The sequence below is a fragment of the Vipera ursinii genome (assembly GCF_947247035.1).
Source record: "Vipera ursinii genome assembly, chromosome: 1".
Lineage (NCBI taxonomy): Eukaryota > Metazoa > Chordata > Lepidosauria > Squamata > Viperidae > Vipera > Vipera ursinii.
The window spans coordinates 282099554-282165030 of NC_139512.1; the positions used below are offsets into that span (position 1 = coordinate 282099554).

The following is a 65477-nucleotide window of genomic DNA, read 5'->3' on the forward strand; positions in this document are numbered from 1 at the left end:
ATAAGTTAGTAACCCAGTTGTTAAGTGAATTTGGCTTCCCCATTGACTTTGCTTGTCAGAAGGTTGCAAAAGGGGATAACATGATCTTGGTACACAGCAACAGTCATAAATATGAACCAGTTGCCAAGCAACTGAATTTTGATCACATGATCATGGGGTTGCTGCAAAGCTGAAAAACGGTCATAAGTTACTTTTTTCAGTGTCGTTGTAACTTTAAACGGTCACTAAACGAACTACCTACACTACTTAACAGAATCCCACTAAAGGAAAATATCTCACCACAGGAAAATTGCAGCTTTGAAAGGTACAGCACTCAGCACTAAAAGTACAGAAGCTGTGAATGCACAAAACTGATTTTAAAAAACGGAGGAGCAGGGGCAGAAATAGTAGAACATGTCACATATGTTTCAAGAGTGAGGCATCCAGCGGAAAGAACTAATTTTACTCTGTTGATCATGTCACAGGGACCTCTCAGAACCTATGTTGAGAGAGCTGAAAAATAGGAGAAGGGCAAAATGGCCACCCATACTACCAGCTGTGACACTCTTTTGTCATGGCTACACTTCAAGGTTTTTGTTTCCATGGATCAGCTTGAATGAGTAATTAGTTGCCAAAGTGGAGAGGCTAAGATTTGGAACAATGCCAAAATACAACTAAAATGTCAGAATAAGTTCTTTTACCCTTGTTGTTCAAAGGAATAGATCTAGATGAAGTCAGTTATTCTTTTGTCCTATTGAAATCAATCAGATATACATTATGTTCATTTTCTTTCCAATCATAAATTCAGTCTTAGGCAAATATCCCTGAATGTTTAAACTGAGTAATATAAACATTTATCCATTATGTAAGCTCTAACAGATCTATTATGTAAGGCTCCCATTTATTTTTCAGATGAATAATAGAATAAATGCCTCTTTATTTTCACCAAACTGCTTCAGGCAAGCTTACTGGTTTACCTGTACTCCAGGTGACTCAAGAGACATTCTATGGGCTAATTAGGAGAAAGATTGCAAATATTTAATACTACATGTATTAACGGCAACAAGAATTGTATTTGCCCAACATTGGAAAAATGAAAACTTACCAGCTGAAGAAGTACTACTTAAGAAAATTCTAGAGTGTGCAGAAATGGATAGATTGGCTTTAAAAGATAAAAGAGAAAGAAAACTCAGTGTACTTTAGAACATGGGATAATTTCTATCAATGGCTAGAAAAACAAGTTAGAGAAAGGAATGTGATATGTAATTTTGAATATAATAATAATAATAATAATAATAATAATAATAATAATAATAATAATAATAATAATAAGAAGAAGAAGAAGAAGAAGAAGAAGAAGAAGAAGAAGAAGAAGAAGAAGAAGAAGTAGTTGGAAGGGACCTTGGAGGTCATCTAGTCCAATCCCCTGCTAAGGCAGGAAACCCTATACCATTTCAGACAAATGGCTGTCCAGTCTCTTCTTAAAAGCTTCCAGTGTTGGAGCATTCACCACTTCTGGAGGCAGGTTGTTCCACTGATTAATTGTTCTAACTGTCAGGAAATTTCTCCTTAGTTCTAGGTTGCTTCTCTCCTTGACCAGTTTCCATCTGTTGCTTCTTGTCCTGCTTTCAGGTGCTTTGGAGAACAGCCTGGCTCCCTCTTCTTTGTGGCGGCCCCTGAGATATTGGAACACTGCTATCATGTCACCCCTCGCCCTTCTCTTCATTAAACTACACATACCCAATTCCAGCAACCGTTCCCTATATGTTTTAGCCTCCAGTCCCCCAATCATCTCTATATTTTAGTAAGAAAGGTATTGAGCGATTAATTAACATATTGTTTATGATAATTAACTACTATTATTGTTTGTTAAATACATGAACCCAGACATTATGCTGTTTGCTAAATATTGAGAATGTTATTTGGAAAAACCCCAACTCCACCCCTAACCTTCATCCTAACCCTAACCCAAATCCCAACTCTGGCCCCACCTTATTCTTAACCCTATAAAAACTAATAAAATCTATACAAAAAAAGAGACATTCTATAGGGGGGAAAATATTGCCAGCAGTAAGGTACGATATTAGCATTCTGAGGGAGAAGCATTATGAAAAGCTATGGAGGGCAATCCAAGAGATTAAGAGACCATGGGTGACCTATGGAGTGGAATATGAATAGAATCTAGAATAACAAGAGTTGGAAAGAACCTTGAAAGTCTTCTGGTCCAACCCATTGCTCAAGCAGGAGACCCTATATCATTCCGGACAAACAGGTGTGCAATCTCTTCTTAAAAATCTCTTGTAGGTAAGCTGGTCCACTAATCAATTGTTCTAACAGTCAGGAAATGTCTCCTTAATTCTAGGTTGGATCACTCTTTGTTACATCCTTTACATCTTGTCTTCCCCTGAGGTGATTTGGAGAAGAGATTGCACTCCTCCTCTGTGATGGTCCTTCGAATATTGAAAGGCTTAGCTATCATGTCACCCCTAGTCCTTTTCATTAGACTAGATTTTCCCAGTTCCCACAGCTGAATGATTTATCGTCCAGTCCCCTACTCATTTTTCTTATCCCTGTCTGCACTCCTTCTAGAGTTTCAACATCTTTTTGTATTGTGGTGACCAAAACTGGACATAGTATTCCAAGTGTGGTCTTACTAGTGCAGTATAAAGCAGTGACCTTGATACTATCCCTCTGTTGATGTAGCCTAGGACTGCATTGGCCTTTTTGGAAGCTGCAGCACACTGCTGGCTCATATTTAAGTCTTTGTTCATAGGACTCCAAGATTCATCTTGCAGTTACTGCTTTTGAGCTAGGTACCACCTATTCTATACCTGGGAATTTGGTTTTTCTTGCCTAAGTGTAAAACCTTGCTTATCTCACTGCTGAATTGCATTTCAATAAAGACTGAGGCCATTGAGGAGCACTGCACAAGATTGTGGTGCTGCATGAAATGGTGGAAGTCAGTGTAAAAAGTCCAGTAGGCAGCATTGCCACCCACAAATGTGACGGGTCAAGTGAGAAAGATGGCACAGAGATGTTGAAAAGCAAACTATGCCCATTAAGAAGTCGTATGCAACATTGCAATGAAAATGCAAATAGGTAGAGTTTGCATTTCTATTTCTAAATGTATGCTTAGTTATCTATTCTTGGTGAAGAATAGATAACTTTGGTGCGTAATGACAAACAGAGCTGTCATAAAAAAGTAAGGAAGAAAAGCAGTAAGGAAATAATTAAAAAGTGTGTATGGGGGCAGCTATGAGTGAGGGGTAATAAACAGAGTGGTGATAGGAAGAATCAGCCAGAAAAAGCCATTGGGGAAAAGACAGGAAATATATTATGCTAACAATTACTGAAAGCAGTAATTAAATTTGCAGTCCTGTGCATCCATTGTGAGGAGAAAACCTCATTGTGAACGTAGTCAGACTTACTTTTGAATAAACATGGATAAGAATTTCCAGCTAAAATGTCGCAATGAAGGAAATGTAATGAATATCATCTTTTAATTACAGGTAGGCCAACTTGTAAAAGAATGCTTTTAAAAAATTGAGTGCACCCAGTATCAAGTTTATAAAATGTGACACTGCCCTTCCTCAGTTATTAATACTGTACCAACAATGACATAACAGAAACTGAATATTGCTGAACCTGTCAAGATCTTGTTTTGGATTAATTACCTCCTTTTTAGGGCTTTTGCTATTTTATGAAATTATCCTATAACATGGAATGAATTAGTGAATATACAGAATCCATATGGTACTTCCTAAGTGAAACTGCATCACATTTTAGAATTTTTGTTCTTGTTCAAATTCCATTTTATTTTTTCCATCCAGCATAATATCCGGAACAAATGCAAAGGGTCTGATTTTCATCAGGATTATTCTCTGAAAATGGAAAGAAGAGGATCACCTTTGTTATTGAGAGTCAGCAAAAGAAAAAGGAAATTTGAAAATGGAGTGAATCCAGCCAAAGGCTGCTGAGAAAAACATCTACTCAGTGCATCCATATGGAACAGATTCTCAACCTTGGCAGTTTGAAGGTGGATGGACTTCACCATGCTGCCTGGAGAATTCTGAGAGTTGAAGTCCACCCATCCTCAAGTTACCAACGTTGAGAAACACTGGTATGAAATCCAGCTGGACAGGTTCTGCTGTGCACACACATACAGGTGCAACTGGTGGGAAATTGTGCAGAAACAATACATTCCTTTGTTACATGGAAGGAAATCTTCTGATGGTAACTGATGCTAAATGGGTTGAAAAAATTTCTAGAACCCCTGCTTTTCAGACTTTTCCTAACTTGGATATATATCCCATTCCCAAGAGATTTTAGCCTGGATAAAGAAGACTGAACAGATCCATCTCCCTAATGCCATTACAATATTGCTTTTTGTTGGATGTTCTGTAAAGATAATTTTTTCTCCAGTTTTGTTTTGATGTCTAGAAAACAAATTCATTTATTTTACCGTTTTCTGCATTTGTTTCTCTTATTTCACCAACAGACTTCTAAATATTTCAGAAGTCAGCTCTCTATTGTTAGGTTGGATTCCTTTCCTGGATGATAGAAATTTCCATCTCCATGACTTACCATTATGAAGCTTATGATTAATGAATACTTTTTTGGCTTTTATAAATCTTCAGCAATTTCATTATATAAGACTTTTAGTGGCTTTTTTGTTATTATGTCATAAGATAAACTTCTCAATGGGCCAATAGTCCAAATTCTAGAGCGTATTGTTTTGCAATGGCCCAGAGTAAAGGTGAGGCATGTTTGTGTTCTTACACAACCATCTATCACGATGTGTTACTATAATACAGCTGGCATGGCAAGGTTAGTTAATCCATATTATAAAATGCTTTCCAAAATGTTCTTATTGGCCATTCTCACCTACTCTTTGGGACTGGTATTCTTGCAAGCTTTACAGAAAGACTTGTTCCATTGTTTCTCCTACTTTCCCCACTAACAAGGAGGCTATATTAGTTGCTGACATAAAAGGCACGCCGTGGTAAACTTCAAAATTTAAGTGTATGAATTAGCCAACTTCCTCTTTCATCAATCTGCTCACACAGGCTAGGACCATGGGAGAGAAATATTTTCATACTGGCAAAATTTTGTTAATGTACCCTTATAATAAAGTAGAATTAGTTCACCTACTCATGTTTACTGATTGATTTACCTTGTAAGGCCGACACATGAAGGTTAAGAGAGTAGGCAAAGCTACATGATGAAAAGGAGGGTAAAATAAACTGGATATTTTTAAGAAGAGATTTGGACAACCATTTGTCTGAAATGGTAGAATTTCCTGCTTGAGCAGGGGGTTGGATTAGAAGACCTCCAAGGTCCCTTCAAACTCTGTTATTCTTTTACATTAAAAATTAACCTCTGCTTTAATCTCTCTCTCTGTCAACAAATGGTGACCTCAACAGAAAGATCAATTTAACTTGAGGGCAGACCTATTGGGTATTGAATTCAGCTGTCTCTTAGGCCCATCCCACCCCAGATTAGGTAGGCGTAATCTCCACCATCAGCTCCTCTGGTGCTCTTTCCATTGCCCTGAAATTCTGGCATTAGAATTAAAGGTTCATAGAAACCCAGACTCTAAAAGGCACAAGTTCAGCTCTTTGCACTCTGCCAAAAGAAAATGAAAATCTGTTCTAAATTATATTGCCATGTGGTCTGTATTTTGGCTGAATTAAGCACCCAATTACTAAGGTTACTGTATATAATTTGTTTGGTTCCTTTAGACCTATACCATTGTTTATTTTCTTTTCAGTTTTTTAAAAAAACAGCAATGATACTTTTTTGTGTGTTTTTAATACTTGCATGCAGCCCACAGTTACTTTGCTACAGTAGATGGCCGGCCATGTAAAATATATTAAATAAATCAATAACAGTGTACTAAGGAAAAATAATATCAAAACAGGACAGATTTGGAACCATATTAGAATTTACTAATTTGGTCAAAATATATTACTTGGGGATATTACCAATATCAGAATCTCTTTCAATCCAATTAATCAAGAGAAGAACAGCACAACCTGGAAATGAACCGGATGTTTGAAGAATGCTTTGGTGGGACAAAATTGGAAATAAAATTAAAATATGGAATATATTGTGGGCTTAAAAGTTAACCAAAACTGTTGAAGAGGGAAATCATCAGGGTGTAATTAATGTATTATCTATATGAGAAAAAAGGCGGCATAGATCATACTCCTGCAAAGATGAAAATCATGGATTTATGGATGCTGTAATAGAAATTGGAAATATCTGAGATACCAAAGCAGTGTCCTACAATCCTTGAGGCACATAGATAAAGAACTAAAAGAAAGTCCTACTTTGCAATTGAAGTTGTAGGTACAAATTGTGCCTCGGCCATTGGCAACTCTCTTCATGAACTTCAGGCAATAGCGAGTTAAGACATCTCTGGAGGAACAGAGACAATGACATGGCTGAGACTGATGGACCACTGACAAATCTGGTCCAATGGAAGGAGAGGATGAGAGATCTCCCACTTTTGCTCCAGGCAGTTGCATCTCCTGAGGAGATCACAGGACAGCAGTCAGCTTGGCACTGGGAGACAAGGAGAGCCTTCAAGATCTCAAACATAGTAGAGCTGTTAAGGGTAATGGGTTCATTCAACCTCCCTTTCTAAACAATCTTGGATTTATAATTATTTTAAAGTTAAAAGAGCTCTCCAAAGCAACAAATTTGAAAAATTACCTGGTGAGTAAAATCCATTCCAAAATAGAGTTAAAAGATTAAAAATAGAAAATAAACAGTAAAAAAGTTAAACAAGAATTTAATAAAGTTACTAGGGGACCATGATTTTATAATATTAGGACTTTTGCTAAGATTTTTGAAACAACTAAATAAACAAAACTATACCTTTCTGTAAACATAAATTGTTTAATGTATTAAGTCCTTCCTTCCTTCCTTCCTTCCTTCCTTCCTTCCTTCCTTCCTTCCTTCCTTCCTTCCTTCCTTCCGTCTCTCCCTCCTCCCTGCCTTTTTCTTCACCCAGTTGCATTCTGGACAGTGGCTCCTTATGAAGTGACTTCAGGAACTCAGGTTTTTTTTGCAGTCAACTTGCAATTGGGAGTTGCAAGTTGGGGACCTGGGGTTGAAGAACATCAATCAGCCTCACACCCATAATGCAGCTTATAACAGACATAAGGTTCACAAAATCCTCATTTTCTTAATCACTGTTGGGTGTAATCATTTGAGAGATTTTCTGAATGGCAGAATAAAAGAAACCCACTGGGGAAATTATGACCCAAATGAGGATAAAGTAATGTTTGATAAAGGATTTATGGACAGACCGATGGACTTTTCTTAGTTCTTTGAGATGGAGGTTAAATGAACAAGCCTGTATTTCAATATTTTTCTTGTTGATTGTAGTCCATTCTCACCATTATCTGAACAGGAGTCCACCTCCAACATTTTATGTTCCACCATCAGTTTCCATGATGCATGGAAACCATCTACCAATGTTAAACATGCAAGACCTTATAAAGAAAATTCCTAAATTTTTGTTCAAGCTTGGAAGATGATTTCTCTGTGAGCTTCTCTGTTTCTTTGGCTCACAGTTCCAGCTGATTCTTATCACTTGTGAATGTGCCAAAATTGCTAATAATTTTTTGGATTATGATAGCTCTCTCAAGTGCTTCACAACATGCCTGGGCAAAGCCATCCCAATGTTACAGAAAGCATTGCTATTATTAAATAATTAAATTTATAAGATCTAAATCTATTTAAGAAATATGTTTTGTGGTCACCAACGTAGAAGTATATTTTCTCTCAAGGAAAAAGAAATAACTTTTTATACTTCTGTCTTCCCTTACCATCAAACAACATTAATATCATTCATGGCAACACCCTTTCTTTCTGTACAAAACCACACAAAGCTATCAACATGAAATTAGCTAAGCAGCGTTAGACCTGCTCATATGGGCAGTACTGCCTTTGGAAAAAAAACAAACCTTAAAACTGTGATTTTCGTTAGATATTACCCATAATCGTTCCTGCCTCTTTCTTTCATTGGTGCCATGCTAGATCAAAATGGCAGATACAGGTAATTAGCCCAACTGCATGTTGATAGCCTGACGGCTTTTGGTTATACGTTTTCCATGTTTATATTCATGTTATACTCCTCTTATTCTCTATCTATGTTATCATGTCAAACAACTTTCCTATAATAGGTACAGTTCAAGGATTCCAGAGCTCTGATTGGAAAGACTGACAGGAAGAATTAAGATGAAGCCTAGAAAGTAAAACGCCAAAGGCATATTTATTTCATGTTTCAAGGTTCACGTTCCTCATACGTATGTTTGTTTCTATTGCTGGCTTTCACATCCATTTTTTCTCATCTTACTCTTCTCTTTCCATTCTCCATTCTGTTCCATTCTCCAATTCCTGCTTATTTTTATTTTATCTTTTGTAAAAAAAACAACCTCTAGTTAAATAATAAACAAATATTAAAATGCAAACATTCATTCAGATTCATAACATATTATGTTACCTCATTAGAGTACTTTGGGACAGGATCGTGATAGACATAAGGAGATAGACATAAGGAGAAACTTCCTGACAGTTAGAACAATTAACCAGTGGAACAACCTGCCTCCAGAAGCGGTGAATGCTCCAACCCTGGAAGTTTTTAAAAAGAGACTGGACAGCCATTTGTCTGAAATGGTATAGGGTTTCATGCCTGAGCAGGGGGTTGGACTAGATGACCTCCAAGGTCATATTATTATTATTATTATTATTATTATTATTATTATTATTATTATTATTATTGTTGTTGTTGTTAGTTGCGAAGTCGTGTCCGACCCATCGCGACCCTATGGACAATGTTCCTCCAGGCCTTCCTGTCCTCTACCATCTTCTGGAGTCCATTTAAGCTCATGCCTACTGCTTCAGTGACTCCATCCAGCCACCTCATTCTCTGTCGTCCCCTTCTTCTCTTGCCCTCAATCTTTCCCAGCATTAGGCTCTTCTCCAGTGAGTCCTTCCTTCTCATTAGATGGCCAAACTATTTGAGTTTTAGCTTCAGGATCTGGCCTTCTAAAGAGCAGTCAGGGTTGATCTCCTCTAGGACTGACCGGTTTGATGGCCTTGCAGTCCAAGGGACTCGCAGGAGTCTTCTCCAGCACCATAGTTCAAAGGCTTCAATTCTTTGGCGCTCAGCCTTTCTTATGGTCCAGCTTTCACTGCCATACATTGCAACTGGGAAGACCATAGCCTTGACTATACGCACTTTTGTTGACAGGGTGATGTCTCTGCTTTTTAGTGTGCTGTCTAGATTTGCCATGGCTTTCCTCCCCAGGAGCAAGCATCTTTTAATTTCTTGGCTACAGTCCCCATCTGCAGTGATCTTGGAGCCCAGGAAAATAAAATCTGTCACTACCTCCATTTCTTCCCCATCTATTTGCCAGGAATTGAGAGGGCCAGATGCCATGATCTTGATTTTCTTAATGTTTAGTTTCAACCCAAGTTTTGCACTCTCCTTCTTCACTCGCAACAAGAGGCTCTTTAGTTCCTCTTCACTTTCTGCCATTAGAGTGGTATCATCTGCATATCTTAGGTTGTTGATGTTTCTTCCGGCAATCTTAATTCCAACTTTTGATTCATCTAGCCCTGCTTTTCTCATGATGTGCTCTGCATATAAGTTAAATAGGCAAGGCGACAGTATACAGCCTTGCCGAACTCCTTTCCCAATTTTGAACCAATCAGTGGTTCCGTGTCCAGTTCTCACTGTTGCTTCTTGGCCTGCATATAGGTTTCTCAAGAGACAAATAAGATGGTCTGGTATGCCCATCTCTTTAAGGACTTGCCACAGTTTGTTATGATCCACACAATCAAAGGCTTTAGCATAGTCAATGAAGCAGAAGTAGATGTTTTTCTGGAACTCTCTAGCTTTCTCCATGATCCAGCGTATGTTAGCAATTTGATCTCTAGTTCCTCTGCCTCTTTGAAATCCTGCCTGTACTTCTGGTAGTTCTCGATCCACATACTGCTGGAATCTAGCTTGTAGAATTTTAAGCATAACTTTACTAGCATGAGAAATGAGTGCAATGGTGCGATAGTTTGAACATTCTTTGGCACTGCCTTTCTTTGGAATTGGAATGTAAACTGATCTTTTCCAATCCTGTGGCCACTGTTGAGTTTTCCAACTTTGCTGGCAAATTGAGTATAGCACTTTTACTGCATCGTCTTTTAAGATTTTGAATAGCTCAGCTGGAATACTGTCACCTCCACTAGCTTTGTTGTTGCTCAGCTTTTCTAAGGCCCACTTCACTTCACATTCTAGGATGTCTGGCTCGAGGTCAGTGACCACCTCATTGTGATTATCAGGGACATTAAGCTCATTCTTGTATAGTTCTTCTGTGTAATTTTGCCACCTCTTCTTAATCTCTTCTGCCTCTGTTAGGTCCCTGCCATTTTGGTCCTTTATCATGCCCATTTTTGCATGAAACGTTCCCTTCATCTCTCCAATTTTCTTGAAAAGATCTCTGGTCCTCCCTATTCTATTGTTTTTTTCTATTTCTTTGCATTGTTCATTTAAGAAGGCATTCTTATCTCTTCTAGCTATTCTTTGGAATTCTGCATTTAATTGGGCATATCTTTCTTTTTCTCCCTTGCCTTTCGCTTCCCTCCTTTCCTCAGCTATTTGCAAAGCTTCCTCAGACAGCCATTTTGCTTTCTTGCATTTCTTTTTCTTTGGGATGGTTTTGGTTGCTACCTGTTGTACAATGTTGCGAACCTCTGTCCATAGTTCTTCAGGCACTCTGTCTATCAGATCTAATTCCTTAAATCTATTTGTCACCTCTACTGTATATTGAACAGGGATATGATTTAATTCATACCTGACTGGCCTAGCACTTTTCCCTACTTTCTTTAATTTAAGCCTAAACTTTGCAACAAGAAGCTCATGGTCTGAGCCACAGTCAGCTCCTGGTCTTGTTTTTACTGACTGTATAGAGCTTCTCCATCTTTGGCTGCAGAGCATATAGTCAATCTGATTTCTGTGTTGACCATCTGGTGATATCCATGTGTAAAGCCGTCTCTTGGGTTGTTGGAAATGAGTGCTTGCTATGACCATCGTATTCTCTTGACAAAATTCTATCAGCCTGTGCCCTGCTTCATTTTGTACTCCAAGGCCAAACTTGCCTGTTATTCCAGTTATCTTTTGGCTTCCTACTTTAGCATTCCAATCTCCCATGTGGATAAGGACATCATTTTTGGGTGTTAGTTCTATAAGGTGCTGTAGGGCTTCATAGAACCGGTCAATTTCATCCTCTTCAGCACTGGTGGTTGGGGCATAGACTTGGACTACTGTGATATTGAATGGTTTGCCTTGGATTCGAACTGAGATCATTCTGTCATTTTGAGGGTTGTATCCCAGTATTGCTTTTCCTACTTTTTTATTGACTATGAAGGCTACTCCATTTCTTCTGAGGGATTCTTGCCCGCAGTAGTATACCTGATGGTCATCTGAATTAAATTCACCCATTCCTGTCCATTTTAGTTCGCTGATACCTAAGATGTCCTATGTTTAGTCTTGTCATCTCTTGTTTGACCACGTCCAGCTTTCCTTGATTCATGGATCTTACATTCCAGGTTCCTATGGAGAAAGAATCTTTACAGCATCGGACTTTCCTTTCACCACCAGACATATCCACAGCTGAGCGTCCTTTCGGCTTTGGCCCAGTCGCTTCATTCTTTCTGGCGCTACTAGTACTAGCCCTCTGCTCTTCCCCAGTAGCATATTGGACGCCTTCCGACCTGAGGGGCTCATCTTCCAGCATCATATCGTTTTGCCTTTTGGTAGTGTCCATGGGGTTTTCATGGCAAAGATACTGGAGTGGTTTGCCATTTCCTTCTCCAGTGGATCACGTTTTGTCAGAACTCTCTGCTATGACCTTTCCGTCTTGGGTGGCCCTGCACGGCATAGCTCATAGCTTCATTGAATTACGCAAGCCCCTTCGCCACGACAAGGCAGTAATCCATGAAGGGGATTATTATTATTATTATTATTATTATTATTATTATTATTATTATTATTGTTGTTGTTGTTGTTGTTGTTGTTGTTATTGTTATTGTTATTTCCTCATTTAATGAATACATAATATTCTTTGCCTCAGATTTAGCCAACCCTGGCCAGATTATTCTCATACCTGAGGTAACTGACTGAGCACTTAACAGTGATTTGAAACACCATTAAAAACTACAACCAGTTTTTGATCCTGCTTACCTCTTCCTTCAGAGATTAAAATACATACTTATATAGCTGTCAGCCCTACAAAGCTGATTAGTTAAGAAACAGACATGATGGGTTATTTCAGGAGCACTCTTTATTATAGTAAGGCAGAATAGCTGAGACTTGAAAGCCTGTCAAAGTTTCTCTCAGTCCCATCTTATATTAAGCAAAATCAAAATAGGATTATTTTGAGTTTCTTTCTCATGTTTTTGCCTCTATCCCAGAACTCTGGAATCTTTTAAGCCAGTGTTTTATTGATTCATATGGCATACATTTGTAGGGAGATTTACAGAGTAGTCCTAATAGCCCAATTGCTAATTTGTTCGGTTTTGAGCCTGCAGGCTTATCCATGGTGCACCACAGGGGCAGTGGTAGGATTCAAATAATTTAACAACTGGTTCTGTTCATTGTCATCATTGGCACGATGTGCGTTGCATTGTCATCATCATTGGAACAACATGCATCACATTGACATCACCAGTGTGACGTGCATCACATTGACATTAGCAGCAGCACAACATGCACCACATAGATGTCATCACTGGTGCGACATGCCTCACAGTGGCGGTGTCACCAGCACGACGTGCCCCATAGATTTATCATAACTGGTTCGCCAAACTCAACAAAAAGTTAGGTATCAGTTCTGCCGAACCGGTACAAACCAGCTGAATCCCACCACTGCACAGGGGTCAAACCAACTTTCATCATCTGGCTAGTGGGAATCAGGTTGATGTAATCCTTTGGGGTCTCTTCTCTTGATCTCACCTCTGGGCAGGTTCAGCACAGACTCCTTGTGCAGCTAGCCTTTCCCACTGGAATGGTATCCCATTTATCTACTTGCAGTAATGCTTTCAAACTACTGAGTAAGCAGGGCAGGAGCTAGAGACGAGTATGGGAGCTCCCCCATCCTTCAGTACTACCAGGGCTCAAACTGCCAGAGTATGATACAACTGTGGTGGGTCTTATTATAGGTGGGGATGAGACAGCATATAGGGCGGAGGTACAAAAACTATCCATATGGTGTAGTAATAACAACTTGCACCTAAACATTGGCAAGACGAAAGAGATGGTGTTAGACTTCCGGAGAAAAAAGGAGGAACCTGCCCCACTTCACATCAGAGAGAACTGTGTAGAGAGAGTTTCCTCCTTTAAATTTCTGGGAGTCTACCTCTGTGAAGATCTGACCTGGAAAGTTAACACAACTCAGGTGGCTAGAAAGGCCCAACAGAGGCTTCACTTTCTTAGGGTCTTGCAGAAGAACAGGGTAGAACAACAGCTAATGACCCTCTTTTACCGGTCTACTATAGAGAGCATCCTCTCGTACTGTATTGTGGTTTGGTATGCTGGTCTGACAGCCGCGGATAGGAAAGTATTACAGAGGGTAGTGAGCACAGCACAAGACATTGTGGGCTGTTCCCTGACACCACTGGATGACATCGCCAGGGCTCGTTGCCTTGGAAGAGTGAGGAAGATTCTCAGGGATGACTCACACCCTGGACGGTATCTCTTTACTCTCCTACCATCCGGTAGGAGATAGAGGAATATAGCCAGCCGTACCAACAGGCTCCCCTTCATGGATTACTGCCTTGTCGTGGCGAAGGGGCTTGCGTAATTCAATGAAGCTATGAGCTATGCCGTGCAGGGCCACCCAAGACGGACAGGTCATAGCTGAGAGTTCTGACAAAACGTGATCCACTGGAGAAGGAAATGGCAACCCACTCCAGTATCTTTGCCATGAAAACCCTATGGACAGTACCAAAAGGCAAAACGATATGACGCTGGAAGATGAGCCCCTCAGGTCGGAAGGCGTCCAATATGCTACTGGGGAAGAGCAGAGGGCTAGTACTAGTAGCGCCAGAAAGAATGAAGCGACTGGGCCAAAGCCGAAAGGACGCTCAGCTGTGGATATGTCTGGTGGTGAAAGGAAAGTCCGATGCTGTAAAGATTTTTTCTCCATAGGAACCTGGAATGTAAGATCCATGAATCAAGGAAAGCTGGACGTGGTCAAACAAGAGATGACAAGACTGAACATCGACATCTTAGGTATCAGCGAACTAAAATGGACAGGAATGGGTGAATTTAATTCAGATGACCATCAGGTATACTACTGCGGGCAAGAATCCCTCAGAAGAAATGGAGTAGCCTTCATAGTCAATAAAAGAGTAGGAAAATCAATACTGGGATACAATCCTCAAAATGACAGAATGATCTCAGTTCGAATCCAAGGCAAACCATTCAATATCACAGTAGTCCAAGTCTATGCCCCAACCACCAGTGCTGAAGAGGATGAAATTGACCGGTTCTATGAAGCCCTACAGCACCTTATAGAAGTAACACCAAAAAATGATGTCCTTATCATCATGGGGGATTGGAATGCTAAAGTAGGAAGCCAAAAGATAACTGGAATAACAGGCAAGTTTGGCCTTGGAGTACAAAATGAAGCAGGGCACAGGCTGATAGAATTTTGTCAAGAGAATACGATGGTCATAGCAAACACTCTTTTCCAACAACCCAAGAGACGGCTCTACACATGGACATCACCAGACGGTCAACACAGAAATCAGATTGACTATATGCTCTGCAGCCAAAGATGGAGAAGCTCTATACAGTCGGTAAAAACAAGACCAGGAGCTGACTGTGGCTCAGACCATGAGCTTCTACTTGCAAAGTTTAGGCTTAAACTGAAGAAAGTAGGGAAAAGCACTAGGCCAGTCAGGTATGAATTAAATCATATCCCTGTTGAATATACAGTAGAGGTGACATATAGATTTAAGGAATTAGATCTGATAGACAGAGTGCCTGAAGAACTATGGACAGAGGTTCGCGACATTGTACAACAGGTAGCAACCAAAACCATCCCAAAGAAAAAGAAATGCAAGAAAGCAAAATGGCTGTCTGAGGAAGCTTTGCAAATAGCTGAGGAAAGGAGGGAAGCGAAAGGCAAGGGAGAAAAACATAGATATGCCCAATTGAATGCAGAATTCCAGAGAATAGCTAGAAGAGATAAGAATGCCTTCTTAAATGAACAGTGCAAAGAAATAGAAGAAAACAATAGAATAGGGAGGACCAGAGATCTTTTCAAGAAAATTGGAGAGATGAAGGGAACGTTTAATGCAAAAATGGGCATGATAAAGGACCAAAATGGCAGGGACCTAACAGAGGCAGAAGAGATTAAGAAGAGGTGGCAAAATTACACAGAAGAACTATACAAGAATGAGCTTAACGTCCCAGATAATCACAATGATGTGGTCACTGACCTCGAGCCAGACATCCTAGAATGTGAGGTGAAGTGGGCCTTAGAAAAGCTGAGCAACAACAAAGCTAGTGGAGGTGATAGTATTCCAGCTGAGCTATTCAAAATCTTAAAAGACAGTGCAGTAAAAGTGCTACACTCAATTTGCCAGCAAATTTGGAAAACTCAACAGTGGCCACAGGATTGGAAAAGATCAGTTTACATTCCAATTCCAAAGAAAGGCAGTGCCAAAGAATGTTCAAACTACCGCACCATTGCACTCATTTCTCATGCTAGTAAAGTCATGCTTAAAATCCTACAAGCTAGACTTCAGCAGTATGTGGATCGAGAACTACCAGAAGTACAGGCAGGATTTCGAAGAGGCAGAGGAACTAGAGATCAAATTGCCAACATACGCTGGATCATGGAGAAAGCTAGGGAGTTCCAGAAAAACATCTACTTCTGCTTCATTGACTATGCTAAAGCCTTTGATTGTGTGGATCATAACAAAATGTGGCAAGTTCTTAAAGAGATGGGAGTACCAGACCATCTTATTTGTCTCTTGAGAAACCTATATGCGGGTCAAGAAGCAACAGTGAGAACTGGACACGGAACCACTGATTGGTTCAAAATTGGGAAAGGAGTCCGGCAAGGCTGTATACTGTCGCCCTGCCTATTTAACTTATATGCAGAGCACATCATGAGAAAGGCAGGGCTAGATGAATCAAAAGTTGGAATTAAGATTGCCGGAAGAAATATCAACAACCTAAGATACGCAGATGATACCACTCTAATGGCAGAAAGTGAAGAAGAACTAAAGAGCCTCTTGTTGCGGGTGAAGAAGGAGAGTGCAAAAGTTGGGTTGAAACTTAACATTAAGAAAACCAAGATCATGGCAACTGGCCCTCTCAATTCCTGGCAAATAGATGGGGAAGAAATGGAGGTAGTGACAGATTTTGTTTTCCTGGGCTCCAAGATCACTGCAGATGGGGACTGTAGCCAAGAAATTAAAAGACGCTTGCTCCTGGGGAGGAAAGCCATGGCAAATCTAGACAGCACACTAAAAAGCAGAGACATCACCCTGTCAACAAAAGTGCGTATAGTCAAGGCTATGGTCTTCCCAGTTGCAATGTATGGCAGTGAAAGTTGGACCATAAGAAAGGCTGAGCGCCAAAGAATTGAGGCCTTTGAACTATGGTGCTGGAGAAGACTCCTGCGAGTCCCTTGGACTGCAAGGCGATCAAACCGGTCAGTCCTAGAGGAGATCAATCCTGACTGCTCTTTAGAAGGCCAGATCCTGAAGCTAAAACTCAAATACTTTGGCCACCTAATGAGAAGGAAGGACTCACTGGAGAAGAGCCTAATGCTGGGAAAGATTGAGGGCAATAGAAGAAGGGGACGACAGAGAATGAGGTGGCTGGATGGAGTCACTGAAGCAGTAGGCGTGAGCTTAAATGGACTCCAGAAGATGGTAGAAGACAGGAAGGCCTGGAGGAATGTTGTCCATAGGGTCGCGATGGGTCGGACACGACTTCGCAGCTAACAACAACAACAACCAACAGGCTGAAAAATAGCTTTTATCCATGGGCTGTTAGGCTTTTAAATGAGACATAATCTTATGCAGAATTGACTTGGGAGGCCGGTGTGTGGTTTAGTTGGTTCACGTGGTGTGGTAGAATGGAGGGTTTGTTGTCACTGTGTGCTGGGGGGAGAGAGCACGGGGGGAGGCTCAGCTAATCTCAATGTACACATGTTGTACTTTGACAATAAAGGTTTATTATTATTAGTATCAACCATGTCTGCTTGGTAGATCCAGCATCCTTAAGCAGCTGCACCATAGCACCTCCTTTTTATGCCAGTCATCAGACATTTTCTCCCAATATCAGTTCTAAATTCCTTTGCAAAATGGATGCCAACAAGAATGATACTGTTGTCCAGTCACTATATGAAATTCAAAGTTCATTAAGAGGCCAAGGAACCATCTCAAGAAAAGTTATGTAGCAGGTAGTCCTCAACTTACTATCACAAGTGAGCCCCAATTTTTTGTTGCTAAGCAAAACAGTTATTAAGTAAGTTGTGCCCCATTTTACTACTTGGCTTGCCACAGTTGATAAGTGAATCACTGCAGTTATTAAGTTAGCAACACCGTTGCTAAGTGAATCTGGCTTCCCCATTGACTTTGCTTGTCAGAAGGTCACAAAAAGTGATCACATGACCTTGGGACACTGCAACCATCATAAATACATGCCAGTTGCCAAGTGTCTGGATTTTGATCCTGTGACCACAAGGATGCTGCAACAGTTTAAAAGTGAAAAATGGTCATAACTCACTTTTTCCCATGCTCTTGTAACTTCCAAGTCATTAAATGAATGGTTTTAAGTCAAGGAGTATTTGTACATGAGGTCCCCAATGACAGAGCACACATACTTTGGATGCAGAATGTCACAGGTTCAATTTCTAGATAGGACTGGAGAGATTCCTCTATGATTCCATGGGGACTTGCTATGATCTGATTCAGTTTAAGACACGTTCCAATGCTTCTGATGTTTGGATTATCAATCTTACTAGTTATGCTTATAAAATCATAGTTATACAGCAAGTACAGTAACAGGAATGCTTCACCATAAGCAACATTTTCAAGCAATTCTTTAAAAAATAGTGCTAAGTACAGTGGGCAACAGATGGGATTAAGCATAGCTAATTCTGTATTAGATATTTATTTATTTATTTATTTATTTATTTATTTATTTATTTATTTATTTATTTATTTATTTATTTTATTAGACTTATATACCGCCCTTCTCCCATAGGACTCAGGGCGGTTCACAAGGTTTTTAAAAACAATACAGCAAATTACAAAAATTAAACACAATTAAAATGATAACATTAACCTTGGAATAAAAACCCCAATTAAAATACAATTAAAACCCCAATTAATACTCTCAGTCCAGGCCAGAAAGCTCAAAGAGCCAGCTCTTCAGGTCCCGGCGGAATGAGCGAAGGTCAGGGGCCGTCCTAAGCTCTACAGGCAGCTGGTTCTAAAGGGCAGGCGCACCCACAGAGAAGGGCCTCTCCCTGGGTATTGTCCGCCGGCAATCTTTTACCGGCGGTACCCTGAGAAGACCCTCCCTGTGGGAGCGCACAGGACGAAGGGAGCTTGATGCCGGCAACAGGTGTTCCCTCAGATATCCTGGACCCAAGCCATTTAGGGCTTTATAGGTCATCACCAGCACCTTGAATCTCGCCCAGAGGGTAACCGGAAGCCAATGCAGCTCGCGGAGTAGAGGTGTTACATGGGAGTATCGGGAAACCCCCATCACAACCCACGCGGCTGCATTCTGCACCAGCTGAAGCCTCCAGGAATACATTTGCCCTGGAAATTTGTTTGAGATCCTTCTGATTATCTTTTCCACATATTGATGTCAGGCTGATATGTCTGTAGCTTCCTGGATCCATTGTTTTTTTCTTTTTTGAGGATGGGAACCACATCAGCTCTTTTCCAGTCATCTGGTAGTTCCCCAGTGCTGACATGCCAGTTGTCAAACATCCAAATTTTGATCATGTGACCATGGAGAGGCTACAATAGAGATAAATGTGAAAAACAGTCAAAGTCACTTTTTCCAGTGCTATTGCAACAGTCACTAAACAAATAATGGTAACTTGAGGACAACCTGTAAAATAAACAACTCTGTCTATGAACGAGTATTTACATTATCTCCTACTTTCCTGGAGTCCACTTAACATAAAGGAGGACACTGACCGTCTGCTGAATAAATCAACAGAGGCAGAGGAGTTCATTTTTTCAGAGAAAGCCTTAGTTGACAAATCTGTAATTTGCTGACTCTTCATGCTTTTATTGCCATATTTTGGGGATTTGGCTTGCAACAGGAACAGACCTGGAGTTTACATTTTTAAAATAAAAGGCTTTATGGGCAAGCCGGTACAACATCAAAAGAGTTGTTGTTTCGGCTATTCATATCATATGGAGGAGCAGATGCTAATAAAAATTACAGGGTAAGGTGAAATCCCTGAGTAGATAATGTGGTATCTGCAGAATGGGGGCAAGCGTGAAAAGATGAACTGTGATGTTGCAATGGAAGCTCCACCTCTTACTCAGCTGGACAGAACATTGCAAAATAAACATGAAAGATCAGAGCCTGTTTTGTCTTTTTGGCATTAATGTAGTTAGATATAGATGTCTTAGAATGGGCGCTGAATAATAAGACAGTCTACAAGAATCTGTAATGTTTTGGGTTTGCAAGTATGAGGTGTGTGTTTATTCTTGGTAGTCAGTGACTATGCAGGGTGACAATGCTATATGGGGATCATGGGACTTGTAATCCAAGGTATCGAGGACACTAGATCAGGAAGGCTGTTCTCAGAGGCTTGTTAACTCTGAATTTCATCCATACAACAATAAAATAAAAATGTCTACCAGCTCCTGTGCAGCATATTAATTTCTTATTTGTGTCTTTGAGCAGATCGTTCCAGTTAAATAATAAGATCCAGGTTTTTAATAGATGTACTGTATGTATTGTTTTGTTTTACTATTGATGTTGTTTTAATTATTAGTTGGGAGCTGGCCAGAGTTTGATGTAAAGATGGGTAGCCATATAAATGTTTTTTTTAAAAAAACAAATATATATTTTTAAAAAAATAAAACTAGCAGAAGCATTTTCAAAGCCGATGAACAGAACCAGCTCTAAAAATGACAGAAATGAGTATTCTTTAGTAGGAAAGCAAAACACACAGTGCTCCCGCATGATTCTTCTCAAACTCAGTAAATCAAAATTAAAACGACATGTGAGGGTCAAAAAACTCACAATTAAAATGGGGGGAGGGGAGGGAGAAAGAAAAGGGGGGAAAATGCTAGCCGGTGACGTGAAACACAAAATTAATCAGAAAGAGAAACAAGTGGGGAGGGCAGGGGTATGGATTTATTCTGGCGCACACAGACCACATGTCTGCAGGTTGTGTGTTGTTGCGCGTTAAATAGCCAGGGGGAAAAAGGCTGAGATCTCCATCAAGACTGATTAGTTTCTCGAGAGCTGATATACTGAAGTGCATCAGAAACACTTGTCTCTTACTGCAGAGGGAAGAGTGTGGAAGAATGTAAGCCAATCTGATATATTTCAAAGAATGCAGAAATACTGAGGAACAGACAAAAGCAAAGCTGGGTGAAAGGGAAATAATGAAGCAGGATGAAATGATTTTTTTTTAAGAATGGGGAAAAATATTTGCTCATGTTTTAGTTGTACTTACTTGTTGCAGCTGAACCGAATAGCATTATATTAGAGAAGGTTACAACTTGTATCTGCAACAGCTTAACCTCTCTAGCAGAATAAGAATTTATAGGGACATTGTCGTTAGATTTTATAAAATTTAAAACTACTATTTTTCCCATTTCATCCTAACAGAAATGCCTTCAATTGCAGAAAAATGGCTATTTTTTGTTTCTATTTGGATAGTTTGGTATGGATTGTAAATACAGGTTTTTAATCACTGCCTTTCTTTGACAGCTGAAAACAACGTATACATTCATCTTTATAGTTTTTAAAAGACCAATTGGGTTGTTTGAACAGATTCACCACACATACCCCCCTCCCCCCAAAAAAGCAGAAATGACACACGTGAGAATAAAGTTTATTGAGATTCTAGAAAAAGTCATGAAAGAAGGAAAGCAGATGACACCAGAGGAGATGCTGATGACTCATGAAGGAGTTGTATACCCAACTGTGTTTTGCAACCCAGAGCAGTTCAAAGCTATGGAAGCCTTCGAAGCCAGGAGTGATGATGTACTTCTAGCAGGATACTGCAAATCTGGTGAGTTTGTTTGTTTGTTTGTTTTCCTACAAAGGTGTCTCCTGGGCTTTTGATACCTATTTTAAAAAAGTCCCTGCCCCATTAGATTTTACTTGAAATGGTGATGAATTGATGAATTGCAGGGTAACAGTCTGAAATAAAATCAAAGGGTAATAATAGGAATAATATGAAAAATCTTTGCATATCTGTAATTTACTGGTGTCTGCTGTTACCTGAGCAATTTTGGGCCTCAATAATATCTACTTAGTCTCTGAAGCTGCACTGTGCAAACAAAACTATCATTATGTTTATAGAGAGAAAGAATGTAGCGTTAAAACAGAGTTCAATTTGATCAATTGAATATATGCCACCACGTGCTATATACTATATTGTTGACATTTTATCTGAAAAAGTTTAATGATACTAGCAATTGTAAACCTGCAGGTTCAATGTCTTTCATGGGACTTTCAGTTTTTTAGAATTTCAAAGAAAAACCTTCTTTGGAATGGGCACATTTTCATATATTTTATATTCCATAATGGGAATTTTTGATCTAGTGCTGACTAGGAGCATAACACACAAAGACAAGTCCTCTATACAAGAAAGTTTCTGAATAATTTCAGCAAAGAGCACTTTAATATATAAGTTCAGTAAAAATAAAGCAAAACAAAAACACACGCTTAAAACAAAAACCTCCTTATATTTGAATAGTACTTGGGGTCTGCTTTTTAGAATGTGTAATTTGCTTAAGAGCTTTAGCATAATCTGTCTTGTTTTAGCTTTTCTGTGGGGTTCTGTGACTGTTTTTACAATTTCCACATCAATAAAGGAGAATGTTGTAATTCAGGATTGAAATGAGGGGTCCTTGGTATTCTCTGAGCTTGCTTGTTTTCTTGCAGAAAACTAGGTAACATCAGCAGTGCTACTAAGGACTGTGGTTTGCTGTCAGTTCATATTATGGTGGTTTGCCCTGCCTGTGTTGGTGCCAGTAATCTTAGAGATTCTTTGGTTGGGCTGTTTGCTGTCACATGCCAACTTCTTTAAACATTTATGGAGCATGTATAGTTTGTTCAAATATGCATTTCCTTTATCATAACCAGAAACAACGCACACAGAGAGGAAAAAGATATACAACATTATGTATCCTGTGGAGAAAATGAACCAGTCCTTTCTCATAATCTTAGAATCCTAGGTCAGTAATGAAAGGCTGCCTAGCTGTAGACTCAAAACAATATATATAGCTATTACACCATAGAGTTGAACAATATTAAGTATAAGGTAAGGCAAATATTTGGACAGCTTTACAAGGAAATTACCCTTTTGTAAAGGGTACAATGATGGACGTGGTGGCTCAGTGGGTTAGGACGCTGAGCTTGTCGATCAGAAGGTCGGCAGTTTGGCAGGTCGAATCTCAAGTGCCGCATAACAGAATGAGTGCCTGTTACTCGTCCCAGCTTCTGCCCACCTAGCAGTTCGAAAGCACATAAAAATGCAAGTAGAAAAATAGGGACCACTACGGTGGGCAGGTAACAGCGTTCCGTGCGCCTTTGGCGTCCAGTCATGCCAGCCACATGACCACGGAGACGTCCTTGGACAAGCGCTGGCTCTTCGGCTTTGAAATGGAGATGAGCACCGGCCCCTAGAGTCGGAAACGACTAGCACGCATGTGCGGGGGAACCTTTACCTTTACCTTTATATCAGTTTAAAGCAAGGGTGTTCCTACAAATTCCATGATGGATCTGACTTTGGTGTTCCTCTCCCTTTAGAAATGTTAAGTGAACAAAACATTCATCCCACCCTTAAGGAATATTTTTCTACTGTCCAGGCATTGGACACCCAGCATTAACTTGAGAAATAACTTTCCATGACTAATATCCAGTGTCCTGTTATGTAACTATTCATCCCACAGGATTACTTCTATCTAAGAACAGGAACATGCTCCAGCGGGCCAACATTACATAGGTAAACATTACATAACATTACATAAGCCTTACTCAATTTTTCATCTGCATTTGGCATGTTCTTGTCCAATGGAAACTAAAATCTCTGCTGCATTATTTTGTCATTCAAGATCAAAGTGTGCCACAGTAATTAGAAAATTTGAATGTGACACTCTAACATCAGAAAGTCTGCTGTTACAAAATATCCTTCAAAATCATGGTGTGTGTGTATGTGTGTAGATGGATGAATGGAAGTATGGATAAAGTAGGTAGGCAGAATTTTCTTCATAGTTTATTTTTATATAAGGTAAAGGTAAAGGTTCCCCCGCACATGCATGCTAGTCGTTTCCGACTCTAGGGGCCGGTGCTCATCTCCGTTTCAAAGCCAAAGAGCCAGCGCTTGTCCGAGGACGTCTCCGTGGTCATGTGGCCGGCATGACTAGACGCCAAAGGCGCACGGAACGCTGTTACCTTCCTACCGTAGTGGTCCCTATTTTTCTACTTGCATTTTTACATGCTTTCGAACTGCTAGGTTGGCAGAAGCTGGGACGAGTAACAGGCACTCACTCTGCTATGCGGCACTCGGGATTCGACCCGCCAAACTGCCGACCTTCTGATCGACAAGCTCAGCGTCCTAACCCACTGAGCCACCGCGTCCCTTATTTTTATATAGAGACTTATATATTTTTTGGTGAGGAGTCTTGTGAAAAAGCACTACCTTGTTTTTTTTGCCAAACTCTTAACCTTTTAAGTCTCCTGAATATCAGTATATATAATGAAATATATTTTCATGTAAATGAGGACAGCTCTTGTAATTGATTGGTATTGGTATTGGTTTTACATAACCACATACTATATTTAATTTTGTTTCCCCCCCCCTCAGGTACCAACTGGGTTGGCCAGATTGTTACCGATTTAGTAATAACATCTGCAAAGAAATATGAACCAGATAAGTTGAATGAAAAACTTCTCCTAGCAGAAATTCCTTATCTCGAATTAGGAGATACTGAAAAGTATAAGGTTAGTATTATTTATGCTGACTGACAGACACCGCCTACCCAATGGTGATAAATTTTCATCAGATTATATATTAAAACAGTAATAGAGGTGAGTATTTTTGCAGGATGTCCATAGAGTAAAATCAGTCAATCAGATCAAAAACAGCTAGGTTGATTCTGCATGATTCAGTCTTCGAAGAGTAAAATTGATCTTATATATTAACCAATCCACTGACCAGTAAGTGTATTACCCTCAGTGCTAGCATTCATTGGAAAAATTTGAGGTATGCATATTTGAAATGTGTGATTATTTACTCTAGTCTAGTAAAGTGTAGTCTAGTGTAGTCTAGTCTAGTCCATGCTTTGGATTATATTTACCTAGACTTTTCCCCCTGCAAAACCAGGAGTGATTTTTGAGTTCAATAAATTTATTTCCAAGCAATTCCTTATTTTATGATTGTGTGGTGGAGGAGAGTAAAGGGAAATTCTTTTGTGACTTTGAAAGCTTTAATTTAAAGAGTGTCCAAGAGTTATTCTGAATCATCCAATCTGGTGTTTCTCATGCAGGCTGGGGAATTCTGGGATGTATGTATGTGTGTATTGTTTGTATTTATGTATTGTATTGTATTTATTTATTTAATTAATTTTGGCTCTGGAAGAGGATGGATACTTATCCCTCCAGGAGATTGTATTTTACTCATCTCCGTCCTGATAGATTCCCACCATCTATTTTCAAGAACAAAGCCAAAGTAAGTAGCCGATTTAATGCCCTAAAATTGTAACAATCTTGATAAAATTCAATGAGCACTTCTAAAGGTTAGCCTTGAACAATAAAAAAATAAGAAAAATATAAGCAAGCGCATGCTTAATATAATAGTTATTATGTACCATACAAATTGATGGCTGGGTAGTAAATAATTGTATTTACTATAGTTATTTATTGATAAGTCATTTAAATTTGGATAATTATAATTACTGTAGTGCAACTTAATTGCATTTTCAGGATAATGACAATTTCCAAATTAAAGCCCTGCCCTTTAGTAGTTCAGAGGCATCATTTGGGAAAGTAGCTGTAAATAGAACTGAAATGGAGGTTCCATACTAATCTAGATAGCCAGTTTGGTGTAGCTGTTAAGGCATTAGGCTAAATGAGATACAAAGCAAGCTGGGTGACTTTGGGCCAGTCACTCTCTTTCAGCCCTAAGAACAGACATGTCAAACACAAGGCCCGGGGGCCGGATGTGGCCTGCAAAGTGGTTTCATGTGGCCCATGAACCCATCCTGGAAATTTGCAGACGTATTCGATTCTAAGTTGGGGACTTACACAGGGCCACCTATTTCGTTCAAATTAGACCCTAATGCAGACATGTCAAACACAAGGCCCGGGGTTGGATGTGGCCCGCGAAGTGGTTTCGTGTGGCCCATGAACCCATCCTGGAAACAGTGAGGGAATGGCCCCCGCTGCCTTGGCCCTGGCCCAGGCTGGCCAGGAGCCAATGTACAATTTCGTGGTGGCCATCTATGCTGAAACACATTCAGTCTTAGCTCCACAAGGCTTTCTGGAAACAGCGAGGGACAAGCCCCTGGTGTGTCGGCCCCACCCACTGGGCATGTGCTGGGGAGGTATCACCCTTTGTGAGGAATGAAGAAATGCACCATTGCCTGGAAGTGGGCAGCACATGGCCCTCCCTACTTCGGGCAGGCTAGGGGCTGGGCAGCATTGCACTTCTCTTCAGATTCATGCCACCTGGCTCAGCCTCTCAGCACTGTGAGGAGAGCACCCCGCTGCCTGCCAAAACCGGGCAGGCTGGGGGCTAGGCAGCACTGTGCAAGTAACATTGACTCTCATGCTGCTCATGGCATCCCCTCCCCCAGAGCCCACCAAGCCAGATATGTGAAGTAGGCGATGGCCATGTGCTGGCCACTTCCAGGCGATGGTGCATTTCTTCATTCCTCATGAAGGATGACATTTCCCCAGCCTGTTTTTCTCCCTCCCTCATCTCAAATATTTTCCAACCACTCGAAGGTAGGAAGGAAGGAAGGAAGGAAGGAAGGAAGGAAGGAAGGAAGGAAGGAAGGAGAGGGAGGGTCTGAGGGAACTCCTGCTTTAGTTCTTCGCTGCTGCCTTTTCATCATCCCATTGCCCCCTCCTCCTGGCCTACCCTGGGGGGTCTCCCATCCTATTGCTAAGGAAGCTTTGGATACAAAGCCAGGTCTCCTCACATGAAGAGGGAGTTGGCCTGCCTCTTGACTTTGCCCTTGTACCCATCATAAGCAACCTGGCTAAGGAGAGCAAGCACAGCAGCAGCAGCCTTGAGGAGGTAAGTGCAGATGGGTGCCCCCTTGGGGAATTGGGGCTGGGCTTAGTGACACAGGTGCTTGAGGGCTGGGCTGGGCATTTCACCTTTGTGCCACCGTCCAGTTCCCCCCCCCCCCACCAATGGCCTGAGAGGAACAGTGAGGCTCCTCCAGTGGACCATGCCTTGGCACTTGCCTTGGTCCCATCTCCTTCTGCCAGAGACCTTCAGATCTGTCCCACTCCTGCCCAGGCCCCCATAGGTACCCTTGACGCGAATGATGTAGAGCTGGCCAAGCCCACCCAGTAGGCCACATGCACTCCAGCCACACCCACCCGGCCCCCTGAGGGCAACTGCAATGCTGATGCGGCCCTCAATAAAATTGAGTTTGACACCCCTGCCTAAGAAGAAGGCAAGGGCAAGCTACTTTCAAAATCTTCCAATCTTGCCACCCGTCCACCTAATCTGGCAATATATTGTCTCAGTAGGCCATTCTGTTCCCTAACATCCTTTCATTAATACAGGGGTGTCAAACTCAATTTCATTGAGGGCCACATCAGCCCTGCGGTTGCCGTCAGGGGGCCGGGTGGGTGTGGCCACGGTAGGCGTGGCCTACTGGGTGGGCATGGCTGGAGTGTGTGTGGCCTACTGGGTGGGCATGGCCAGCTATACATCATTCATGTCAAGGGTGCCTTTGGGGGCCTGGGCAGAAGTGGGGCAGATCTGAGGGTCTCTGGCAGAAGGAGATGGGACCGGGGCAAGTGCCAAGGCATGGTCCATTGGAGGAGCCTTACTGTTCCTCTCAGGCCATGAAGGGGGGGGGTGGACAGTGGCACGGAGGTCAAATGCCCAGCCCAGTCCTCAAACACCCATGGCACTAAGCCCAGCCCCAATTCCCCAAGGGGGTGTCCAGCTGCACTTATTCCTCAAGGTTGCTGCTGCTGTGCTTGCTCTCCTTAGCCAGGTTACTCATGATGGGTATGAGGGCAAAATCAAGAGGGAGTCCAACTCCCTCTCCATGTGAGGAGACCTGGCTTTGTATCCAAAGGTTCCTTAGGAATACGATGGGAGACACCCCAGGATAGTTTAGGAGGAGGGGCCAAGGGGATGGTGAAAGGGCAGCAGGGAAGGACTAAGGCAGGACTTCCCTCAGACCCTCCCCTCCCTCCCTCCCTCCCTTTCTTCCTTCCTTCCTTCCTAAGAGTGGTAGGAAAATATTTCTTTATTATTTATTATTTGGATTTATATACTGCCCATTTCCCGAAGGACTCAGGGCGGTTTACAGGGCAATTAAAACAATACAATATATAAAGTTAAAATAGAATTAAATTAAATAGCCCTGAAAATTTGGGCCCTATAGGTCATCACCAACACCTTGAATCTCACCCGGAGGGCAACTGGAAGCCAATGCAGCTTGCGGAGAAGAGGTGTTACATGGGAGTATCGTGAAACCCCCATCACAACTCGCGCGGCCGCATTCTGCACCAGTTAAAGCCTCCGAGTGGTCTTCAAGGGCAGCCCCATGTAGAGAGCATTGCAGTAGTCTAAACAGGAGGTCACGAGTGCATGAGTGACTGTACGTAGGGCGTCTCGGTCCAGGTTGGGCCGCAACTGGCGCACCAGGCGAACCTGGGCAAAAGCCCCCCTGGCCACGGCTCCTATATGATCTTCCAAACTGAGGCGTGAGTCCAGGAGGACGCCCAAATTGCGGGGCCTATCTATGGGGAGGTAGCACCTCACCCCCCCATAATTAACGATGGAATAGACTGGTTAGTCCGAGATGCCGGTATGCACAGCCACTCAGTCTTGGCGGGATTAAGTCGAAGCCTGTTTCTCCCCATCAAGACCCGGACCGCCTCCAGGCAATGGGACATCAGGTCAAGGGCATCACTGGGTTGGTTTGGGGTGGAGAGAAAAAGCTGGGTATCATCAGCATACTGATGATACCCCACCCCGAAACCACGAATGATCTCACCCAGTGGCTTCATACAGATGTTGAACAAGAGGGGAGACAGGACCGACCGATTTGAGATGAGGGAGGGAGAAAAACAGGCAAGAAACACAGCTGGGGAAGTGTCATCCTTTGTGAGGAATGAAGAAATGCACCACTGCCTGGAAGTGGCCAGCACATGGCCTTCACCTACTTCACATATCCGGCTTGGTGGGCTCTGGGGGAGGGGATGTGATGACCAGCATGAGAGTCAATGTTACCTGCTCAATGCTGCCCAGCCCCCAGCCTCCCTGGTTTTGGCAGGCAGCCGGGTGCTCTCCTCACAGTGCTGAGCCGGGTGGCATGAATCTGAAGAGAAGCACAATGCTGCCCAGCCCCTAGCCTGCCTGAAGTAGGCAGGGCCATGTGCTGGCCACTTCTAGGCAATGGTGCATTTTTTCATTCCTCACAAAGGGTGATACCTCCCCACCAAAGAGTGATACGTGCCCAGTGGGTGGGGCCAATGCGGCAGGGGCCGGTCCCTTGCTGTTTCCAGAAAGCCTTGTGGAGCTAAGACTGAATGCATTTCCGCATAGATGGCCACCATGAAATTGTACATTGGCTCCCAGCCGACCTAGGCCAGGGCCAAGGCAGCGGGGGCTGTTCCCTCACTGTTTCCAGGATGGGTTCACAGGCCACATGAAACCACTTCACAGGCCGGATCCAGCCCCCGGGCCTTCTGTTTGTCATGTCTGCATTAGTAAATAATAATAATAATAATAATAATAATAATAATAATAATAATAATAATAATAATAATAATAATAATAATAATAATAATAATAATAATAATTTTATTATTATTATATAATAATAATTATATACTTTATTATATAAAGTACTAGGAACTGAATGTGATTCAGATATTCACACAGGCAAGGGAATATAAACTTTCTGTGATAAAAAGTAGCTTAGGATAATTTTCAGAGAATCTGGTGCATTTTAGAGATACAATCTATGCTTTCTCATTTGTTATTCTAATCTTTTTGGTTTTTAGGTACTGATGCTGATTCGAAATCCGAAAGATGTTGCTGCATCTTTTTTCCATTTTTCAAACAACTTCAGTCCTTATCCTCCCTATGATACATTTGAAGAGTTCTTCCGAGCTTTAATGATAGGAAAAAGTAGAGTTTCTATTCATTCAAATTGTTTAATATCTGTAGATATGAAGAACATAGTAACTGTCTATCTTGATTATTATTTTTTATTGATTAGTTTATGCTTTCTGCAAGCAGAAACACTTCAAATTCAGGTTCAGGTTCAAAGTTTATTTCAATAAATCATAGTTAATGGCACGACCAGTTTCCTTTTCTGGTATAATATTATTTGAAAAGAGAAGCAAATATTTCTCATTGCCTCAGTCCAGTCCAGGGGTAGGCCACCTTGGCTCTTTTATGACTCGTGGACTTCAACTCCCAGAATTCCTGAGCCAGCTTGACTGGCTCAGGAATTCTGGGAGTTGAAGTCCACGAGTCATAAAAGAGCCAAGGTTGCCTACCCCTGGTCCAGTCTAATTCCCAGGGCTTTTATTGTAGGGAATGTATGCTGCCTTGAGGTTCTGCACAAAAATCCAACTAATAAATAGTATAGCAGAAAAATATATTAATTAATTAATTAATATATTAATTAATTCTGTATGCTGGCCTTTCCCAATTTGAGAGGCCCAGAGAAGTAGATGACCCAATATTGGTGCCATGGTTAGAATGCAATATTGCCAGTAATTCAATCCTGGCGGGGCTCAAGGTTGACTCAGCCTTCTATCCTTCCGAGATTGGTAAAATGAGGGCCCAGATTGTTGGTGGCAATATGCTGACTCTGTAAACCGCTTAGAGAGTGATGTAAAGCACTGTGAAGCGGTATATAAGTCTAAGTGCTGTTGCTATTTCCAAAATTGTAATTCAGTTTTTCAAGGTATTTCATTATAATAATCATAATCATAATCATAATTTAATTTCTATACCACCCTTCTCCCGAAGGACTCAGGGCGGTGTACAGGGCAATAAATACAATAAAAATATAATGTACAAAACTTAAAAAAGAATTAAACATTGTAGCCCAATTACAGTAAAAATAATAAAATTAATATTAAAATACCCCAAACCCATCAGACCAGGCCGGCTTGTTCAAATAAGTAAGTTTTTAGGTCACGGCGGAAGGAGCGAAGGTCAGGAGCCATCCGGAGCTCAACCGGTAAACGATTCCAAAGGTCTGGCGCGCCCACAGAGAACGCCCTCCCCCTGGGGGCCGCAAGTCGACACACTCTGACCGACGGCACCCTGAGGAGGCCCTCTCTGTGGGAGCGCACTGGACGAAGGGAAGTTGATGCCGGCAGCAGGTGCTCCCATAAGTAATCCAGACCAAAGCCATTTAGGGCTTTATAGGTCATCACCAGCACCTTGAATCTCACCCGGAGGGCTACCGGAAGCCAATGCAGCTTGCGGAGTAGAGGTGTTACATGGCAGTATCGGGAAACCCCCACCACCACTCACGCGGCCACATTCTGCACCAGCTGAAGCCTCCGAGTAGTCCTCAAGGGCAGCCCCATGTAGAGAGCATTGCAGTAGTCTAAACGAGAGGTCACGAGCGCATGAGTGACTGTACGCAAGGCATCCCGGTCCAGATAGGGCCGCAACTGGCGCACCAGGTGAACCTCTGGCAGCTAATGTAATTTCATGTAAAGCCATCATTACATATATACATATTTGTTATTTTGCCTTAAATCCAGTTACAAATATTTAGCAAAAAGAAATCTGTTATATCTTGACTGTTATTTAGGTTTGGAATAATAATAACCATATCAATCAATCTTTCTGGCCTGGACTGAGGGGGTTTTAACTTAATTTTAAATTTTAAATTTTAATTTGTTTTAATTGTGGGCTAGTCTTAATTTAATTATATTTTAATTGTATTTATTTGTATTGTTTTAATTCGCCCTGTAAACCGCCCTGAGTCCTTCGGGAATAGGGCAGTATATAAAATTAAATAAATAAACAAACAAACAAACAAACAAATAAATATCAATTTTCAAGTTAACTTATATTGCTTGTATATGCTTGTTTATGCTCAGATTATAAACTATGTCAGAACTGAGTAAGTACTACAGTACGTTGACATTTGTGCAAAACTATAATTTCTGAGTTTCTAATTGTGGTATGATCACAAAATTAAACACTTATCAATGATGTTAAATTTTATGTGCTTTTCAGATATATAAATTGATTACTAACTAAAACACAACATAACAGATGTAACTATAATTAAAAAGAAGAAAGTATTTTTTTAGATAATGGAATAGTCAGGGACATTAGAACTGAGGGAAAAGAGCCTTGGTGGAGCAGTGGGCTAATGCCTCCTTAAGTAACACCAGCTGCCTGCAATTAGTGCAGGTTCGCATCCCACCAGGCTCAAGGTTGACTCAGCCTTCCATCCTTCCGAGGTAGGTAAAATGAGGACCCAGATTGTTGGGGGCAATAAGCTGACTTTGTAATAATGCCGCTTGGGGTGTGTGTGAAAGCCCTAATAAGCAGGCATATACATAGAATGAAGGCTACTGCTAAGCTTGTAAGCCGCCCTGAGTCTTCAGAGAAGGGCGGGATATAAATGTAATAAAAATAAAAAATAAAATAAAAAAAGGATTGGAAAAAGATAAACTCTATAGAGGTGATATTCAGAGATTAGCTTAAATTTTCAATGTCATATATATATTTATGTCTGTTATCAATCTTGTTCTAACATGATCTTAATTGTTTTTAAACTTCAATAGTGCCCTGGGGATCCTATATAGAGTATCTTTGTTCATGGAACAAGTTTATTGATAAAGAAAATGTCCTGCCAATAACCTATGAAGAGATAAAAGAGGTACAGTTAATACTGTTCAGATATATCAGGGGTGTCAAATTGCTGGCCTGCGGGCTGGACATGTCATCCCGAAGCCACGCCCACCCCATTGCTGGCAATGGCAAAATAGTCCCGATATGTCTTGCAATATCACGTGACGTCACGAGTTTGACATGTCTGAGATATATGTGTTATGTATCCAGTGCAGGCATCTGCATAGCAACAGCCACTACGGGGCGTTGGCCTGGATGGTTTTGGTGGGAACCCTAGTTTCGGCAGGAAACCTAGGGCCAACCCCATTGGCTGGATGCCTACCTGGCTAGGTATTTAAGGAGGCCAGGTAACCCTCGTTCCTCAGTATGTTACCCCCCCAATAAAGAGCTGAACACATGCTCCGGCTGGCGTCTCTTCCTTGCATCAGACCCACTACATTACAGTGGCGACGAAGGTGGGATTCTGCCGACAGAAGAGCTGAAGTCACTAGGGGAACGCTCCACGCACTGAAGGAAAGGAGGAATCCTTTCCCTTCTCCCCAACGCGACCGCCAGCCACCGCAGCCGGCCACCGCGAGAGACCGCTCTGGCCACTGCGCTAAGCGACGGAACACACGCCACAACGACCAACGGGACAACAATGGCACGAGCAGGGCAACCCCGCGAGTTCGACACCCACCACCCGGAGAAGTGGGCCCGGTACCTGTCGCACGCTGAGCTGTACATGAGGTTTAACCAAATCTCGGAAGACGGCTCAAAAGCGGCAGCCCTGCTCTGCATGGGTGGACCCGCACTCCTCGAGGTCGCCGCCAACCTGTTCGCCCCGGAGGCCATTGATACCGTCTCTTACCGGGACCTCGTCGCGAAACTGAATGCCAATTTCCGGCCCTGCATGTCCAAACTGGCTTCGAGATCCCAGTTCGAGAAGAGGGACCAGCGTCCCAACGGGTCCGGGGCCGAATACATCGCCGCCCTACGAGAAACCACCGTCGCCTGCAAGTTCTCGAACCTGGAGGAATGGCTACGAGACAGACTGGTTTGCGGCCTACGTGACATGAGGCTGCAAGAGCGCCTGTTCGAAAAGGAGGAGGTTTCGCTCCAGGAAGCCCAGGATGCCATCCTGGCCCACGAAGCGGCCTGCGGGGCCGTCCAGGTGGTCCAGGAGTCCAAAACCAGCAGCCAGGCGGCCAGCATCCACCAGCAGGTCGCTGCAGTTGAGGACAAGGAGGACGAACAGAGTATCGACCTCCGGCAGAAGTCGACCCCCGACCATCGAGGCGGACGCCCGGACAAGCCCAAACCAGCTAGCAACAACAACAAATTGCAGAAGTGCACAGACTGCAGTGGGAACCACGTGCACAGCCTCTGCAAGTTCCGGTCGGCCATGTGTCGGGCCTGCAAGAAAACAGGCCACATAGCCACGGTCTGTCGTAGCCTCCGTCCCTAAGAAGATATCCACGACCTGTGCCCGGAGGAATCGCCGTTCAAAGGTACTGGGGCCCCGATCAAATTACAAATTGGCTATGTTGAGAGACGGCTGGCCATCCACCACACGGGTAGCCGCCGGCTGCTCAAACCAAAAATTAAACTAACAATTAGTCTGCAGGGCACTCCCTGCAGCATGGAGCTTGGATCAGTGGTCTCTGTCATTTCGGATGAGACCCTTAACTATATCAACAGCCGGAGCAAGTAGCGGATTAAATTACGGCCCTCAAATTTAGCCCTGACCGACTTCCAAAACTCGCCGGTCAAGGTAAAGGGGGAGGCCACCATTTCTGTGGGGTTTAAGAGTCGTGAAGAGCACCTGGAGGTTGTAGTGGTAGAGGGCCGGAGAGCCAGCCTAGTCGGCCTAGACTGGTTTGAGGCCCTGGGAATCACAGTCTCCGGGATCCACCGGATCCAGGGAGAATCCATTGAGGCCGTCTGCAAGGAGTTTTCAGACGTCTTCGATGGGACTCTGGGCAGGTACACAGGCCCCCCCATCTCATTCAAACTAAACCTGAACGTTCCCCTCATCAGGGTCAGGTAGCGGTGAGTCCCCTTTGTGCTCAAGCACAAGATCGAGTGCGAACTGGATAAGCTGGTGGCCCAGGGAATCTTAGAGCCCGTAGATGGGGGGCAGTGGGAGACCCCGATAGTCACCCCACTCAAAGCCAATGGGGAGATAAGGATCTGCGCCGACTACAAGTGCTCGGTGAACCGCGCCCTAAACCCGCACGCTTACCCGGACCCCACGGTCAGCCACGTTCTCGCTTCCCTCCAAGGCAGCGCCATTTTTGCAAGGCTCGATCTTGCACAGGCGTACCAGCAACTCACGGTTACCCAGGCAACGGCTGACACTCAGACGATAGTGACTCACAGGGGAGCATTCAGGGTAAACAGGCTGCAGTTTGGGATCAGCGTAGCTCTGGGCATCTTTCAGGAGATCATGGAGAAGACGCTTAGGGGCATTCCAGGGGTTTGCCCTTATTTTGATGACGTCCTGATCGCAGGAGCATCAGCTGAAGAACTGGCAGGTAGGCTGAGGGAGGTACTAACCAGGCTGCGCACTGCTGGACTCAAACTAAAGAGGGAGAGGTGCAGCATTGGTGTTCCATCCACTGAATTTCTGGGATTCAGGGTAGATGCCAAGGGAATATACCCCACTGAGTCCAAGGTGAGGGCAATCAAACTGGCACCCACACCCAAGAACAAGGCAGAGCTACAGGCATTCCTGGGCCTGCTCAACTTCTATCACACATTCCTTCCACACAAGGCAGCCATTGCAGAGCCACTTCACAGGTTACTGGACAAGAAGGCAGCATGGGTCTGGACTTCCGTCCACAACCAAAGTTTCAGAGCCTTAAAGGCACTACTGTCTGACAAGTCCACAGTAACACATTTCATTGAAACAAAGCCCATATGCATAGCGTGTGATGCATCCCCTTATGGTGTGGGCATGGTACTAAGTCACCTCGAGCCTAATGGGGCTCAAATTCCCATAGCCTACTATTCCAGGACGCTGTCTGGAGCAGAGAGGAACTACGCCCAAATAGATAGGGAAGCCCTGGCAATCGTGGCAGGGATCAAGAAGTTCCACGATTACCTGTACGGCAGAGAGTTCACCGTCTACACAGACCACAAACCCCTGCTAGGCCTGTTCACAATGGACAAGCAGACCCCCCCAAATACTGTCCCCCAGAATGCTCCGGTGGTCCATCTTCCTTGCAGCTTACAATTGCAAGCTGGTGCACAAGCCAGGGAAGGAGATGGGCCATGCAGACGGCCTATTGACACCACTGAACTAGACCCGGCACCAGCAACACAGATCCTAGCTCTGCAGGAACTACCAGAATGCCCAGTACATGCCAAGGACATTGCAAGTAGCACAGCCACTGACAACATCATGAGCAGGGTACACTCATGGGTTTGCACAGGGTGGCAGGACAAGTCTCCGGGGCCTGAGTTCCAGGCCTATTTCACCAGGCGACACGAGCTCTCCACGCACCAGGGTTGCCTCCTTTGGGGAAGCAGGGTCATCATCCCCACCGCAGTCCGGGGCAGGGTATTGGAATCCTTACATGAGGGACATCCGGGGGTGTTTAGGATGAAGGCACTGGCCAGAAGCTACCTCTGGTGGCCAGGGCTGGACAAGGACATTGAGGAATGGGTCAAGGCCTGTTACACATACCAGAGATCTAGGCCAGAAATGCCTCACATCCCAGTGCACAGGTGGGAAGCCACACACACACCCTGGTCCTGCATTCACATCGACTATGCGGGACCGTTCCAGGGCCAACTGTTCTTAGTGGTAGTGGACAGCCACTCTAAGTGGCTGGAGGTAGTCCCTGTCCCCAACATGACCTCAGCAAGGACAATCCAGGTGCTCAGAGCCCTCTTTGCCACACACGGCCTCCCCGAAGTAATTGTGTCTGACAACGGGCCTCAGTTTACCACTAATGATTTCCAGGCGTTCTTGAAGGCGAATTGGATTAGACTCGCCACCTCTGCGCCCTTCCACCCATCGACTAACGGGCAAGCTGAACGGATGGTAAGGACGACCAAGGACGCACTCTGGCGCATCATCAGCGGGGACTGGCATCACAGACTGGCAAAATTTCTGCTTGCCCAACACACTACACCATGCATTGCCACCGGGAAGAGCCCAGCAGAACTACGATGGGGACGGTGCCTCATCACCAAGCTTGACTGTTTGCACCCCGACCGAGTGGCAGCAGAGACGGATAGGCCCTCATCATCATCACACAGGGTTCTCAACGTGGGGGACCTGGTTTGGGCAAGGAACTACGGGGCAGGGCATCCATGGATTCCGGGGACCGTGGTTGAAAAAACTGGGCCTCTCTCTTACATCGTGGGGGTGGAGGGGGATCGACACATAAGGCGACATATCGACCAGCTCAGAGGAAGGGTCCCTGAGTACACCACCCACGGCCAACGGGAGAGCCACACACCAAGGGAGGTCAGACCAACCAAAAACGACTCGGAACCAGAACTAGAGGAGGATGGCCTCCTGCAACCAACTCTGCTCAACCCAGCACAAAGGCATCACGAGCCCACTGTCCAAGTCCAGGGCCAAGCCACACCCAGACGGTCCACCAGGCCCCACAGGACACCGGCATACTTAGCGGACTATGTGTGCAAGTGACCACCTGTTGTGATTCAGGGTCAGCCTGTGGGTTCGGCAGTTGGGTCGGACGACTCAGAGGAGGAGGAGGAGGGGGGTGTTGAAGAGCTTGATGAGAGCCCCCAGCCAGGCCCCTCTCATCTGGTCACGACGCAGACTCAGCTGTGTGAGCCTGACAGCGTGGATGAAGATGACCCACAGCTGGCCCTGTTCAAGGACGCCCGATGCAGGAGGCAGTCAATCAGGAGTAAACAGAGGAAGGCAATGGGGCTCCTCGGAAGGAGGCAGAGAGAAGCCACGCCCTGAACTGTATTTAAGGGGAATGCGTGGGAGGGCTGGTTTGCTGAAGGCAACCGCTTGAATAGTTCCTGTTTCATAGCTCCTGTTTCATGGTTGGTGTCTGTTTTATGTTAATAAATTTGGCAGGCTTTATTCCAGCCTCTTGCCGTTTGTAAAGGGGTTGTCCCTGCCTTTTCTGCAGGGCCGGTAGCAGGCTGGTACAGAACACCACCCAACAGCTGCATATGTAGTAGCACACATTTGTATATAGTTATGTATATAGTTGTAATGTTGGTTCTACGGTTGTCATGTGGTTCTTCTCTAAGGGGGGAGGGGTGTTATGTATCCAGTGCAGGCATTTGCATAGCAACAGCCACTAAGGGGCGTTGGCCTGGACGGTTTTGGCGGGAACCCTAGTTTCGGCAGGAAACCTAGGGTCAACCCCATTGGCTGGACGCCTACCTGGCTAGGTATTTATGGAGGCCAGGTAACCCTCGTTCCTCAGTACGTTCCCTCCCCAATAAAGAGCTGAACACGTACTCCGGCTGGCATCTCTTCCTTGCATCGGACCCACTACATTACAATATGGTTTCTTATACTCATAAACAGCAATGAATGGAAAGTCTTAGAGATGGAAAAATGGTAGTTTCAGGGTGTAGTAAGAATTTTAACACCAGGTCTTTCTGGAATAATCAGATCAGAATTCTAATCACTGCTAGATGTTCAGAATCCATTCCAAATATCAATTAAGCTTTCCCAACTCTTTTATCAGAGTATAAATCTCATGCCAAAATACACTAGAGTTTCATTAAATGCATTCTACAGAAACAGTTAAAAAGCCCAACTAACTGAATCTCTTTTATTGGCTTCCTACTATTATTAAAATGATCAAGAAAAAAAAGAGATGACCAATGACCTCAAAGTTTCCTGTGAGAAGTTCATGAAGTTTTTAATGAAGAAAGATCCATGATCGGTCTTCCGGTGGCGACGCGACGCCGAAGACAGCCGTTTTCGGGCTGCCCGCTCCGCAGCTGTGTTTTTCCATCGTAAACAGCGTCGATCAGCTGTTTAGATGGATTTGAAGCCCCCTCCTCGGGAGAAGAGGAGGGGGTGAGGCCCCAGGTAGGGGTTGAGCTCTCCGGGGCCGCCTGAGCTGAGAGTTTGGGCGGCTGAAGGATGAGCCCCCCCGAAGCCTGGGTTACTCCAAGCTGCGCAGCGCCCCTGGTCCGGGATTTTTGGAGCAGAGCCAGGCGTTAGCAACCACCCCTGCCAAAAGGAAATACTTTTGATTATCAAGATGCAGGCAGAGCGGTACAGGAGGTCAAGGTGATGTGGACTCTTATCTTTACTCTCTAGCTCAATGGATTTTATAGCTTTAAAGTGAAAGTGCGCAATAAGTGAAAGTGGGGGAAGATGGCGGCTAAAACTTCTAAAGCTCTTCGGAATGCGGGGTCTTCCCTGGTGCAACAGACCTCATTGCAAGCTTTGCTTCCTCCTACACCTCCTCCGACACTGACGCTTAAGGATTTACAAGATGCTCTTGGAAAGCATTCACAATTGATGTCTGACATGATGGATGAAAAGTTGAAAAAGCTGGAGGAGAAAATGGAGGAGAAAATGGAGAAATTGGAGAAGAAGATGGAAGAGAAGTTTAGAGCAATGAGGGTGGACATGTTGTCTATGATTGAATCTGTAGCTGAATGTGTGCAACAGCTGGATGTAAAAGTGGAGGATCTCAGTCAAAAGAACTCTATATTAGAAGCAAAGGTATTAGAAAATGAAAATATAAGGGATAAAATGGATGGAGAACTGAGTCTTGTTCAGTATCATCAGATGCAGTATGCTATTAGAATCAGGGGTTTAAAGGAGAATTGTAAAGAAGATTTAAAGCAGCTGATTTCTGAGGCTCTGGAAGGGGTACTGGGCCAGCCAGCATCTGAAATTGAGGGAAATATGGACAAAATTTTTCGTGTAAATTCATGGATTGCAAGACAGAGGAAGTTACCCAGAGATGTGGTGGTCTATTTTACAAAGAGAGTAATTAGAGATGAAGTCATTCAAGCTGCTTATGATACTAAATTGGTAGTGGCTGAGCAAGAAGTCTTGGTTTTAAAAGAGATTCCTCCGAAGATCCTAAGAAGAAGGAAAGATTTTGCATTTCTAGTACAGGAACTTAAGAAATGTGATATTAAGTTTAGATGGGAGATTCCAGTTGAACTGGTGGTGACGCACGAAGGTAAAAGACATCGTCTGGTTACTGTGGCCCAGGCACGTGATTTTTATAGCAATGTGTTAAAAGCAACCCCCCTATCATTTTTGGAAGCTGTAAAGGGATACGGTGAGGGAAAGCTTCAAGATGTTGCAGATAGACAGACAGAGGACAATGGTGTTGGAGGGGATCAAGTTACAGTCTCATTGGTTGTTGCAGAAGGCCAGAGGATGGCGCGTGCCGCCCTAAGAAGAGCGAGATGAGAGCAAGAGCAAGACCAGCAGAAAGTTATGGAATCTCCAAAGTGTACTTACAGTGAAGCTGTAGGAGGGGCGCGGTCCAAAGAAGTTTTGGGGGTCATGACAGACGTGCTCCAAAAGCTTTGGAGCGTTAAGATTGGTGATTACATTTTTAAATTAGAATGTCAATGGATTAAATTTATCATAGAGGAGAAAGAAAGTTTTTTTAATATTTAACACAATTTAAGATTGATGTTATTTGCTTGCTAGAAAAGTATATTAGGGTTATGGACTAAAAGTATGTGTTGAACACTGCGAGACATTTGGCGTGATACATGCAAGAACTATTTTTGATCATAGTTTAGTTTGGTTGGAGATTATTAAGGTTAACAGAGATAGGCTCTTTTGGCGCGTAACTGAGAATTTGTTTAGAAATTAGAGAAAGGTGGGAGAAAATTAATATGAATAAGGACTGGGATTAAGAAAATCTATTCTGAGTAAAGCTCTTTTTTTGTTTTCCTCTTTTTCTTTTTTACTTTATTTGTAATATTAATATTGTTTGTATTCATTTTATATGAGCTACAGTAGAGGGAGATAGAATTAATAGTTTATTGTTGATAACATAGGGGTGCTTACGTTTGTTTTTCGATTTTATACCCTGTATTTAGCTCTGGGAAGTCAGGGGGGGGAGGAGGGAATAGGGGAGATGGATAGGGAGGGCTAGATAGGGGTGGGGGAGGGGGGATTAAAGTCAAAATGTATTGTAAAACTTTTTAAATAAAAAAAAAAGAAAGATCCATGATCATCGGGCTGTTAGCACATATCATTTTCAGTTAAGGAAAAGTCTTGAAGGTCTACACATTTATGGAAACAAATATCCTGCATCTGTTTATTGATATTTTTCCCCAAAATAAGTAGTTCCCCCCCGCCTGTTCTGCTCTGGGGAAGAAATAGAAATAACAGTGCCATCCAGTGGTGGGATTCAGCTAGTTCGCACCACTTCAGTAGAACCGGTAACTAATTTTTTGTTGCCCAGGCCCAGAACGGACTTCCGGAAGAGGTATCCACACAGAGAACCGGTTGTTCACATATTTGAATCCCACCACTGGTGATATCCAACCAACCACAGCATAAAGCTACAACCAAGAACATGAAATGAGATCAAATAAGCTTGGGGAAATTGTATTTGCTCCCTGTAATTTTGTTTGTGTGTGTGTGTGTTTATACATATATATTCTTGTAGAACTTTCTGATTGTAACTGAAACCACATTCATTTATATACTTGGCATGAGGTGTGGTGTAGAATATAGCCGTAGCATTTAGAATGAGAAAAACGGAATCTTAGACATGAACGTGATGCAAATATATTGCATCTTTCCCTTTCCAAAATTGGTCAGATATCTTTGTTAGAAATGGGACATTAAATAAATGAGAATTCTTTTCACCAGCAGTACAAATTGATCTCTTTTCAGAACCCAGCTTTAGGAGCCAAAAAGATTTCCACATTTCTTGAACTGAACTTAAATGAGAAAGACTTTCAGGGTGTTGCAGAAAGGAGCGCTTTCAGTGCAATGAAAGATAAAGCTAAAACAACCCATGGAGAATTTGGTGAAGTTCTTTTCCGGAAAGGTAACTTTTGAAAATCCATAATGTTGCACTCACTACACCATTGAGGCTACTGCTAAATATGACACCTTATTTTCACAAGAGTTCATTATTCATCAATATTTCATAGATTAGGAAAACCACATGAAATTATAACTAATTTGCTTTTGAGCATTTGCATTCATGAGCCATTACAGAATGCATGATCAAATCTATTAACTTATAGGAGAACTATGCTTTATTTAGAATTTAGAAAAAAGGAATAAACTTTTATGATTATTTTTAAATAAGAGTGGTCACAAAATGTGAGAAGCATAATAATTACAAATCAGGTTAATCTCTCTGTAATGATTTGGTGATGAACAAACTCCCAACCCCAACAAGCCTATGCCCACTGTCATTCCATTTTTAAAAGGGAGAGGGAAGTAATAATTCTACAATGCTTATTGCATCTCAGAATAACAGTGGATAATTATATAGTTTCTAAATACAACAAAGTGCCAAAGATTAAAAAAAACTTCACTTTTTAAATCAAATATATAATACCTGCTAATTCACTGATGTTTATATATAGGGATGCTTTTATTTATTTGTTTATTTATTCAGTTTTTACAGCCACCCAACTCAAACAAGTGGTTGAAGATTAATTGGTGATTTTAACAAAAAAAAAGTACAAGAAGCAACCATATCCATCTGCTTATAAATTGACAGTATATATTGGCAATGGACTATGTACTATGGATGGGTGGATGGATGGATGAAAGGCAGATATCGAACATTTGCAAAAGAGCATTTGTAAAACATCTAATTATTATTTATTTCTCTGAATAGTCTGTAGTGTTGCAGGCTTTAGGCAAATACTGATATTACAAGATGTGTGTTTTTCATATAAGAAAAAGAAAATAATTGTTTGTTTTCAGGTAGAGTAAGTGACTGGAAAACACTTTTTAGTGAAGAAAACAACAAGGAGATGGACACAGTATTTAAAGAGCGCTTAGAAGGAACCAAAGTGGGAAAATTGATAAAGTATGATCGTTACTGCAAGCCATGAAGATCAAGGAAAGAAGCTAATCACTATCAATTCTTAAATGATTCCACTTTCTGAAACAAGAGATTCTATTTTCTTATAATAAATCTATGAGTTTTATGTAATCTCTATATGAAAGGGGGATGGAAATTATTTCAAGAGTTTTCTGACAAAATTTCTGTAAATGGCTAAGCTGCATTATTTAGTCCTGCTGACAGCATATTCATTTCTTTTTGGATTTATGACAAAATATTTTAGAAATATAAGACAACTGGATAGATGATAGAAAGAAATCTAAAATGTGATCTTTTATTATATAGAAATAAACAAGCTCTTAATCCCACCAGTTCTTCAAGCATACATATATGTTTGTGTGTATTTGTTCACACACACACATATATACAGATTTACATACATATTACATTATTAATTAAATATTGAAATCAATTTGAAATGTAGCTATTTATATGTATGGTACATTGAAATCTTAATCATAAATTCTAACAGTTAGAAAATTGATTCATTACCTGCCACCAATCTGAATAATTACTAGTTACAGGAAATTCACACCTGTACACCAACACAGATAGAGGGAAAAGAGTTCATGCATGTGACATTTATTTCAATAAGACTTCCTTCCAGGATCAGCTGGTATAAAGAATACTACTTGTTCCAATATCTATCACTGTTTTGTAATATCTATGTGCTTTTTCACTTTTTTGCTATATGGAAAAAAAGCTCTAGATCAGGGGTGTCAAACTGCTGGCCCGTGGGCCGGAGCATCACGGAGAAACCGTGCCCATCCCATTGCCGGCAATGGGAAAAAGTTCTGATACGTCGCACGATGTCACGTGATGTCGCGAGTTTGGCATGTCTGCTCTAGATACTGCTTTCTCAATACAGATAGTTTTCACTCAATGACCACTTGTTCAGTGCCCTTTCAAAGATTTGATGGCACTGAAGAAGGAGATTTACAACTAGTCCTAATAATTGCAGCAGTTGTAGCATCTCTCTGGTTATGTGATCATGATTTGGGTGCTTGGCAAAGTGCTCACAATTACAACAGTCCTGATAGCACATGGTCACTTGATTGCCATTTGTGACAATTAGGTGATTAACAGATTAGGTGAAACCTGGCTCAAAAACAGCCCCTGTGAGAGGGACCTTGGAGTCTTAGTAGACGATCACTTAAACTTCCTAATAGTGAGGACAATTAGCCAATGGAACAGCTTCTCGTCAGAAGATGTGGGTGCTCCATCACTGGAGGTTTTTAAGGAGACTGGACGGCTACTTGTCTGAAATGGTATAGGGTCTCCTGTTTGAACAGGGGGTTGGACTAGAAGACCTCCAAGGTCCCTTCTGATTGATAGTGATATTGATTGAACTCAGTGCCAGCTTGCAAGAAGCAAAGGCCAGTGGGAAGTCACAAATGATGATCATGCGATGTTGCACTTAAAAACTGCAAAGAATTCATTCAACAGTGGCAACTGGAACTGCCGCAATTGCCACCATAAGTCAGTGCAATTGTGTGACATCACATTTTACAACAGTGTCACTTAGCCAGTTGCTGATCCCAATTACTATAGTTAAGCAAGGTTGATCTAAACACAGCAAATAAATTTTTATTAAACCTAAATATGTCAAATGTAAGTAAAAGTTTATTTTTTTGTGGAAAGCTGACTTTTGCAGAAGGAAAACAAATATAATAGATATCCTAATCCATATTACTTTGTATCCCGATTCTACTTTCTCTCCTTCTTTTCTTTCTCTTTTTTGTCTTTGTCTTCTGTTTTACTTTTTAGATATACATTTCTTAAAGATTTTTTTAAAAGAAAAACTAAAACTAATATAAAGTAAGAAAAAGAAAGAAATTAAAAAGAAAAAAGTGCAAGAGAAGAAAAAAGTAAAAGAAAAATAGAAAAGAAAAAAAGATACGAAGAGTAGCCTCTGATCTTCTTTACAGCAGTTATAAGTACAATTATAAGTGTACAATTATAAGTTACAACATAGCTCTCTTCTTTCTGTAATCATCCAAACCACAAATCATAATTTCATTTTTTTTCTGTTTTCATGCAAAAGGTCTATAAGTGGTTTCCAGTCAAGAATAAATGCTGTCTTTTTTTCTGATCAAGGAAGTCTTTTCTTGTCTTCCCTGGATGTTTTATTGTGAGATTTAATAGGAAGAGAATGTGAAACTCACAGAGAAAAACACAGACCTTGCCTCCCAATTTTTCAAAAATAATACCAGTATTGCTTTGTTAATCCTGCCCGCTGGGTATATGAGGGAACTAGTACACACAAAATCCTTTTTCTATAATGTGTTATTTGTGTAGTATCTGGGTAATTTAAAAGGTACTGAAAGTTGTCTCTGTTTGATGAACAGCAATAGGAAATTAGCAAACAAGGAAGCAAGATTCAGATATGAATATGCTTATATTTAAAAGTGCATGAAGGATGTCAGTGTTCTTAAGACTATTGTTCTTAAGACTATTGTTATGTGGGCAAATGAGAAACTATGGATGTCTCAGGAGGTCCATGCAACGTTGAAGGTGAGAAACTCCACTTTTAAATCAGGTGATATGGCAGCACTTACCACAGAGCTGATTTGAGATGTGCTATAAAAACAGCAAAGTAGGCCTATAGTAAGAAGGTACAGAATTTTTTTCAAGATCCTATAGACCCTAGACCATGGGTAGGCAACCTCGGCTCTTTTATGACTCATGGACTTCAACTCCCAGAATTTCTGAGCCAAGTTGGCTCAGGAATTCTGGGAGTTGAAGTCCATGAGTCATAAAAGAGCCGAGGTTGCCTACCCATGCCCTAGACCAGGGGTCAGCAACCTGAAACAGTGAAAGAGCCACTCGGAACCGGTTCCCTCACAAAAGGAAAAACTGGGAGCCACAAAAACTGTGTGCGCATGCGCGTACATGCGCGCATGTGCAGAACAGGGTTTGACTGAAGAGTGGAGCCAAGGCGAGATATGCATCTACCCTGCATATTTGAATTGATTGGTTGAACTTTTTTTAGTCCACTCCACATGGCAGAGGACTGGGAGCCGCATGCGGCTCCGGAGCCGCAGGTTGCAGACCTGTGCCCTAGACGAATGTGGCAATTTGGGTTATTACTCAGAATAAGGCAGCTTCCCTGACATGTAAGGGTCATGTGGATTTTCTAAATAAGCTAAATATGTTCTTGGGGTGGTTTGAGGCCAGAGACAATGTTCCAGCGAGGAAGGCTGTTTCCCTTCCTGATGAACATGTGCTCAGGTTTGATATAACTGCTATTCAGAAGGTCCTGCAGACTGCGGGTCCTGATAATATCCCTGGGCAAGTGTTTAAGGAGTGTGCTGACCAGTTGGCCATTGTTCTTATGCAATCTTTTGTTGCATCAGGCCATGGTTCCATCATGTTTTAAGACTACAATTATTGTACCATTGCTCCCCAAATCAATAGTCACATGCCTTAATGATTACTGTTACACTCACTTCCATTATGATGAAATGTTTTGAGAGATTGGTAAAGGACTCTATTGTTTGACTCATTAAAAAGGTAAAGGTAAAGTTTCCCCCGCACATGCGTGCTAGTCGATTCCGACTCTAGGGGCCGGTGCTCATCTCCGTTTCAAAGCTGAAGAGCCAGTGCTTTTCCGAGGACGTCTCCGTGGTCATGTGGCCGGCATGACTAGACACCAAAGGCGCACAGGACGCTGTTACCTTCCCACCATAGTGGTCCCTATTTTTCTACTTGCATTTTTATGTGCTTTCGAACTGCTAGGTTGGCAGAAGCTGGGAACACTGAACTAAAATTCAGTGAACTAAAATTAAGAAACAGGTGCTCACTCTGTTATGCGGCACTCGGGATTCGACCCGCCAAACTGCCGACCTTCTGATCGACAAGCTCAGCTCATACTAGCTTTGCGCACTTGGAGGAGAAGAATATTCATGTGCGAATGCTGTTTCTTAATTTTAGTTCAGTGTTCAACACAACCATTCTTCAGCATTTAGCAATAGCATTAGCACTTAGACTTTACAGCCCTCTCTAAGTGGTTTACAGAGTCAGCATATTGCCCCCAACAATCTGGATCCTCATTTTACTGACCTGGGAAGGATGGAAGGCTGGGTCAAACTGCCAAACTGCTGCCAGCCGGGAGTCAACAGAAATAGCCTGTAGTATTGCGTTCTAACCACTGCACCACTAGGGCTCTGCTAAACAAACTGGGCCTATTAGATTTTAATACTCCTTTATGTAATTGGATACTTGTTTTCCTTATTGATAGGCCCCAGGTTGTGTGAGCTAGAAGAAAAGTTTCCAACTCTATTTTCTTGAGTATGAGTTCCCCACAGGGCTGTGTCTTGAGTTCGTTACTGTTCATCTTGATGACTCATGACTGCTGTGCCAAATCTTCTATGGATCATATTGTGAATTATGCAGATGACAAGGCAGTGGTGCGTCTTATCCAGGTTGACAATGAAGATGCTTATAGGGAAGACATGAAGGCTCTGGTGGATTGGTGCGATAAAAGTAACCTGGTTCTGACTGTTAATAAAACAAAGATCACTGTAGATTTTAGAAAGAGTTGTCATAACCATACTCTACTCTGTATTGAGGCTACAGCTGTGGAGGTGGTCAACATTATTAAGTATCTGGAGTTGCAGATAATTAACAATCTGACTTGATCTCTCCACATGTCATCCTTAGTGAAGCATGCAAACCAGCCTCTGCATTTCCTGCATCGGATGAGGAGAGCACATCTTTCTCCTCCTGTCCTGGCCACTTTTTACAGAGGCATGATTGAGAGCATCTTAACAAACTACATTACTGTTTGGTTTGGTGGTAGCAGTGTCTCAGATAGAAAGTCCATACAGAGAATGGTAAGGACAGCTGAAAAGATTATAGGAAGCTTGCTTCCTGTTATTCAGGATACTGCTCACAAGCATTATGTGCCTAATGCTCAAAGCCTTGTTAGAGACCCCACAAACCCATTTCACAGTCTGTTTCTTTTACTCCCCTCAGGGAGGAAGTTTTGAAATATTTCTAGTAGGATTACCAGATTCTGTAACAATTTTGTTCCTTATGCCATTCATCTAGTAAACACGCAAGATTCATTTTTTTCGTTATGTATATGTATATATCTGAACTAAACTGTGTTTATACATGGGTATATGTATAATTTTATTTATTTATTCTCATGTTTATGTAGTGTATATTAGAGGTGGCTATCCTCTGAGAGCTGTATGCAATGAAATCTCATTTTAATGTATGCTGATTAGTGTACATTGAAAGTGACAATAAAGTATTCTATTCTATTCTATTCTATTCTACTCTACTCTACTCTACTCTACTCTACTCTACTCTACTCTACTCTACTCTACTCTACTCTACTCTATTCTATTCTATTCTATTCTATTCTATTCTATTCTATTCTATTCTATTCTATTCTAAATTTAGGACTCTTGCAGAAGAGAATTTTGAGTCCAAGGGTAGGGGATAGTGTAAGAAAAAGACCCAGAGTAACTCTGGTAATTACATGAGGTATATTGTATACTGTGATAGGCTTTTAAGATTAATGTCAAGTTGTAGGAGACTGGCAAACTCAGGAAACAAGAACCACTTGGATTTCTTGAAGTATTTTTATTGCTAATAATAAATACTTCTATTGCTATTGCTAGAGGATCTTGAAAGTATTTCTCCCCTATAATTTACAAAAGTTACAGCAAACAATTTGTAGAGGATTATTAAGGATTATTTTATTTTATTTATTTATTTATTATGGGACTTATATGCCACCCTATCTCCCAGAGGACTCAGGGCGGCTAACAACAATAAAAAACAACAGTACAAAAGTTAAAAAAAAATTAAATAACAGCCCCAAATATTAATTACACAGTTAAAAATTAAAACTTTTTAAAACCCATCATCAATCCAGGTCAGCCTGATGGAAAAGGAACGTTTTGAGGTCGCGGCGAAAGGACCGGAGGTCCGGGGCCATCCGAAGCTCAAGGGGGAGTTGATTCCAAAGGGCTGGCGCTCCCACAGAGAAGGCCCTCCCCCTGGGGGTCACCAGCCGACATTGTCTGGCCGACGGCACCCTGAGGAGGCCCTCTCTGTGTGAGCGCACTGGGCAATGGGAAGTCGTCCCCGGCAGCAGACGGTCCTGCGGCCTAAGCCACGTAGGGCTTTAAAGGTAAGTACCAGCACCTTAAATTATTATTATTATTATTATTATTATTATTATTATTATTATTATTATTATTATTATTATTATTATTATGGATTATTAGGATTATTAAGCATGCAGGATGTAAGGCTGAAGGCAGAGATCCATGGAGATTGCCTTGAAGAAAAGGAGTGAGGCCCCTTTAAGGAAAAGGTAGAAGAGACAGGATCAGAAAAAGGAAAGGAGGCAAGGTTGTTGTGCAGGAATACAAGCGAATTTGAGGGCTAATCCACATGGAGCCCCATTTCCATCTGTCCTGTTTGCCATCGTTCACTCCCTAGAGACTAAAATGGACAATGTGGAATTTGAGCGGGCCACGAACAAGGAGTATATATCGGAGCTGGTGACCCTTTGAGAGCTGTATGCAACGAAATTTCATTTTGATGTATGCCAATTGGTGTACATTCAAAATGACAATAAAGTTATCATCATCAAAAAAAAAAATATTCAGGGTCAAACTGCATTCCTTTGCCTTTGGAAAAGAAGATAGTATTAGGAACCAGTTCAGGCTGGTTTAATGAGATAAGAGGGAGAGAGGTAAAACAAAAGCAGAATTGCAAGATTCTGTTATTATCTTCTATCTCAATAAAGTATAACTGCAGTCTTTCTATGGAGCCAGTTTCTTGTTCTGGTCTGATTTTAGGCCTGTCACAAACCTTCTTTTCCAAAACTACTTAGGGTGTTCCTACCATGGCTCTATCTTCTGCTTGGAGTTATTTTCTGCTACCACTACCTATCTTCTAAAGTATTTGTGCGAGGGGGTAGAGCTCCAATAACATACGCTGCCTTTCAAGAAATTAAAAGATCAAAATGCAAAAAGCAATATAATTTCAAAACCACTGAGGGGGAGGCGCTCACCACTGGTGGCGGTTGACAGGCTAAGAAGACTTCATCCCCCATACTGTCCGTCTCTCTGTTTGGATTTTGGTATAGTTTTACATTTTTAATCTGCGTAGTTTTAATATTTTAATTATTATTATTTTTTCTGTTGGTTTTATAACCTCTAAGCCTTCCAGAGATGCCTTATAGGGGAGATGGGCAGCATAAAGATTTAATAAATAAATGAAGGTAGTTGCACCAATTAAAGAGAAGACTCAGAGAAAAATGTCTAGAGATACAGTCATGTTCTACAAGCAACACCCCACACTGCTCTCTGGGTACCAGCCACAGTGGGAGAGTGGCTGACTTTTACATCTGCAGCCCCATAGAGGTGGGAGCTCTATGGGGCATGCCTACCCAGAGTATATCTTTGACCACCCCCAGGTACAGAGTTGCAACCTGCCGTGAGAGGGCGGGGGTAGCCTGTTTACTGGGGCACCCAACTGAGTGGCAGTGCAGTTGGGTGTGGATCCAGATATTTTCTTTTCCAGCCTTCGACCCTCCTATGGACATGATCACCTCCGGGACTGCCTATTCTGGACTTGCTGGACTAACATGCGACAATATACTAGCACGGACTTTCTCGCCCTCAGGGGTGCCCCCCTCGCCTGGGTGCGACCCGCCTCTTTAAATCCTAACCTCGATGAAGGGCCCGAGTTTTGGGTCTCTGAGAGATGGCTGGGCAGGGGCAGGGGCCATCAACATAAATTTAATAAGAGGCCCCTGATTATGTTTTTATCAAAAAATTTTATGGGGTTGGGGAGAGGGGTGGGAGATGGGGGTTGTCTGGCTATGGGGGGCGGCCAATCAACCATAGTTCAGGCCAGACTTGGGTCTGACCGCGCGGGGGGAGAACGGGGGGTCGTTGTCTCCGGGGCTCATGAGCGGGTCGTGGGATTACCAATTCCCACGACGGGAAATGGCAGCAGGCGGATAGACAGGGGGCCATATCGTTACCGGGAGGGCCGTCTCCGCTATCTGTAAGCGGTGAGGCACTCCGACCCTCTGTTTCTTTCCCGAGGTTCCGGGAGCGAGGATGTGCAGCCTCCTGAGCTCCGGCTGGTGTACCTGAATGCCAGGTCCGTGGTTAACAAAGCTCCCCTTGTTAGGGATTTAGTTGAGGGTGAGCATGCGGACCTGGCTTGCATCACGGAGACTTGGTTGGGCCCAGAGGGTGGGGTCCTTTTGGTTGACCTTTGCCCACCAGGCTTCTGGGTGCTACACCAGCCTCGAGCTCAAGGTAGGGGTGGGGGTGTGGCGGTGATCATTAGGGAGACCTTATGTCCGCGGGAGACCACCGTTCCTCAGATAGTCGGGTGTGAGTCTCTCTTTGTGAGATTTGGTTCTGGGGTGCAGTTGGGCTTGCTGCTCGTGTACATTTCGCCTAGTCGCGTAGCGGCAGCCCTGCCCGAGCTGCTCGATATCCTCTCGGGATTGGTGGTTGAGTTCCCCAAACTTATAGTTTTGGGAGACTTCAATCTACCATCCCTGGGAGGCTCATCTGAGCTCGCTCGGGAGTTCATGGCTTCCATGACGGCCATGGACCTGACGCAGGTAATTTCTGAACCAACTCATGAGGGAGGCCACACCCTTGACCTGATTTTCTTATCTGGACGGTGGTTGGATGATCTTGGTGGGGGCTTTCCATTTATTATGCCCCTGTCATGGACCGATCATCACCTCCTGCGGCTGGTCTTCCATTTTGCCACCCCCCGCCATGGGGGTACGGAGCCAATTAGATGGTACCGCCCCAGACGCCTAATGGATCCTGATAGATTCCAAGCGGCGCTGGGGTCCCCACCTGCCTCCATTGCTCACAACTCGGCGGATGCGTTAGTGGAAGCCTGGGAAAGGGCAGCCACTGAGGCACTTGACCGGGTTGTACCCTTGCGGCCCCTGACCCGGTGCAGATCCCAGTGAGCTCCATGGTTTTCCGCGGAGCTCCGGGAGATGAAGCGTCGGAAACGGGGCCTAGAGAGCTGCTGGAGGTCCAGCCGATCTGAACCCGACCGATTGCGGTTAAGAACCTACATTAGGTCTTATCTCGCTGCGATGAGGGTGGCGAGGTGTAATTACTTCTCCACCCTCATCGTGTCCGCAGATAATCGCCCGGCCGCCTTGTTTAGGGTGACTCGCTCCCTTCTTACTCAGGAGGTGAGGGAGGATCCCTTGCAGGGTCGTGCCGAGGAGTTTAGTCAACATCTGTCGGATAAAATCGCTCAGATTCGGACCGGTTTGGACTCCAGCTGGGCAGAGTCTGGCGATCAGGACACGGGCGGTCCTGTCAATGTTATCTGGGATTTTGATTCTGTGACCCCTGATGAAGTGGACAGGATTATGGGGAAGCTGAGTTCCACCACATGTTTATTGGATCCGTGCCCTTCTTGGCTGGTTTATGCAGCTAGGGAGAGGACACGAGGCTGGCTCCAGGCGGTTATATCTGCTTCTTTGAGCGAGGGTTATTTCCCCACCGTCTTGAAGGAGGCGGTGGTGAGACCTCTCCTCAAGAAGCCTGCCTTGGACCCAGCTGTATTGAACAACTTTCGTCCAGTCTCCAACCTTCGCTTTCTTGCGAAGGTTGTTGAGAGTGTGGTGGCGCATCAGCTCCCTCTGGTCCTGGATGAAGCGGATTATCTGGACCCTTACCAATCGGGTTTCAGGCCCGGGCACAGCACGGAGACGGCATTGGTCGCTCTGGTGAATGATCTCTGGAGGGCTCGGGATAGGGGATATTCCTCTGTCCTAGTCCTATTAGACCTCTCGGCGGCTTTCGATACCATCGACCATGGTATCCTGCTGCGGCGTCTCAGGGGATTGGGAGTGGGAGGCACGGTTTTTCAGTGGTTCTCCTCCTATCTCCTGGGACGCTCGCAGTCGGTGTTGGCAGGGGGGCAGAGGTCGACCCCTAGGACTCTCGCTTGTGGAGTTCCTCAGGGGTCGGTCCTCTCGCCTCTCCTGTTCAACATCTATATGAAACCGCTGGGTGAGATCATTCGTGGTTTTGGAGTTGGGTATCATCAATATGCTGATGATACCCAACTTTTTATTTCGACCCCAAACCACCCCAGTGATGCCCTCGCTGTGATGTCCCGTTGCCTGGAGGCGGTTCGGGTCTGGATGGGGAGGAACAGACTTCAACTCAACCCTGACAAGACTGAGTGGCTGTACATTCCGGCTTCCCGGGACACCTGGGATGTTCCATCTCTTTCTATGGGGGGTGAGCTTTTACCCCCTGTGGATAGGGCTTGCAACTTGGGAGTCCTCCTAGATTCACGACTCACTTTGGAGGATCATATAGTGGCCGTGACTAGGGGGGCTTTTGCCCAGGTTCGCCTGGTGCGCCAGTTGCGGCCCTATCTGGACCGGGAGGCCTTATGTACGGTCACTCATGCGCTCGTGACCTCTCGCCTAGACTACTGTAATGCTCTCTACATGGGGCTTCCCTTGAAGACTACTCGGAGGCTCCAACTGGTACAGAATGCGGCCGCGAGAGTTGTCTTGGGAGTTTCCCGGTACTCCCATGTTACACCTTTGCTCCGTGAGCTGCATTGGTTACCAGTTGTCTTCCGGGTAAGGTTCAAGGTTCTGGTTATGATCTTTAAGTCCCTACATGGCATGGGTCCGCGATACCTCGAGGACCACCTGCTGCCGGCGTCGACTCCCCTCCGCCCTGTGCGTGCCCACAGAGAGGGCCTCCTCAGGGTGCCTCCGGTCAAGGAATGTCGACTGGTGGCCCCCAGGGGGAGGGCCTTCTCTGTGGGTGCTCCGGCATTATGGAACCAACTGCCGGTTGAGCTCCGGACGGCATCAGACCTCCGATCCTTCCGTCGCGGGTTGAAGACCCATTTATTTGAACTAGCGGGTCTGGCCTGATGGGGGTATATGGGTTTTTATAGGCTTGTTTTATCATTCTTGTTTTAACTTGGGCATTGATTTAATTGTTTTTTAATTTTTGTATTGTTATTTATATATGCCCTGTGAACCGCCCTGAGTCCCTTAGGGAGAAGGGCGGTATAGAAATCTCAATAAATTAAATTGCTACTGCTTTAACATCGATGGCAGGTTCCATGTGGAAGACCAAGATGGCAAGATACAATTGAAAACGGACATGAAAATCATCCCATTGGACCCAGCTGCTGTGTTTGATTGTGTGTGAAATGGCATTTACTCTCTCTCTCTCTCTCTCTCTCTCTACACATATATATATAAGAGGTCTGTACCTGTGGGAAAAAGCTAGGATGAAGAAGTGGAACTTTTGTAAGGTTTTCCAAATGCTTCTCCAGTTAACTCCTTGACTTACAATAGCAATGAAGCCCAAAATTACCGTTGCTAAGCAAGGCAGCTGTTAAGGGAGTTTTGCTCCATTCTACAGCCTTTCTTGCACAATTGTCAAATGAATGTGACTTCCCTATTGACTTTGCTTATCACAAAGTTGTCAAAGGTGATCACATGACCCAAGACACTGCAACCATCATAAATACATTCCAGTTGCCAAGCATCCAAATTTTGATCACATGACCATGGGGATGCTGTAACTGTCATAAGTGTGAAACATACAATTCACTTTTTCAGTGCCATTGTAACATCAAACAGTTGTAAGTCAAGGACTACCTATACTTCATTTGATCTTAATTTCCCCAAAGTAAAGGTTTAGTTCTTTTGTTCCTTTCTACTTACAGCTATTAATCATTAAGCCATGCAAAGAAGATATATGCAGTTATAAAAGTCAAGCATAGTTGCAGGCATGATACCTTTCTTTGTTCTGTTCCACTCATCCCTTCTAACAGTTCTTACTAATAGAAAGACTGGTGCTAACATTAACCTTAAAAACAAGATGCACAAAGGCTTTGTGTCCAGAAGATTCTTCTATGGTCCCAATTTCAACTCCAATTGATGTAAACATGTAATCATGCTAATAACATGATCACATTATTTATTATCCCTAAATGTACAAACAAAACTCTTTAAGATTTGTAGAGTAATTTTGACTGACTTTGCTCTGTATTAAGGCTTCGCTTTCTGCCTCCCTTTCTGAAGGAACACGGGCTCTTTGCTCACCCACGTATATTACAATACTTTTCAAAACTTAATCACTTAGCTTTTTCCCCCTGTTCTATTCTTCATGTGTCCTTTTTTCACGCTTCTCAAGTGGTTGTCCTTAAACCCTATTTCATCACCATGAAAAGCAATCTCCCATTCTGCCACTAAATCTAATAGTCAGCCAGCTCACTTTCGTTTGAGCGTGCAACCTACTAACAACCCCTCTTTCTTTTAAGTATGGGAGAGTGCTTCCAGACTGAACTGGGATAGTGTTATGTATGGGGATAATAAAAATACAAGCAGCAGTTCATTGTGACCATCAGGTGGCGCTGTGCTGTAACAAGATTGGCTGGTAAGCGCTTGGTGGGAAAACCCAAATAAGGGATTGGCTGCTAATGCACCTGGCCAGGTATATAAGGGGTACAGGTAACCCCTTTGTTCACTTTGGTACTACCACCAATAAAGAGCTGCCATAGCATCTTTTCCAGACCTGCTGGAATAGTGCCCAACTTGGGACATGCCCCGAGGGCCACGAGGTTCAATGAACTGTGCTACACACATTCAGAATCTTTGGATATGAGATGGGTGGCAAATAAATTTCTTAAATAGATAAATAAATGAAAAACAAATTCAAAATCTTGCAGCCATGAAATCTATCCTTGAGTTCCTTTGTCACCCTTTCCCCCCCCCATGACCTTTCCTTCAATGATATTCTGCTCATAGCTCCATTAATGTTGGCTAAAGCAACCATAACTTAGATACCAAAGGAGGAAGTTTTTTATGTCTAGAGCAGGGATTCCCCAACTTCTGGGCTGTTTGCAACCAGGCCATGGAAATGAGCGAGCATGTGGGCAGGCAGGTGCATACACACTCCATTTGTGTGAGAGCTGGGTGCATGTGCATGCCACTCACACAAATGGAGCTGCGTACACAGACTTGCTGGCCACTCGTGCAGAACCATCCCTTCCCCTCCACCAGTCTGCAAAGCTGGAAAGGTTGGGGAACTCTGGTCTAGAGTGATCACCCCCCCAATCTGCCACAATGAGCACAACTAGTGGCAAGGAAACTATTTCATGGCACACTACTCACTGAGCAGGTTATAGTCTTCAATCTCCTTCTCTTTCTCACCCCTTCCCCCATATACAGTACCTCCCAGTTGTTTAATCTGCTTTTGGGTGAGCAATTCAGGAAATAGATGTATAGGTTAGGCATCAACAAGGGAAGCTTATACATTAGTGAGGATTAGCTTCATTGTTTAGGGTCTAACAGGTATTGGGTATCTATTTAAGGCAACTGCAGGAAAATAGTATTTAACTGAAATCAAAGTGGGGAGTTTGTTATTTCACAGCTTGTACAAAGCAAAGAAGCAGCCTGCCACTTTGGGAGGCAACTAGGAAGAACTAACTTGTTCAACCAGTCTTTCTTCTGCTGCTTATTAAAATGTGGGTCAATCATTTTTCATTTCTTGTGCAAACAATTGACACTACATGAGCTATATCTTTGGCATAATGAAGTCTGGAGAAGCAATTCTTGACTACATATTTTTTTACTATGGCTATAGAAAGTGTTCAAAAGAGATGCTTCACCAAACATGCTGGCTGGGGAATTCTGGGAGTTGAAGTCCACAAGTCTTAAAGTGGCCAAGCTTGAGGACTCCTGCTTTGAAGGATTAAAGCAACTACATTCTTTGGAAGGTTGCTTTGATGACCCTATCTCAGGGGTGTCAAACTGCAGGACCGCATGCCAGCTGCATCATACGGAAGCCACACACACCCCAGCTCCGGCAATGTGAAAAAAGTCATGATATGTCATGACAAGTCACATGACCCAGCGAGTTTGACACCTGTGCCCTATCTGATTCAAGTTGCCTGTAACCATGCACAGTAAACATTTCCACTTCTTCCTAATGTTTAGCAAAACTGCAATTTCCACATTATAAAAATAGCTGCTTTTGTTTATTATATTTGTGACCTACATAGATGCTTTTAATTGACTCTTCATAAAGATGTTTCATTTTATTTCTAGTGCATTCATTAACTCAGATTCCATCCTTATATTTTCTACGGCTAGTTTCAGCATTTTAAAGCTTTGATCCACAGAGAATTGTTCATTATTACTTTGATAACATGTATAATTGCCACTTCATATTTTCAAACATCCTCTTATAATACCAGTGGCTTTATTCTTTTATTTCAAGTGCATTAAATATAATTGCAATGAAATTAATTGAATACAACAAGGCTTTTCCCATTTACTGCTCTGGATAAACCTGCAATAAAATCTGTTGCCAAAAGAAAAAGTCTAAGTTCCTTAAAATAAAATAAAACATTTTAGTTGGGAGAACACAGACAGCTGTATTATTATTCTCATCAGGATATGATTTCCATATTTTATTTTTAATATTTAGTTTTGAGTTTCCCTCCTCAGGTTTCTCAGATACCTGTTTAAAATTAACAGGTAAGAGGTATTGTCCATTTTAGCTTAAATGTCTAGGCCCACGGGCCTGATGCGTCATGTGGAAGCCGCGCCCACCCCATTGCTGGCAATGGCAAAACCATCCTGATACGTTGCGTGATGTCACATGACATAGCAGGTTTGACATGTCTGGACTCTAGATGACCTCGTCATATAGCTCATGTAGCAGTTTAAAAATATAAGGGAAAGATATAGCTCTGAAGCACTTAAATAGCCAGCAGATTTAACAGAAGCCTCCCAGCTCTGTCTGAATTCTCCACTCTGTGTAGAACAGACCTGGGTGGTTGGGCCCATACGGTGATGTCTGTAGTTCCCACCTTGAAGGGTATTGTGCCTTCTTCTTAAGGTAATTGCTGGACCCAATGATCTTGGACAATTCCCATTTAATCTCCAATCTTTTTTTTGGCAGGGGGAGTTATGAGGGTGGTGGGTAGGCTTCACCCCCAGAGGAAGCTAATGGAAAGAGATTATCTAGATCCATTTCAGTGAGGTTTGAAGCCATGATTCTCTATGATGACAAAACTGATTGTCCTTAATGTGGGGAGCCAGGATGGGGTGTGGTCTCAGTCCGGGTGCTGTTTCATTTTAATACAATGATGTCATATCCCTTTGGAACAGCTTTGGAGGTTAATAGAGAGAAATTTGAAGATTTGCAGAGTTGTTAAAAATTACTCAGCCCGCATTTGCTGAACTTTATTAGGAAAGATAAACATGACAAATTTAGGACTAGATCTGTCCAGAATAGTTATTTTTTGTTTTTGTTTTTCTCCAATTGTGTCTGATTCTCAGAGACTGCTTGGACAAATCCCCACAGTTTTCTGGCAAGATTTTTCAGAAGTGGTTTGCCATTATCTCCTTCTTAAAGCTGAGAAAACATGACTAGCCCAAGGTCACCCATTAACCATTATATCAAATTTGCTCCCAAGTTGACCGCACCTATCTATAAAGAGTGTTTCACACTTGGAAGTGGGCCAGCCGCACCCAACACTATTGCCTTATGTCCCTAATAAACTTTTGAACTCTGAATTATAGCCTCTGGTTTTTGACCTGAACAAGAAATGAACCAAAGGGAAGAATTCCTGCAACAGAGGGGGAAAGGATTTTTTTTCCCTTCTAATTTTTTGCTCCCCGCAGCACCTTTGTAACTGGCTGAAGCTGCTCATGTCATGGATGTCACTGCTTGTTTTTTTTTAGTTTTGCCAGCTTCGCTCATTCCTAATTGTACATCTCTTTCTGCTCTGCACTGTGTATTATCTTATCTTGTAACCATAGTGACTCCAGCTATGTCCAGCCAATGTTTTGGTTTTAAACTGTTTGTGCGCAGGCCTAAAAAAGTTCTCACAGTTTCTGTTTCACTTTCTCCTTCTGCCTGATGAGAGAATGTGGTCAGTCTAGGTCTTTTGTTTTCTCATTAAAAGTTTTACTATAGAATATGTCTTGGATTTCTTTTCTTTGATATTGACCATGCAGATGAACCATGGTCCATCCACCTCTGGTCGGACTGTTAATTGTTCCGCGACATTTGGTAGCAGAGGATGGTTTATTTTTATTTTCAAGATTTATTGATAGGCAATTAGCCAGGCAGTTAGTCCGGCACTGAGCAGGCTGTGATTAATTGCTGCAAATATGCCGAGGAAAAGGAGAAAGAAGAAGGCTGGTTGTCTCTCTGTTGAGGAGGAGGCAGCTGTTTCACAGAGAGATCTTCCTTCAAGTTTACAGACTCCGTTGGCATTGGCTACACGTCTTGGAGAAGCAGCCTCTTAGCCAAGGTCAGTTTCACCATTTTCCGTTTTTACAGACTCTCAAGCTGATGCCCCAGTTGTAACCTCTGCTCATGGGGATCAGGCTGATTATGAGAGATTTGGTGCTAGACCTAGGGCTTCACTAGGGAAGGAAGTGAGCTATTATCCTCCAAGCCCTGAGCAAACTGTGCAGGAGAAGGCTTTGCAAGTTATTATGAACAAATTGAAGTTTTAGAGAAGGAGCTGCTAAACGCAAAGTTGTGTGCAGCATGGTATAAAAAGCATGGGAGAGCCTCTGCTGGCATTCAGTTTTCAGAATCGGCCATTTTGCCTCCCTCTTCACAAGCAAAGCCACACCTACAAGGGATCGCCATTTTGTCTTCTTCCTCAAAGACAGAGGCACGCCCACAGTGGAATCTTGTGTCAGACGAATGGGAGCCTGACTGTCTTCTGTGTCAAAGAATGCAGAATGCATTTTCACAGATATCCCTTCAGCAGGCATCGCTCCAAACTGCCACACCTCCTCATTCATTGAGAGCTTCAGCTAGAATACCTATTAAGCCTGCTACTATTAAAGTTCCTGTCTCAGATGGAGCACAGCAGCCTTCACCCCAAGTGCAGCCTCCACTGGTTCCTCAAATACAAAGGCCAGTGCTGACTGCAGGCCAACTTAATGTAGCAGCTCAAGCGCCAGCACCTTCTGCTGGCCAGGGTGGCATTGCAGCTCAAGTACAGCCACCCCCAGCACCATTACCTGTAGCAGCTTCAGTGCAACTGCCGCAAGTTTTGGCACAGGCGCCACTGGTGCCCCCTGCAGGCCAAGTCCCAATTGCACAACCTGCACAGCCAGTACCCCAATTGTATGTTCCTCAACAGGCACCCTCTATTGTACCACTGGCTGGTGATTCAAAACTGAAGCGGTCAGGACAGAATTACAGGGCATGGGTCAGTGAAGTTGGACTTTTGCTTCGTAGAGAAGGTACCCATGTGATGGTGTTTAATCCTCCTGCCCATCCATGGCCTCCTGACATAAGGGACTTGAACAATAGAGCATGCACAACGTTATTGATGTCCATGGACACTGAATTGCAGCTCACTTTTTCACAAGATGCAACTGCCCAACAAATTTGGGCTCAATTAGAGGCATGTTACCGGCCTACGTCCATTGAGTCTACCTGTTTGCTTTTGTCCGAGTTCCATGGTTCTAGATTAAAACCTGGTGAGCATATTGGAGAACACTTAACTAAAATGAAAGGAATAAGAAAAGAACTGGGTGAAAAAGGCTATCCTATTGATGACTTTCAAATGATCAGCATTATCATTAACTCTTTGAATTATGAATGGAAAGATGCTATTTCTAAGATTAATAAAGTGCCTATTGCTCAACGCACAGTGGATCATGTATGCAGAATTTTAACCAAAGAAGAGGCACTTATGCAAGCTGCGCCACATTTAAGGGAACCACCTGCATCGAAGGCTCCAGTGAGGTGTCCCTTCCGTGGAAGAGCCTACGTTCCAAGGATGCCAAGATGCTACATCTGCAATCGTGTGGGACATGCCACCCGGGATTGTCCCCAACGGTTTCCAGCGCCCGCCATGTACCAGCCCAGAGGAACAGATTCCAGTGGTGGCAGAGGTAGAGGCAGATGACAAGGTCATGGTCCCAGGCGTGATCCTCAAGCTCCACTTGCCACATTGGTTGTAACCAACGATCCACAGCCTCAACCAGAGTATGACAGATGCCTACTTTGGACTTTGGACAGCGGAGCAGCATTACATGTTACCTACAGAAAAGAGCTTTACACAGAGACGCACGAGCCTGAACCTGAACTTCGTGAACTGTTGTTGTTAGCTGCGAAGTCGTGTCCGACCCATCGCGACCCTATGGACAACATTCTACCAGGCCTTCCTGTCCTCTACTATCTTCGGGAGTCCATTTAAGCTAACGCCTACTGCTTCAGTGACTCCATCCAGCCACCTCATTCTCTGTCCCCTTCTTCTATTGCCCTCGATCTTTCCCAGCATTAGGCTCTTCTCCAGTGAGTCCTTCCTTCTCATTAGGTGGCCAAAGTATTTGAGTTTTAGCTTCAGGATCTGGCCTTCTAAAGAGCAGTCAGGATTGATCTCCTCTAGGACTGACCGGTTTGATCGCCTTGCAGTCCAAGGGACTCGCAGGAGTCTTCTCCAGCACCATAGTTCAAAGGCCTCAATTCTTTGGCGCTCAGCCTTTCTTATGGTCCAACTTTCACTGCCATACATTGCAACTGGGAAGACCATAGCCTTGACTATACGCACTTTTGTTGACAGGGTGATGTCTCTGCTTTTTAGTGTGCTGTCTAGATTTGCCATGGCTTTCCTCCCCAGGAGCAAGCGTCTTTTAATTTCTTGGCTACAGTCCCCATCTGCAGTGATCTTGGAGCCCAGGAAAATAAAATCTGTCACTACCTCCATTTCTTCCCCATCTATTTGCCAGGAATTGAGAGGGCCGGATGCCATGATCTTGGTTTTCTTAATGTTAAGTTTCAACCCAAGTTTTGCACTCTCCTTCTTCACCCGCAACAAGAGGCTCTTTAGTTCCTCTTCACTTTCTGCCATTAGAGTGGTATCATCTGCGTATCTTAGGTTGTTGATATTTCTTCTGGCAATCTTAATTCCAACTTTTGATTCATCTAGCCCTGCCTTTTTCATGATGTGCTCTGCATATAAGTTAAATAGGCAGGGTGACAGTATACAGCCTTGCCGGACTCCTTTCCCAATTTTGAACCAATCAGTGGTTCCATGTCCAGTTCTCACTGTTGCTTCTTGACCTGCATATAGGTTTCTCAAGAGACAAATAAGATGGTCTGGTACTCCCATCTCTTTAAGGACTTGCCACAGTTTGTTATGATCCACACAATCAAAGGCTTTAGCATAGTCAATGAAGCAGAAGTAGATGTTTTTCTGGAACTCTCTAGCTTTCTCCATGATCCAGCGTATGTTGGCCATTTGATCTCTAGTTCCTCTGCCTCTTCGAAATCCTGCCTATACTTCTGGTGGTTCTCGATCCACATACTGCTGAAGTCTAGCTTGTAGGATTTTAAGCATGACTTTGCTAGCATGAGAAATGAGTGCAATGGTGCGATAGTTTGAACATTCTTTGGCACTGCCTTTCTTTGGAATTGGAATGTAAACTGATCTTTTCCAATCCTGTGGCCACTGTTGAGTTTTCCAAATTTGCTGGCAAATTGAGTGTAGCACTTTTACTGCATTGTCTTTTAAGATTTTGAATAGCTCAGCTGGAATACTGTCACCTCCACTAGCTTTGTTGTTGCTCAGCTTTTCTAAGGCCCACTTCACTTCACATTCTAGGATGTCTGGCTCGAGGTCAGTGACCACCTCATTGTGATTATCAGGGACGTTAAGCTCATTCTTGTATAGTTCTTCTGTGTAATTTTGCCACCTCTTCTTAATCTCTTCTGCCTCTGTTAGGTCCCTGCCGTTTTGGTCCTTTATCATGCCCATTTTTGCACGAAACATTCCCTTCATCTCTCCAATTTTCTTGAAAAGATCTCTAGTCCTCCCTATTCTATTGTTTTCTTCTATTTCTTTGCACTGTTCATTTAAGAAGGCATTCTTATCTCTTCTAGCTATTCTCTGGAATTCTGCATTCAATTGGGCGTATCTTTCTTTTTCTCCCTTGCCTTTCGCTTCCCTCCTTTCCTCAGCTATTTGCAAAGCTTCCTCAGACAGCCATTTTGCTTTCTTGCATTTCTTTTTCTTTGGGATGGTTTTGGTTGCTACCTGTTGTACAATGTCGCGAACCTCTGTCCATAGTTCTTCAGGCACTCTGTCTATCAGATCTAATTCCTTAAATCTATTTGTCACCTCTACTGTATATTCGACAGGGATATGATTTAATTCATACCTGAGTGGCCTAGTGCTTTTCCCTACTTTCTTCAGTTTAAGCCTAAACTTTGCAAGGAGAAGCTCATGGTCTGAGCCACAGTCAGCTCCTGGTCTTGTTTTTACTGACTGTATAGAGCTTCTCCATCTTTGGCTGCAGAGTATATAGTCAATCTGATTTCTGTGTTGACCGTCTGGTGATGTCCATGTGTAGAGCTGTCTCTTGGGTTGTTGGAAAAGAGTGTTTGCTATGACCATCATATTCTCTTGACAAAATTCTATCAGCCTGTGCCCTGCTTCATTTTGTACTCCAAGGCCAAACTTGCCTGTTATTCCAGTTATCTTTTGGCTTCCTACTTTAGCATTCCAATCCCCCATGATGATAAGGACATCATTTTTTGGTGTTAGTTCTATAAGGTGCTATAGGGCTTCATAGAACCGGTCAATTTCATCCTCTTCAGCACTGGTGGTTAGGGCATAGGCTTGGACTACTGTGATATTGAATGGTTTGCCTTGGATTCGAACTGAGATCATTCTGTCATTTTGAGGATTGTATCCCAGTATTGCTTTTCCTACTCTTTTATTGACTATGAAGGCTACTCCATTTCTTCTGAGGGATTCTTGCCCGCAGTAGTATACCTGATGGTCATCTGAATTAAATTCACCCATTCCTGTCCATTTTAGTTCGCTGATGCCTAAGATGTCGATGTTCAGTCTTGTCATCTCTTGTTTGACCACGTCCAGCTTTCCTTGATTCATGGATCTTACATTCCAGGTTCCTATGGAGAAAAAATCTTTACAGCATCGGACTTTCCTTTCACCACCAGACACATCCACAGCTGAGCGTCCTTTCGGCTTTGGCCCAGTCGCTTCATTCTTTCTGGCGCTACTAGTAGTAGCCCTCTGCTCTTCCCCAGTAGCATATTGGACTCCTTCCGACCTGAGGGGCTCATCTTCCAGCGTCATATCGTTTTGCCTTTTGGTACTGTCCATAGGGTTTTCATGGCAAAGATACTGGAGTGGTTTGCCATTTCCTTCTCCAGTGGATCACGTTTTGTCAGAACTCTCGGCTATGACCTGTCTGTCTTGGGTGGCCCTGCACGGCATAGCTCATAGCTTCATTGAATTACGCAAGCCCCTTCACCATGACAAGGCAGTAATCCATGAAGGGGTACTGTACTCTTTTTCAAATCATCCTGTTCAGGTCATGGGAAAAGGAACTCTCTACATTGAAGAGCTCAGTGCATTCATTCCCGATGTTTACTACGTACCATCAGCTAATAGTAGTTTGCTTAGCCAGAGTCACTTGTCTAGGGTATCAAAATTCCAGGTACACCATCTCGAAAAAGAAAGTTATGTAGTTAAAGATGGAGATATTTTTGCTGAAACCATGTTGATTGGTGGTGTTTATTACTTAAAACCAAAGTCTAAGCTGCAAGAGCAGGCAAGTATACAAGCTCCAAAAAGGGATAGCACAGGCCCAGTGAGAGATGTCCCAGAAAGAGATCCTGTTGCTACTCCAAAGGCTCCTAAAGCCAATAAAAGGACAAATAAGACACAGGTTGCTCATAGCAAGCCTGTGGTACCTAATAAAATGCTAATGTTGAGAATTCACTAACAGGTAAACCTTTGCATTCCAGGTGTATCCATAAGTGGCATAGAAGATTGGGTCATACCAGTTTCCGTGTTCTGAAGAAGATGCCAGAGTTCGCAAGAGGTTTGGATCTAAAGGGGTGTAAGGTGTTCTTGGACTGTGCTGTCTGCAAGAAAGCCAAATCTAAAGCAGCAGCAATTCCAAAACGCGCTACACGCCTGTCAACACGCATTTTTGATTTGGTACACACTGACATAGTGGGTCCTTTTGCACCAACAATTGGTAGTAAAAGATATTTCTTGACAATTGCTGATAATTACTCTAGATATGGTTATGTATTTCCTATGAGAGAAAAATCTGAGACCTTTCAGATCTTTAAAGACTTTGCCAAACTTGTCTATACCCAATTCGAAGTCAGCATCGCCAGAATTCAGAGTGATCGTGGTGCTGAATTCATGTCTCAGCGTTTCCAGGACTGGATGCGTAAGAATGGGATACTACACCAGACCTCAGCTCCTTACGCTCCGGCTCAAAATGGAGTGGCAGAATGCAGAAATGGTGCGTTGCCTCCTTGAAGATGCTAACCTCAGTTTTCCATACTCGGGTGAAGCTATCAAATATGCTAATCATATCGTCAACCGCACTTGGAGTAGTGTGATAAATCAGACCCCTTATTTCATGTTATATGGACACAAGCCTGACCTCTCACGTCTCCATATTTTTGGATCCTATCCTATGGTTAATATTCCTTTAGCCCAAGGAAAGAAAGGGGGTCCTGCAGCAAAAAGGATGAGATTTATGGGCATTGATGATAATTCAAAATGGGGCAAATACATGGACTCTCATCATGTCGTAGTCATTTCACAATTTGCTATTTTTGAGGAAGATGCTGACTGGTCCAGGATTCATTCTAAAAAATCCTGGAGTTTATTTTCCTAGAGATGATGCTGCGGATGCCACGCAGCCTGATGGTCAAGATGCACAGGCGAATGTTCCTTCCACGAGTTCTTCTCAACCTACTGTTCTGTCTTCGCAAGCCGCCAATGCTGCTGGTGATGAAGACGAGGACGAAACGGAAGAAGAATGGACGGTTGGTCCGAGACGTTCCAAGAGGACCACAAAGGGAATTCCACCAAAACGGTATTTGTGGCAAGTAACCAAAGCACCTTTACCTTTGATTTGTAATGTTACACTTCCTCCTGAGACGTTCACACAAATCAAACATCTTCCTGAATCAGAGCAAGATAAATGGTTTGAGGCAATGCAGGCTGAAATGGACAGTCTAAAGAAACTTCAGGTGTTTACGCCTGCAAGCCTTCCAGCAAACAAGAAAGTTATTGG

General features: G+C 43.1%; 1 protein-coding gene across 1 annotated transcript; it reads left to right on the plus strand.

Annotated features, from left to right (window-relative positions):
• The first annotated feature begins 20541 nt into the window (after positions 1-20541).
• On the plus strand, positions 20542-42655 carry LOC310642616 (sulfotransferase 6B1-like). The gene is made up of 8 exons (XM_083366485.1): positions 20542-20579; positions 20987-21290; positions 24093-24229; positions 24867-24956; positions 29492-29618; positions 32258-32352; positions 41149-41305; positions 42202-42655. Exons 2-8 carry the CDS (start codon positions 21089-21091, stop codon positions 42330-42332), a joined length of 939 nt encoding a protein of 312 aa, XP_083222611.1. The 5' UTR covers positions 20542-20579; positions 20987-21088; the 3' UTR covers positions 42333-42655.
• The last annotated feature ends 22822 nt before the right edge of the window (positions 42656-65477 follow it).

Bases quoted from the DNA above. Each gene is read 5' to 3' on its own strand.
- LOC310642616 (XM_083366485.1), top strand. From the start codon at position 21,089: ATGACACACGTGAGAATAAAGTTTATTGAGATTCTAGAAAAAGTCATG. The intron at 21,291-24,092 runs GTGAGTTTGTTT...CCCCCCCCTCAG, and splicing joins AGCAGGATACTGCAAATCTG to GTACCAACTGGGTTGGCCAG. The intron at 29,619-32,257 runs GTAGAGTTTCTA...AAACTTCAATAG, and splicing joins AGCTTTAATGATAGGAAAAA to TGCCCTGGGGATCCTATATA.